Source organism: Glycine soja, chromosome 16 (genome assembly GCF_004193775.1).
Source record: "Glycine soja cultivar W05 chromosome 16, ASM419377v2, whole genome shotgun sequence".
Lineage (NCBI taxonomy): Eukaryota > Viridiplantae > Streptophyta > Magnoliopsida > Fabales > Fabaceae > Glycine > Glycine soja.
This window is the reverse complement of record NC_041017.1, coordinates 21,328,259-21,379,198: the sequence shown is the minus strand read 5'-3', so window position 1 is coordinate 21,379,198 and position 50,940 is coordinate 21,328,259. Positions and strand designations below refer to the sequence as shown.

The following is a 50,940-nucleotide window of genomic DNA, read 5'->3' as shown; positions in this document are numbered from 1 at the left end:
CCTTAAAGTTAGGCATACATGCCAAAAGATAGGGGGAGTAAGGGTTGTGTGAACGTGCTATCATCTTGTATATAGCTTGTCTTGATTTCAGGGATTGTCATCATCAAAAAGGGGGAGATTGTAGACAACGGATCAAGCTGAATGTTTTGATGATGCCAAAGGATCATATGCTTCTCAAAGCTTTATTCAAGACAAAGAAATTAAAGATATTCAAGATGGATGATCAAGACAGTCTCTAGATTCTTAGGAAGGGTATATTAAATAGGAAGGGAATTCCTAACTGAAGTAGCAAAAGGTTTGGCCAAGAAATTTAAGTTAAAAAGTCTTTTTCAAGAGATTTACTCTCTGGTAATCGATTACCAGAGGATGTAATCGATTACCAGTGGCCAAAAATGATTTACAACAGCTATTAAAATTTGAATTCAAAATTTGCACTGTGTAATCGATTACACATATATGGTAATCGATTACCAGTAATTATTGAACGTTTTAATTCAAATTTTAAAGCTTGTAATCGATTACACACATACTGTAATCGATTACCAGAGGAGTTTTTCAGAAAATATTCTCAACAGTCACATCTTTTTATTTGATTCTTGAATGGCCATCAAAGGCCTATAAATGTGTGACTTGAGACACGAATTTGCGAAGAGTTTTCAGAACAAAAAGGTCTTATCCTCTTAAAAAAAATTGTTTTATCCTCTTTAGATACTCATTTTGTCTCTGGTTCAGCACAACTACCCTTTGTGCTCACACGTGCACCTAAAACCTATATTTATGTCGGCTCTAGGAGGGCTGATTGATGTGATGCAATATGAGATAACTCTATTTTAATTGATTTTTTTTAAATCTTCTTTCATTATCTCCAAATTGCATATGTGTTGCACTTCAACTTCCCTCCTCCATGCCTCCTATTGTTGCTTGTTTTCTTCTTCAACCTCTTTTCGTACCTAATCCTTGAGGTCACCAATGATGTCAGCCAATTGTTGTTGGGTGATTGATGGCGACAAAGTGCTCGAGCCACGTGACATTTGTCCAAAGTATTGGCTGATTGTGACATCTGTCCTTACAACACGAACACGTCCTAGATGCTTAGGTTTGCCAATAGTTATGTTTAGGATATCCTGACGACCATGGGGAACAAAGCTTCCCTACGTTGCCTGATCCTCTAAAGAATCCTGCACGCAAACACAATTTATCAAATTAAATGTGAGTGGCTATTGTAATGACACAATTATTTGACAATGATTGTAAACAAACAACAAATCAACTCACAATTTTGTCTGATATCTGTTGTGCCGCTGCAGAGGTTATTTGCCTATAACGCTTTGTTCGGGCCATCTTCCACTTAAGATGTCTCAACACGGGGAATGGATGGTCATTACTGAGTTATGAATTTTCAATAAACTCAGCTAGATGTTCTTGATGCTTCCTTTTCTCGTCCATAAGTTTTTTGTCTAGAAGATCATACCCCCCACTAGACAGTAAGTGGAGGTAGTCATTGTATTTTTGAATCTCCTGCGTCTTCTTCTATATTCCCTTAGAGAAAGGAGGCATATCATTGACATCAACTGTTGAACCATCAATATGGTGATTGCTAGAAATTGTTCTCCTTTGCAAAACCATTGACCATCTAGAGTCGCAGGGATCTTCTACATAAAACACCTGTCAAGCTTGCGCTACCATGATGAATGTGTCGTCCTTGTAACCTACCTTTTGAAGATCTACTAAAAGTAAATCCCATTTTGTCCTGATGCACACCGGTATTTCCATTGACCCACTGACATTTGAAGAGAGGTACTCTAAATTAACCGTAATCAAACTCCCAAATATCTTGAATGACTCCATAGTAAGGCATGCATGCTTGAATGGGATTGTTATCTGAAGCACTACAAAAGTGATCCGATTGACCATCAACAGTCACCCCACTATTCTGCACACTACTTTTATCATCCTGGGACTTTGTGTAGAAAGAATAATGATTGATATCATATCCCTTCCAAGTTGGCACATTCAAATTTGGACTGACAGCTAGCAATCTTAATGTGTTTGAAGCACTGTGATCGACAAAGATTGTTTGTCAAAACCAGTGGATGAAACTTCTATTGTGCTCTTGCAACAACCTCGTCATGTTCATTTTTGGGTGAATACCGCTAACATGTTTGTGAGCATCTATGTATGGGATGACCTCTGTTGTATTGTGTAATACGTATAGATGAGCTTGTGACAGCTGTTGGCGATCCATGGTTACAACATTGAATCCTCGTGTGCCCCAACCTTCAATGGTACAGTCATGACGACTTTGAGGAACTCCCACTGGTGTACCGGTGTGCATATATTCAGAAAAAAAAAAACTCAATAGCTTCCTCAACAACGTATCTTTCAACAATGCTAGCCTCTGGTCAATATTGAGTTTTTGTATATGCTTTCAACACCTTCATGTAGCATTCAACAAGATACATCCAACATAAAAACACGGACACACACAACCGAATCTCACATACAAGATGAACAATTAAGTGAATCATGATGTCAAAAAACAATGGCGGAAAATACATCTCTAATTCACACAAGATAATGGCGGCTTGATTCTCCAAATCATCCAATTGTTTTAGGTCAATAACCTTGCTACAAATAGCATTAAAGAAAAAACACAAGCAGGTTATGGCAACCCTAACTTTCTCAGGCAAGATACCACGAACGGCCACTGGCAACAGTAGTTGCATTAACACGTGACAATCATGAGATTTCAAGCCAACCAACTTCAAATCATTAACTGACACAAGGCTCTTGATATTGGAAGAGTATCCTTGTGGCAGTTTAACATTTTTTAGATAATGACAAAAATGTTTTTTCTCCTTGGTTGACATTGTGTAACATGCTGGGGGCAAATACATTCGCCGACCTTGTGCCTGCAAATGCAACTGGTATCGTATACCTAGCTCCACCAAATTCTGATGACATTTCAAACCATCCTTTGTCTTGTCTTTAATGTTAAGAAGAATGCCTATTAAACTATCACACACACTCTTCTCCACATGCATTACATCGAGACAATGTCGAACATGTAGATTGGCCCAATAAGGAAGATCAAAGAATACTGACCTTTTCTTCCAAATGTTCTTGTCAGCATGATCCTTCCTGTGTGTTTTACCAAAAACAGTTACGATGTCTTTCACTCGATCATACACTTCATGTCCAGCTAACGGTTCTGAGGCACCTTCACTCTCATGGGTTCCATTAAATGCTTTCTTCAATCGCTGATACAGGTGATAATGTTTCAAAAATCTTCGATGCCTTGTATATACTGTCTTCTTCCCATGTTTAAGTTGGATGAAACTCGTGTTTTTCTCACAAATTGGACATGCGTGGTGTCCTTTCACACTATGTCTTCTTAAATTCCCATAAGCTGGAAAGTCATTAACGGTGCAAAATATCATCGCACGTAACCTGAAGGTCTGTCCAACATTTTCATCATACACATCAACCCCCTCTTCCCACAAGTTGCGCAAGTCTTCAATCAACGAAGTTAGATAGACATCAATATCATTTCCTGGCTGTCTTGGACCCGTTATCATTATACACAACATCATGTATTTGTGTTTCACGCACAACCAAGGAGGAAGGTTGTAAATCATTAACAAAACATGCCATGAACTATAACTAGTGCTCAAGCTACCAAATGGATTCATGCCATTCGAAGCAAGACCAAGTCGTAGGTTTCTTGGTTCCACTCCAAATTCAGGATACAAGTGATCAATTGTCTTCCACTGTGGAGAATCAACGGGATGTCGGAGTAACCCATCATTTATTCTGCCAACTACATGCCATTTAAGGTTTGAAGCATCGTGTGCAGTAGCAAACAATCGCTTAAACCTCAGTATAATTGGAAGGTACCAACAAACCATTGTTGGACGAGTGTTGTTTGTGCCTACATCACTAGTGTATTCCCTGTCGTTCACTTTTTATCGTGAAACCCCACATGTCAGGCAATTCCGCATTTCCGCAAACTCATTTCTATACAGCATACAATCATTACGGCATGCATGAATTTTCTGGTACTCCATACCCATAGGAAATAATATTTTCTTAGCCTCGTAGTGACTCTTGGGTAACTTGTTATCATTACGAAGCATATTCTTCAATAACACAAGTAACTCAGTCAGACTTTTGTCACTGCACCCAAATCTAGCCTTCTAGTTGACCAAAGCTAGCACCGTAGATAGCCGAGTGAAGGTTATGCACCCGAAGTACAATGGCAGCTTCAAATCTGTTTGTAATTCTTCATAATAGGGTGCATGAGCTTGCAAAAAAACCCTTTTGCCCAAGATCGTGTATCATGTCTTCCATTCGATCTTCGGTTTGTACATGTGCCGCTTCAGTGTTGGTGGGTGTTGAGATCTATGGCAATTCACCGTGCCATATCCAATTTGTATAACTCCGACTGAGGCTATCACAAATAAGATGTGATCTAATATCATCTAATGATTGATGCCTTCCATTGACAGAGTTAACACAAGGACAAAAATAATTTCCACCCTACACTAGTGCATGTTGTTGCGCAAACTCCAAGAAATCTTCAACCCCTTTTTCATACTCATCACTTATGCACAGTGCTTGATTCCAACTTCGATTCATGTTTTTTGTTCTATAACGTCTCTGTTATGCCATATGCATGATATTCTCACTTATTTTATATGAAGGTGAGGTCCTATCCCATTTAAGAACCACCTTTTTTGCTTCATTCATATGTACAAGTTAAGTATGTTATGATAAATTTGATGAAATTTCGGCAGCATTTCACATTGGTCTCCAAGTACACAAAATGAAAGCGGTCACATAAATTGACCACAATCAAGAATGCACCCGGAGAACAAAGCAATACGCAATAAACTGAAATTTTATCAAATATAACACATCATACTTAACCTGTAACTATGAATGAAGTAAAAAAAAAAAAAAAGAGTTCCCAAACTGTCTGAACGGACAATTCAAGATTCCATACCACGACTAATCCAAACTATCCATATTAATCATGGTGTGGACAATAATAGAAATATATGAACAACAAACTTAGAATCCAAATAAAAGTCGGATTAAGTTACATACCTAGATAGATGGTTTTGACAATAAAGATCACTGCGGTAATGACAGCTTCAAATGCTATGACTTTAATTATCTTCAGTCAACCAAAAAAGTCTATTGTCCTAAGTATCTTTAATCTTCACCTACACAACTGGTAAAAAATTGCCAACCTAAATTTAACCAATGTCTCATTAATATAAACATAACATATATGTATATTATAGTGGGTGTAACATTTCACTAAAATTGTTAGCTTGCCCTACAATGAAATTGTAGGCAGGGGTAGTAAAAGGAATTCACTGTTGTGAAGCACAATAAATGCTACACAAACATGAGCAGCTGCTAAAAATATAAATAAAATCTAACATTGTTGACTAAAATGCCATAGAAATTTAATTCTAACACAATAATGTATGGTGACTGATAAAAATATAACAATTGTTGTGTCTTGCCTTAGTGGTTAGTGTGAGCCAGTTGATTCTATGTTTGTGCGGGTGCTAGGTTTGATCTTGGGTGGCTATTATTTCTTAAAGTGGTGCTGCTACATTTACATTTATTATGTGGTACTACTGGTGCTTCTAATTAATATATATTTCAGCCCCCAAGTTTCATGTCTATCCACAATCAATTCAAACAACATGCAAGCAACCACAAAGTTTCATGCTGCATGGATATATTTCAATTTAGGAAGACATTAATCACATTTCAAAATTAGAGCTAGTGGTGCTATATTCAATATTAGTTCCAATTTTGAGTTTGCAGTTCACAAAAGGAAAGGAAACAATAGTGAATTCACTTACCAGATATGAAGACCAATAGTGATAAATGCCTGCATCCATAAGAGAAAGAAATATATATTATATGTTCTATTGAAGATGATATTAGATAATGCACACATGCTTCATACACAGCCGAAGATAAAAACATTACCCCGTGCAAGGTATATTATGTGTTGATCAATGTAAAAGACCCCAAATCTAACTAATACTTCAAAGCCTCATTATATAAGTAATAGAGGATAGCATGTCTTACCCAAAAAAGCTTTCAGAACTACAAAACCAGGTGTCACATCAAAAAGATCTTCACCAGTTGTCCCAACATTCCTAACTGCTACTGTTATTGACTGCAACAACAACAGAATCATTTAGTTAACATTGTAATTGGCATGCTATCTAGTAAACTATAAGAAGAATTAAACAGTAATTTCTTCCAGCAAGGCAAAAGTGGACCAGGGATAATACTAAATTAGTTATGGATGGTCATTTTGCAACAATAATTTGTCGTTGTTCAATTTCTCTCTTGCTCCATTTCTCATCCTCATCCATTTATCGATCCATGTCCACACCATCTTTCTTGTCCTATTCTCTTTGTTTTCTTTTATTTATTTTTTTCTTCTTCTAAAAACCGAGAGAAGAAAAAAGGGAATTGAAGGAAGAAGATTGAGAAAAAAGGGGAATGCCTAGATAATTAATACGGTGAAATTTCAGATTTTGGTAAGTGGGTGTTTTTCTTTTCGTGTTTTTACCTTCAATGGTGGAAGGAAGGGGGTTTGGTTTGGTGAGTTGATGGACTTAGAGAGCGTTAAGTGTGTGTAATCCTCGGACGACATGGATGAGGATGAGATCCACGCCAACCATCATCACTCTGAGTTTTCTTCCATAAAGCCTCACAATGGAGGCACTAGTCACATCAATTCTGTGGGCCCCAACGCAATTGCTCTGGCAACCAGCGTCCATGAGTTGCTGGAATGTCCTATTTGTACTAATTGAATGTACCCTCTAATTCATCAGGTATGTTCTTTCACCAATTTTAATGTGTCATGTTTGGTATCTTTTGGTGAATTTGATGACTCTTAGAAAGGGTTTGAGTGGATTTGGTTTAGCAGATTTTGAGTTTTTCTTCAGTTTTTCTAGGGGCAGGGGATAAGGCAACCTATATTTGGTTGACTAGAAATGATGAGTCTGCAATGTTGATTGTGGAATTATGAGATTACCTGCAATTCATGGTGATATGGTGTCAAATAGAGGGATTTGCTATGTTGTGAAATTTTAATCTTGTCTTGGTTGTATGTATTTGGCTACAGAGGGCATCTTGGTGCTGTTTGACACTCCTTTTTCTGCTTATTACTTGGCAGATCGGACTAATTCTATACATGTTTTTGCATTTGAGGGAAGCATGATTTTAGGATAGTTTACATATTTTGCTTTCAAGCATTGACCAAAGTATTAGGTTTTTTTAGTTAGGTAACAAGAATTTATGATCTTTACAGCATGATCATTTGTTTCTTGAGAGAGCAAGAGCCAAAATTTTAATAGATTTTTGTTTACTAGATATATCTTGTCAACAATGCTGCATGTTGGATAGGTTTCATAGTTGTTGGATGTCAATGTGTTCACAATGCGAACATATGGCATGCTAGTATGATGTTAGATGCATTGTCTTGGTTGTAATTTATTGATAATGTTGAAAGTGGTTAATTCAATGTATCTTTATGTAATCATACCTGAATGTCAAACTCAGAAGCCACATAAATTTTATGAGAAATTTCATAAGGTAGGTACAATGACTAAAAATAGGAAAAACAACAAAGGAGCCAAAAAGAACACAGTCAACAAAAAGACCAAATCATTAACTCAAGCAGGGATCTCCAATCCTCCAATCCTTTACCATGTCTAATTAAGCCCTTTAAAATATCAATGAGCTAAAATAAACAGGCTAGTAAAGCAAGTCCATACCAAAAAAGACATGCAAGTAAAAACTTTAGATTGAAAATACCTATTGTTGTTATGCCTAATGCTGGAGTGATAATTGAAATTAAACAAAGTAAATTGTATCACCCCTTTTATAGGCCATCAAACCCAATTATGTTTTCATTTCATCCGTGATTATCTTTTTCTGTGTGGATGTGCTTCCTTTGAGACATGGCTGAATATTTGTTGATTTGTTTGACAGTCAGATTTGAAACTCAACAAATTCTTGCATATAATTGAGGATTCCCTTGTTTTCCCTGTTATATATGACAGTAAGAGGTATGATGTGTTCATAGAACCCTTATATTTAAATTTTCAAAGATCTGAAATCTTAGCTCTCATTTGCATTATGCTATGAAATAGTAATGTCCAAGATGTTATTCTCATTTTTTCTGGTTATGAAGATTTGGAATCTTTTATCTCTCATTTGCATTATGTTGTGAGAATCTTGTAAAACTCTACAGGTTATGTATTTTGCACATAATATTTGTGTAGTTTTAAAAATTTAAATTTAACAATTAAAAATAAGATTATATATGTATTATATTTCTGGTTCATATCACATTTGTATGGGGATGGCAACCCTATGAGGCTGCTACCAAGTTAGGGATTTAGGGAGGGTAGATGTATGTAGAGTTACTCGCAACAAGTTGTTTCCAAGGGTCAAAGCAGTAGCTATATTGTTGTGCCAACTGCCAGTGCTCACCCTCAAAGTTGAGGAGATATGGGGAGAAAAAATTCAGTTAGAGAATGTAAAGAATAATGATAGAAATTCTGGCATGATTATAAAAATATTACATTTTTATATGTGATTGATCTGTTGGCTACTTAGCTGTCTCAAAGTTATATTTAGACATCTTATAGGTTGAAATTCTAATTTATAAAATTAACTGACAGATTTTGAGCATAAAATAAACTCATATTATATGCAATATTGCAATGTAAAGGTGTTGGAAGTTATTCAACAAAACTTTCATATTAAATCATGAAACAACCATACCCATGCACACTAGCCAGTCGCCATCGCATGGATGCATAAACTAAAAAGAATTTTCATGTTTTCATCAACGAGATGCATTCCCAGTTTTCCACTAAATTTTGATGAGGTTAACTTGCTGAAATGCTTTTATAATTGATCCTTGTATAATTTCTATTATTTGTGTGCTTTATGAACAGAAAACTACTATTGTCAATTTTCTCTAGTATTCTTCATACATGTTGAATTCAACTATTAATATTCTATAATGTTATGATAGAACTTTGTTATCCTTACCCCCAATTATTAATGGTGCACATTCAGCCATCATCACTCTATCTACAATATGGAAGTTATTGTGAAAACATATACCCTGATTTATCTATCTACAATATGGAAGTTTCTCTATCTTACATTACTAGACTGATTGGGGTATCATTGGATGCAGAAAAGGTAATTATTTTGTTGCTTCATTTCAATGGCGTGATCCTGTACTTGCAAATTGACTATTGATAAATCATTTAGGCTTATTATTAACATATTTAATATCTGACATCTGAGACGTTGATGTTAAAATAACAAATACAATTAAGACAGCTTTCTGCCCCTGTTCTTTCCAGATTTTAATTATCATTGGAAATTTGCCCATGTTAATTTATCTTAAGGATTTAAATTTTGTACGTATTTGAACAACCAAGTTTTTTTTATACATTTACCAAGTGACTACTTTCTTTTATGCAGGCATTTTACTGCTGTGGTTGAGTTGTTCTTTTGTTTGTGTGAAATTTCCTTAACTTCTATCTACTTAGTCTTTTTATTGTAGTTAGTTGTCTCTAATGCAAGATTCAATACTCTCATGTTTGTTTTTAACAGCAACTGAAACAAATATTTTTAACTTGTTATTGTTTGATAATCTTCCCACCCTCCTCCAGGTCACTAAGTTCTTAAATCGGATGCAGTTGCATGCCAAACTATCTACATCTGATAATAAGCAGTGTAACTTTGTGGTATCTGTACCAACTTTGTGCATGTTGTAATAGATTAAGGCACTAAGGTGGCTCTGAAATTTTCAGATTTCATAAGCTGTGTAATAAAAAAAAAATTTCTTCATTCAGAGTTCATTCTAATGAGGCATGTGCTTCCAATAGTTTGAAGTTGGATAATATATATTTCCTGTATCAGTGTTGATTTATTAAAGACTCTTACCAGGCTAGTTTCAATGGAGGAGGTTAAGCAAATTGTATTCTGTATGAGCCCTTGTAAGGCTCCAAGTCCACATGGCTTCCAACCAATTTTTTTCAGAACTTATTAGGACATTGTTTCCAATGAGGTCTAGGAGTTGATAAGTACAACCTTCCCAACTGCTAAATTTCCTACCTAATTAGCTGACACTCTGACTGTCCCAAGATAGACAACCCTACAACTATGAAGGACTTTGGTTCTATCACTATCTATAATGTTATGTTTAAGTTCATTTCAAAGGTTCGAGTCTATAGGCTTTGCCCAATTATTGACTCTCTCATTGGTCCTTTTCATAGTAATTTTATTCCCAATAGAAGTACTAGTGATAACACCTTTGTTGTTTAGGAGATTGTTCATCATAGGCATAAGAAGAAAGGTAGGAGAGACTATCTTTTATTCCCAGATTAGTAAGGCTTAATTTCATAACCAGAAACTTCAGCCGCAACCAACCTATAGATCGTTTGTGTGTTCATATTCGACAACATCAAAAACAAAATGATGATGACAAGATGATATACAAAATGAAAACACAGTCACAACAAACAACCCTACATAGCAGCTCAGTGAATACACAACAAGAACAAAATAACATAGACAGTGACAAGGGTACTTACCACCTGAAACGACATGGCAGTGGTGCGACACACCTTCGCCAACCCAAACCCGGTGAAGATGAGAAGGCTAGCACGAGCACCTTCGAGAGCTGAGTCAGGGTCAGAGAGGGGATGTCTTCACACAATTTGAGCTAGTACACCACCTAGACAAAGGGTCACAACGGAGCAGCTAGCGTGGGTCACGACGGAGCAGATCAGAACCTAGGCTAGGGCAAGTGATTGAGAAGATGTGTTTTGAAAAGATGGTACGTACGTGGTGCGCGCCCCTGAGTCGTAATACTGGGAAACAAAACGAAGCCGATTTTTCAAATGATCGTCGTTGTTATGTTCTCAATAATTACAAATTTGCCATCCAAGCACATTTTAAGACGGTCGTTAACAACCGTCTTAGAATGTGCGTTGTAAAAATGATTTTAAGTCCTTGTAATTACAAGTTTGCCACTACCTCACATTCTAAGACGGTTATGGATAACCGTCTTAGAATGTGCGTCCTAAAATATAATATTTTTAGTAGGGGTGGGTAAACGGGCCCAGATCCATGGACTGGACAGTGGGGGCCACGGTCCGTGTGGGTAACGAACCAATTTTTTTAAATAGTCCATGGTTATTGATCGTTGCCTGGCAAGTGTATCATGGTGCACAAGTAGTATTAAAACGGTAAGAATATCGAGTATCAATCTTAGGGAAATTGTTTTACTTGGTAAAAGTTGTCGTTTGGCGAGCAGGCGTTGGTGATACAATTAATGGTTGAAAAGAGAAATAAAAGTATGATCTAGTCTAAATGAAAGCGAGTAAAGTGAGTAATGGTGTGTGAAAACAAATATGCGAACGTGTTGGTTCCTCTTATAGGGTATTTTGATGTAATTTAAGGATATTTCTCTACTTAACAGTGCTCCTATATTCTATGCTGAGGTCCTAACTACTAAACCCCGATGTCTTTTGAGTTTAGCCTAATCCTAACTAGACTTCATTCTAGATGTCTCTTGTTGAACTTAGCCTAACTGGACAGCATTACGGTTACAGCATACCGAAAAACCAAGTTACTGCACTTCGTGTCTAGATATACGATAAATTATCCATGTCCTATCAAGTTCTAAGGATCAAACCATTTCCCAATGAGGATGATCCTAACTACACATGCGTTTGCGTGATCAAGACAAAAAACATGTGAGAATTAAAGGCCGATAGGAACAAAGAACACATGAAAACACTATTAAATAGATATGAAAATTTTTACATCATTTACTTTGTAGAAGTTCCCAACTGAGGATTTAGCCTTCCATTGTGAGGAAGCTCCTTTTTACAAGTTCAAAGAAGAGAAGAAGAGAAATTGAAAAAGTACAATGTGGTGGGGATGTCTCCTCCACCTCTAAAAACCTCACAATCTCTCAAAAACTCCTTCAAAGCTCTTTCAAGATGCTTCCTTTGGTCTGCTCAGTCGCCTCTGGGTCCGCACACTCCAAAACTCTCTTCCAATTCTGTGTTTTAAGGTTTTATATGGAAATCCTGTCGGTGGCCTCTCGCTGAGCGCCAATCTCGCGCTTAGCGAACATTAGTGAATTGTGGCTCAACGCCAATCTCGCGCTTAGCCTGGAAGATGACGGATGACTCGCTTAGCGAGCGACAACGCACTGAGCACGTGCTTGCAAGGCATATTCTCTTCCAAATTCTTGTGTCTCGCTGAGCGCGCTGGTGCCTCGCTTAGCGGGACATACTCGCTAAGTGCACAAACCAGGCTTAGCGAGACACCAGATTCAACACTTCACAAAATCTCCTTTTTCACCTGAAATAGAATTGAAATTTACATTAATTACAAGCGGAAGATTATAATGAGTAATGATCAATTTATTAACCAAAAGTATTTACAATCCTACAAAAAGAACTGTAACTTGGAGGAATTCTATATAATTATCAAAAGTTTCTATACAAAAGTTAGTCGTATAAAATGACTAACAGTTATACAATATTTTTGGGTCTGCCCCGCTTAACCCACGGACTATGCGAGTTTGGCTCGCGAGATCCGCGGGTTGCCCGTAAGCCCGCTTAATCCATGGTTTGAGAATCCCACCAACTACAACACCTTAAGAATCCCACTTAATCCAGATCTTTCATTGTTGGCTTCTGATATTTTGAGCATCTAAATTACAACTATGGCTTCCAAATCGGCATTTAGTATTAGCTCACAGGTGCTTAACAAATATCGAATTAGGCTTCTTGGTGATAATGTGCAAGCCTTGATATGTACTAAAAATTGGTTACTAAGATATGATGAGCAAGGTAAATAATGTGTAATAATTGTTGTCTTTTAGTCACTTCAGTTGATTCTAATATTTATTATCGTTTTGAGTTTTAGGAAAAGAATATGAAGATGTGGAGATGGAGAAGACTCAAGCTAATTCAAATATGGAATCATTTATTGTTGGAGATGTTTAAGTTTCATATTTTAGATTTATTGCTTGAATTTTCTTTTATTAAGACATCATTTATTTTATTGATGTAATTGACTAATTGTTGATAATTTATTTACATTTATGTTGAACTTAATTTGATTGTGTTACATTTTTATTGAAATTAAAATTCTTTTAAAAACTAGGCCTGTGGATCGGCCCTTTAACCCACGGGGTCTGCGGGACGGAGACGGACCAATTTATTAGGTCCATATAAGAATGCAAGGTGGACTGACCCGATCCGCTGCCAATACGAACTTATACGAGCGGGCCTTATGCAGGCACATCATGCAACTGGTCCATTTGTCTTTTTATTTGTTTATTAAATGTAATTTAATTCTTTTATATTTAAATCCACAATTTTGATTCCTATTTTAAAATAAAAAGATTTAGTCCATTATTTTTTACAATCTATAATTTTAGTTTACTATTTTAAAATAAAAATATTTAGTAATTTAATAATTTTAGTTACCCCTCAAGCTAAAAACATTGATGGTTAAGAGCTTAACATTGATTATGATATAGATTAAGTAAATTATCTCGTGTCACATTTTTAATTTTGGATCATATCAAGTTAGTTTCTTATTGATCAACGTTAAATGATTATGTGAATATACACACCCATGATCAAAATTACGGATTTTATAAAATTAGATAATTAAATATTTTAATTTTAAAATAATAGTATTAAAATTGTTAAATATAAAAATTAGAAAGATTAAATATTTTTGTTTTAAAATAGAGAAATTAAAATTAGATATTTTTAAAATAGGAAAAAAAATTACATTTAAGTTTTTTTTTTTTTTACCGGAGGTCCATATGTCCAGTACTTAGAATCACGTCATTATAAAAATGCGCCACTAGACCATAATATAATAGCATAGTTGGTCTTCACCAAAATCAAAAAAAAAAAAATAGTATATTTGGTCTTGACACTTTACCAAAAAAATATTAGCATATTTGGTGAATCATGACGCATATCTTAATCCGTAAATACTTGAAAATGCAAATGTTTTATGCTACATTAAAGAGTTTTATTACATTGAATATTCTTTCTAAAAGTGATCTTTAAAACATACAATTTTATAAAAAAAATTGCGTGTAATGTTCCTTCTTTGACAAAGTAATCTTTTGAAATTTTATAAACATTTACTGATCACAGTGGCTTAATTAATATTAGAATTTCAAAATTTAGATGTGAAAGGACGAAAACTGCAATGTGAAAACGAAAGTTGTTACGTGGAAGTATATATGGTAAAACGAAAAGAAAAATTGAAAAGAACAAACTCCGTGTGAGCATCACTAATCAATAATTAAAGATAAACTTGGACTAAATTAAAATTAAAGAACCAATAAAAACAAAAGTAAGATCACTAACTAAAGTTAAAGTTAGACTAAATAAAAGAATTAATAGAAACAAAAGTAAGAGAAATAAAAGGCAGCAGACAGGTACCGCTTCAAATACTTGCAAGCTTAACAAAATAATGAAAATCTAATAAAAAAAATGGAGGAAATAGCCAACATACCTGCTATATAGAACCATGCATTGTTACATCTGTACCCTTTTTTTTTTTTTTACCTTTGTTACCTAACGCTTTTGACATTAGGATAGATTTGAATTTTTTTTTTTACCAAAATCAATGGGATATTATGAAGCTTACTTTTTGTAATTAAATTTAAAATTTTTTTAGAAGTTTATCTTAAGTGGTTTCAATCAATAAATTTTTTGTAATTTTGATTTTGAACGATTGATATTTACTCAATTCAGCTTAATAAATCTATATAATTAATAATCAATAATATTTTATTTTTTTAAAATTGAAATATATATATATATATATATATATATATATATATATATTACAAATAATAATAATAATTTAATACAAATAATATATCAATGAATTCAGATATTAAAACTCATCTCTCAAATCAAATTTAATGAGTTTAATTGATTCAGATTTAACCCAAAACAAAAATTATTCAACTCAAATTATTTGAATTAATTTAGTTGTATTCGGATATGCAACTAACCCGCACCCCCGACTTACACCCCAACTTCAATTCCTTCACTCCCCATCATATCCCTAAGGACCTGACTTCTCTGTTGTCCCTGTACTGTCCCTTGAAAATCACACAGTTTTAAATTTGAATCACAAAATTAAATATTAACAAAATTAAATATTAACACAATTACATGAACAACACAAAGACAGCCGAGAAAAGGACAGTACAGAAGCCAATTTCATATCCCTAACAATTCGCTTATTAGTCAGTTCTTGTTTTTCATTCCTCAACTTGTCAAGTTGCATTTTCCACTATAGGCAATATGCCACTACACATCTAATATGCTTTATATATAGGGTTGAAAATTAAGCCGGTCAATAATGTGAGAGGGTATGAAATTGGTGCAAGGGCTACGAGCTATTGGTATGTATTAACCACAAATAATGTAATAAAATTTATCATTTAATAATTTAAATTAAAAAGAGTTTAACGTTTATACTATGATAGTTTTAAAATGTTTTACATTTCATTCAATTGTATGTTATCATTTGAATTTATTTAAGATAATTAATTTTAAATACATAATAAATTGTGATGAAATAAATGAGTAAAACTTTTTATAATCATTTTTATCTTAAAATAATATCTCTCATCAACAACCATTACATATACCACCTTTTGTTGGATATCCTGATACATATTTCTTTGTCGTCCATTTTTTTACTGGTAAATTAGTTTATTCAACAATTGAATATGAGCTTGGCGTGAAATCAGATTATTGTCCATTTTATACTCTTTTATGCAATAAAATAAATTAACAGGAACATATTTATTAATTAATAGGAACATATTTATTGTCTTTGCTTTTAAAATAAATAATTTAACCGGAACATATCCATAAAATAAGTACTAAAAATAACTAGCTTAATTATGCATATAAAATGATATTCTTAATAAATATGCGCACACCAAAAGAGAATGATGTTGTATGCTTTTTGTAATAGCACTGAAGATAACCATTTGATTTCCATATTTCTTATGCTTTCTATAGCATTTTTAAAATGGATTTCCCATGCATATAACTTCAACACTTTCATATTCAGTAGAGCCTCCGAACCAGCCTTGATCTCTCATCTTGTACTACCAAAAGTTTGGTCAGAAACTTATGCTGTAACTTTGCCAATGGAGTATTGCAAAGCACTGCGAGAACCATCACTACCAATGAGACATTCAGTAGTAGAGGACTAGCTAACAGAGTTAGTACCTTGAGCAAAGCAAAAAGTCCTGACATCAAAATCTCTCTCCGATGTCACAGAATTATTGCCCACAAATACAATTTTTGTGACAATGGTTCCTTTTTTTTCTGCCTGCTCAATTGATCTACAAAAGACAAATAGCAGCTCTCTGCTTGATCCGACTCCGGCAACTTTGGGATATCCTCATCCTTGAGTGTTTTCTTTTGAACAATAAATGAAATCTTACTAAAGAATCCAGCTTTGGCAAATGGAGTTACATGGCTAATAGGATCAACTTCATTTAATTGATCACTTAAAGGGACATAAAGACATTCTTCATTTTCTCCATCATTGTCTTCATATTTACTTGAGGGCGAGCCCTGGTACAGGTAAAGTTGTGCCTTGGTGACCCGTTGGTCATGGGTTCGAATCCGGAAACAGCCTCTTTGCATATGCAAGGGTAAGGCTGGCTGCGTACAATATCCCTCCCACATACCTTCGCATAGCGAAGAGCCTCTGGACAATGGGGTACGCTAGTTTTATTGTCTTCATATTTACTTACGTTATATGTGCATAAGAGTAGAAAAATTGCCCCAGGAAAATGTAGAACATCTAAAACTGCCTTGAGTGATAGTTCTTGGCTACTAATTGTGTAAGACGTGGATAAAGCACAGAGAAAACCAGAAACAAAGAATATAAGAATACTAAATAGCCACAACCATGCCCTTGGAAGTTGGTTCAGCTTAAGACTTATAGCAACAACCCAACAGAGCCATTGAACATGGCTAATGAGATCTCAGCGAAGACTTTCAAATTGCAACAAATGCCATCATGATCAGCAGTAACACATCAAACAAAATGATCATCAAATGTATGATGCATGTGGAAGGATCTTTCAAAAACCTTAAATCATAACAGAAAGGTTGCCTACAGTCTCGGAACAAACAGAATCCCCACAAATCATGCTCCAAAATTCCTCCATCTTCTTTGTAGCTTCTCTTTGCTGCTCAAACTCTGTAACTTAATAAATGGTAACACAAACTGTGTATTTACTCTCTACTAAAAGCTAGCCAACATCCAAACATCATGATAAGCAATTTTTAAGGGAAAAAAATAATTATCTAAGACATATATAATAACAATAACAAATATTAAGCTGCATACATTTCAGAACGTAAACAGTTTAATTTAATCATATAATAACAATAATATATATTAAAACTGTATATATCCCAAAAAGTGAACAGTTTAATCATATGAATTACAAACAAGAGACTCTTAACTGTGTAGAGCAATTTGATTAAAAAGACAAAATCGTATTGGGTACCAGACTAACAAAATAATATCACTCACAGTAAAAATAAGATATGAGAAAAAATAGGAATGGACATATATAATATTACTTTAACATGAAAGATCATCAATGGATAAGGGAAAAATCACGGGTAAAGACGAGGGAAATATTTTTACTAAGTTAAAGAAAACTATTACCGCTCTCCAAATATAAGGAGAAAACAATTACACATTTTTTCATATAATAGGAGAATACAATTCTCACTCAAAAGAACTCTCTCTAAGAATGGAATACTAAAACTGAGATGGGATAATCAAATGAGCAAAATTGCTTGCTATTTATAGGCCAAGATTGCAACGGATGCATTAAATGTCCCAACCCGGCCTCCTTTTTGTTTCAAAACAATTGAATGTAATAGATGTTCATTTTAAATATACAGGCTCTTGCATTAACTACTTATAACTTTCCCCCCAGTTATTGAAAAATAATTTATGAAAACTACATATTAGTTGACACTCAAATATAGAAAGAAAAAAAGTATAAGTAGGTGTTAAGAGTTTTTGTAATTGTTGATGTCTTTATATATAATTATTTAAAATTACTTTACTTATCTAATTATTTATTTTCTCATATAGTAATATTATTATTTTTATTTAGTATAGTTATATACTTTTATTTATAAAAAATATTTGATACATATTGTATAGTAATTTTTTGTATATTTTATGCATGTAAAATTTTAAATTTTTATACTATGTTTTTTTCTTGATTCTCTTGAAGCGAATTTTTTACTTTGTCCCTAATATAGATACTTGAAAAAATAAATATAAGACACAAACAGTATATTTGGTTAGAGAGAAATAAAGGAGAGGATGATTTTATTTTTAATTCTACCTAATTTTTTTTCAAAATTTAAGAGAGAATGTAATTGTTGCACAAACAAACAGTATATTTGGTTTAATTTCACTCACTACAGAGAGATTAAAAGAACATGGCAACTCAAATGTGTAGAAGTATATGTGATATGAAGTTTTGATGATGTCAAAGATGAACGCTATTCAAGTTTGATCCAAGTCAAGAATCAAGAAATTCAAGAAGAACGATGAACTTAGTCCATAGGATGTTAAAAGAATTTCTTAGATGATGTTGCACGGGTTTGGCTGAGGAAAATATCTTACAAAGCTTTTTAGTAAAATTTTGTTTTCAAAATAAGATGTTTTTAACAGATGTTAACAGAAGATTGCACAATGGATGTAATCAATTACCAGAAGTTAAAACTGTTTTTAACAGCTTTTAGAAATTTAAATTTAAATTTTAAAAGCCTGTAATCGATTACAACAGTTGTGTAATCGATTACCAGACACGAAAATTTTAAATTTCAAGTCTGAAAAGTCATACCTCTTCAAAAACAAAATGTGTAATCGATTACCAGTAAGGAGATTTTAAAATTAACTCCCAAAAGTCACACAACTTTTAGAAATTTAAATTTAAATTTTAAAAGCCTGTAATCGATTACAACAGTTGTGTAATCGATTACCAGACACAAAAATTTTAAATTTCAAGTCTGAAAAGTCATACCTCTTCAAAAACAAAATGTGTAATCGATTATCGCATTTATGTAATCGATTACCAGTAAGGAGATTTTAAAATTAACTCCCAAAAGTCACAACTGTTCAAAAGATTTTTGAATGACCACCAAAAGCCTATAAATAAGTGACTTGGGGTACGAATTTTCTTAGAATTTTTCTGAACAAAATTGTCTTATCCTCTTAAAACCAAATTGTGTTATCCTCTCAAAATATTCCTTAGCCAAACATTTGCAAATTCAATAAGGAATCTTGAGTGATCTTCATATTGTAATATCCTTATCTTCAAGAGAAAAATTTTCTTCTTCATATCCAAGAGATTATTGTTCAAGAGACCGAGGGTCTCTTAAGTTGTAAGGATATCTGAACACAAGGGAAGGGTGTCACTGTGTGATTCAGACTTTGTAAAAGGAATTTTACAAGATAGTGAAAATCTCAAGCGAGTTACTTAGGGGCTAGACGTAGGCATAGGGCGTGCGAACCAGTATAAAAACTAAGTTTACATTTTCTCTTCCCTTAAACTTCTTTTATTTATTGCAATTTATTTTTTTCTTTAAAGAAGTTTATTTTGAATTATTCTTTGAGTTATTCATATTAAAGGTGCATTATTAATCCAAAAAAGAGTTAAAATTTTAATTAGGAAAAGTTTTGTATCTTAATTCAACCTCATTCTTAACTAGGGCCACTTGTCTAACAAAACGGTTAACAAATGTGTTAATTAAGAAAACTCTGCTTCTGTCACAAAGTACATAGCAACAGAGTTTTCAATGTATGCAAAACCGCCAAAGAACTGCAACATTGCCACGGTCGATAACATTACTCAATGATTCATCCCAAGAGAAGATACCCAAAAACATTAATATTCAATCTCTGTTTTATTCACCTTCCAACTTTTCTAGTGCTCTTACCATCCTTGATCTTTCTTCAAATAAGCTGACATCCTCAACATTTCAACTGTTGTCAAACTTTAGCCTTAATCTTTAGGAGCTTTATCTTCGTGATAATAACATTGTTTTGGCATCTCCTCTCTGCCCAAACTTTCCTTCTCTTGTGATCCTTGACCTTTCCTATAATAATATGACATCATCAGTCTTTCAAGGTGGTTTCAACTTCAGCTTAAAACTTCAAAATCTTGATTTGCGAAATTGTAGTCTTACGGATGGAAGTTTTCTTATGTCATCTTCTTTCATTATGAGTTCTTCATCTTCTCTTGTTTCCCTTGATCTCAACTCAAATCTGTTGAAATCATCAACTATATTTTACTGGCTCTTTAACTCCACCACCAATCTTCAAAACCTTTTCCTTAATGCGAACATGTTAGAAGGTACCATTCCAGATGGATTTGGAAAAGTAATGAACTCTCTTGAAGTTCTTTACCTCTCCAGTAACAAACTGCAAGGCGAGATTCCATCTTTCTTTGGTAGCATGTGCGCATTGCAGAGGTTAGACCTCTCAAATAACAAGTTGAATGGGGAATTTTCTAGCTTCTTCCGAAATTCTTCATGGTGCAACAGATACATATTTAAGAGCTTGGATTTATCTTATAACCAGATTACTGGCATGTTACCTAAAAGCATTGGATTGCTATCAAAGTTGGAGGATCTTTATTTGGATGGGAATTCTCTGGAAGGTGACGTCACTGAATCCCATCTTTCTAATTTTTCCAAATTAGAATTATTGTCCCTATCAGAGAACTCGTTGTCTCTGAAATTAGTCCCGAGTTGGGTTCCTCCATTCCAATCAGAATACTTGGGACTCAGATCTTGCAAGTTGGGCCCCACTTTTCCTAGTTGGCTCAAGACTAAGTTCTTTGTATGAGCTTTATTTCTGATAATGGGATTAATGACTCTGTCCCAGACTGGTTTTGGAATAACTTGCAATATATGGGATTCTTAAATATGTCTTTCAATCATCTCTTTGGTGCAATTCCTAATATATCATTGAAGCTTCGTAACAGACCATCTATACTTCTGAATACAAATCAGTTTGAGGGTAAAATTCTGTCATTTTTACTATAAGCTTCCAAGCTGATGCTCTCTGAAAATAATTTTTCAGATTTGTTTTCATTCTTATGTGACCAAAGCCAAACACGAACACGTTGCGATTTATCTCCTCTTGTGTTTTGTGAACACCCCCATTCCCCCACCGCAAAGTCTCATTCTCCAAAATGGAGGCCAGTGTCTCATCCTCTATTGGCCTCCCTTCTCCCAAACACCACGAAATCTCAATCTCAATCTCAACCCTCACCGACGCCATTGGATGTGGTGAAGACGGGTGAAGGGGTGAGTAAGGTTGCTTTCGTTATGTAGGACGTCGTGTCAGCCACTGTGAAGCAGGTGCTGCATACCGCATGCTTTTTGGCCTTGCGATTTTATTCGGGTTGGCTGAGAGGGAAACTCTAGTGTCTGTTTCCACTGGCTGAGTTGCTGTTTTTGTTCTTTATTGCTTCATTTTTTTTTCGGGTTTGTCTCTTCTCTACATTTCTCTTGTTGTGATGTAGAGGGAGTGGACTCTTCTTTTGTATGATGCAATGTCCATGTGTAAGCTTGAATGTTCATAAGTTTAATGGTTTCTGATCTTAGATAGGTTGTGAACATCTCGAAGCACAATGAATCTTTCTTATTGATTAAATTGATGCCTCGGTGGTTAAATATTTAAAATATTAATTAAATAGACTGCAATAGAAGGTAAAACCGTGAATTGAGCTCCTTGAATTAAATGAGACAACTGCATATATATACTCTTAAGATACAAAAATTTTTAGCATTGGCCAATACATAGCATTTTTAAAAATATACAACATCTATTATTATACAACCAATGCTACATTTATACATATTAAATAGATAAAAACGGCAAGCTCAAGGCAAATGAAGTACATCACACTCTTCTACCCATAAAAAACAAAAAAGAACACACAAAAAAAGCAAAAGTATAACACATTCATATTATAGCAAAACTTTGAACCAGATCTCCCATGCAATGCAGTGTGATAAAGTTATTGCCCTTATGTTTTGTTTTCAAAGATGGCAGGTATGGAACATATTGTAACAATAGTTTATGGCAAACCGAAAAAATTACTGGCTGAGTCGCGGACAATGTCGCTTTCTTTAAGACGTTTCGTGGCACTGTCAAAAAATGTGCAAGCAGACTATCAATCACGAAGTCCCCAAGATAAAACAGCTCAGATCACTGTATAAGATTCCCACTGCATTGAGAGAACCTTTCTAGAATTACACCCTCTTGTATGACTTAAAAAGTCACTCTAAAGCCACACAAAAATATGACTTGAAAAGTCACTCTAACAGCCAACCGAAAATATGACTTGAAAAGTCACTCTAATAGCCAACCAAAAAGTATGACTTGAAAAGTCACTATTATAGCCAACCTAAAATATGACTTAAAAAGTCACTCTTATAGCCAACCGAAATTATGACTTAAAAAGTCGCTCTTATAGCCAACCGAAAATATGACTTAAAAACTCACTCTTATAGCCAACCGAAATTATGACTTAAAAAGTCGCTCTTATAGCCAACCGAAAATATGACTTAAAAAGTCACTCTTATAGCCAACCGAAATTATGACTTAAAAAGCCACTCTTATAGCCAATCGAAATTTTTAGAGCGACAGAAAGAAAGAGGGAGAAGTTTGCCGGAAATGCATCGGCTGAAATATGAGAGGGAGAAAGAAAAGTTGAGGAAATGCTTCTCAACTGGGGCAAAGAAAAATGAAGAAAGGAGCTCTCTATATATAGGGAGTGAAACACTATTCAAGTGTTTATCCTGAGTGATGTGGGACTTGAAGCCTTTTTTTCTTCTTTTTTTTTCCTTTCTTTTTTTTTCAAACTTTCATCCACATTTTCCTTTGTTCTAAAAATCCCCCACTTGAAATTTGAAAAGAAGATTTTTGAGGATTTCATAAAATTGTGCATAAACAAAGGTGTCATACAACTTGAACCTTTGCATAGTGAGTAAGATTCAGATTTTACTAGAGTGATTCGAAGTCTTGAACTCTATCTCCGACATCAAACCACACACAACCTTTTCATAGGTGTATTCTATAAAGCTCGTGCGTTAAAGGTCGTGCACGTCTATCCCGGTATAGTGAACACTCTAGAAATTTTTGCCCAAAATTTCATATGAAGCGGCCCCCACTTCAACATTCACATAGGTAAGTCTATCAAGAGTACTACTGTAGCCTAGGTACTCCACTCAACATAAAGTATAGATCACATTAAGAATTACAATTTTTTTTTCATAACTCATCCTCTTGTTACTTCAGGAATCATACTGCTTTCACTTATAACAGCATGTTCATCTTATATCACTTCATAACTTGTTATTACCCATTGAACCTAGTTCTTGGGATCTCCAGTCATTTAGGTCGGGTTACCATCATAAATGATCATCGCAGTAAGGGCAATAGTCCCATTCTTTTATAAGTGTAATGGACTTTCTCTCTAGCTAAACCTTTCGTCAAAGGATCTGCTAAATTATCATCAGTGCGTACGTGATCCACTCTAACAGCTCCTGTTGAGAGTAATTCTCTAACAGTGTTGTGCTTACGACGTATTTGTCGTTTCATACCATTGTAATAACGGTTCTCAATTTTTTCAATAGCCGCGCTACTATCGCAATGGATCAACACAACTAATATCGGTCTTTCCCATAACAAAATCTCTGCAAGTAAGCTTCTCAGCCAACTTGTTTCCTCACTAGCAGTTGCTAGTGTTATCATCTCAAATTCCATAGTGGACTGAGCTACGATAGTCTGTTTCTTTGACTTCCAAGAAACAGCCCCACCAGTTATGCTAAATATATAGCTGCTGGTTGCTTTGGAATCATCTGAAAAAGTGTTCCAATCTGCATCGATGTATCCTTCAAGTACAGCGGGAAACCTTTTATAATGTATTCCAAGGTTTATGGTTCTTTTAAGGTACCTCATTACCCTTTCAATAGCGTGCCAGTGCTCCATACTAGGTCTACTGGTAAACCTGCATAATAATCCCACAACATAGGCTATGTCGGATCTAGTACAATCAGTGGCATACCTATGGTTGCCAATGATACTTGTGTACTCAGTTTGTCGTATACCTTCACCAGTGTTCTTAAACAGTTTTACACTTGGATCATATGGTGTACTAGCAGGTTTACAGTCAAAGTAATCATATTTCTTTAAGATATTCTCAATGTAGTGAGATTGATCCACAGAAATTTCCTCTTTTGACCTAGTAATCTTAATAGCAAGGATTACACTTGCTTCTCTGAGGTCTTTCATATTAAAGTTGTTACACAGCAATGATTTCACATCTAACTGGTTTGCAGCCAGGAGGCAAGTCTACTAAATGTCAGGTCTTGTTAGATTCTAAAGAATCCATCTCATTATTAATGGCTTCTTGCCACAAGTCAGCATCCAAAGAAGACAAAGCTTCTTGGAGGTTTGATGGATCCTCCTCTAATGTATAGGTCATATAACCGGGCCCATACTCTTTAGCAATTCTTACTCTCTTACCTCTTCAAGGCTATATATCTTATTCTAATTGTGCAAGATTTTCACTACTAATAGCAAGAAGATAACTGGATGAAGTACCCCACTATTCCTTAATTTAAAAGAAAATCAGAAACCAAATTCTTTCTCATCTCTAGAGTATGTATCACATCTTTGAGAATCAAAGTCTTTCTAGAGGTAAACTTCAGTTCAACATCTCCAGTTCCAGTAACCGTAGAGGTGTGGGAATCACCCAACAACACTTTCTTATTCGTGTATGTTTTAAACATAACACAATCATAGCAGACATAGCGGGAGGCGTCAGTGTCTACCCACCATCCATCTGATCCTCCAATCATATTGATCTCTGTTATCGCAGCTATGTATGACTCTTGAGCAATTTCCTGTATCTCATGGGATTGAGACTCTACTGATTTATCATCAGTCATTTGATACTTGAGGTAGCGGCTAACAACATACTTTTTAGTCCCAGCTTCCTCAGTATCATACTTCTCTTCCAGAGCCAGCCAAACTAATTTGGCAGACTTATATGGGCTATAATCATAGAGATCATCAGCTAACCCATTCAGAATGAAATTCTTGCATAGGTAATCATTTTCATTCCAAAGAGCTAAGTCCATAGCTATTTTATCCTTCACTTCCTTCTCAACATCTTTAGGCATCACTGGAATATCAGTGTTCAAAACATAGGCAACTTTTCTCATAGTTAAAGAAAACATCATCTTTTATTGCCAACGTTTGAAATGATACCCTTCAAACCTAAAAGGTTTGTTGAGGTAATTGTTGTTCGAGCCAGTAATATCTGCGGTAGCCATAGCAGAACAGAAACGTCTTAAAATTATTGTAACAATAGTTTATGGCAAACCGAAAAAACTACTGGCTGAGTCACGGACAATGTCGCTTTCTTTAAGACGTTTCGTGGCACTGCCAAAAAAATATGCAAGCAAACTATCAACCACGAAGTCCCCAAGATAAAACAGCCCAGATCATTGTATAAGATTCCCACTGTACTGAGGGAACCTTTTCTAGAATTACACCCTCTTGTATGACTTGAAAAGTCACTCTAAAGCCACCAAAAAATATGACTTGAAAAGTCACTCTAACAGCCAACCGAAAATATGACTTGAAAAGTCACTCTAATAGCCAACCGAAAAGTATGACTTGAAAAGTCACTATTATAGCCAACCGAAAATATGACTTAAAAAGTCACTCTTATAGCCAACCGAAATTATGACTTAAAAAGTCACTCTTATAGTCAACCGAAATTTTTAGAGCGACAGAAAGAAAGAGGGAGAAGTTTGCCGGAAATGCATCAGCTGGAATATGAGATGGAGAAAGAAAAGTTGAGGAAATGTTTCTTAACTGGGGCAAAGAAAAATGAAGAAAGGAGCTCTCTATATATAGGGAGTGAAACACTATTCAAGTGTTTATCCTGAGCGATGTGGGACTTGAAGCCTTTTTTTCTTCTTTTTTTTCCCTTTCTTTTTTTTTTTCAAACTTTCATCTGCATTCTCAACAAGACATTCTCCAGTCATGCCATATATCAACTAATTCATTCTGCTACCATTTTCATTAGATCTCATCCTTGTCTTCCTTTTCACCTTTTTATTGAGTTGACCTCCAACCATTCTCACAAGCCATTGAGGCTTTCCTATTAACAATACACAACATCCCATTCCCACTCCAAAGACCATTCCACATCCATATCCTATAGCCATTAGTTTCCAACCAAATCCAAATCCTTCTTCTCTCCTGAAGGTAGTTGAAGGTGAAGAATGTTATTCAGGGTCCTTGCTGCATTTGATTGTCAGTGGGAGTCCACACAACCCTGAGTTTCCCTCATAGGAATCATTGGGAAAAGTACGTACTGAACTGTTTTCCTTGAGGTATTTCTCCCACAAGATGGTTATTGGAAAGTTTTAGGACTTCAAGAAAGTTCAAATTACTTAATTCTGTAGGTATCCCACCAGTGAGCATATTTGAGGAGAGATCCAATGATTCTAAGTTTCTCAAATTTCCCATGGATTGGGGAATACGACCAATAAGTCTGTTATGGGAAAAGTTGAGCCCTCTGAGTGAATGAAGCTCTCCAATGGCATTTGGAATCTCTCCTTCAAATCTGTTTTGCGATAAATCAATGCTTACAAAGTCATTTCGAATTTTGTCCATTTTCATAGTAATTGCTTTTGTTGTTGTAGTCACAAAATCACTGTACATGTTTTCACTTTGCAAAGTAGAAATTTCCATGTATTGCCCATTGGAATCTAGAACAACGTTCTTCATGGCTTCAAATTTTTTTATGTAGGCTTTTGGTATTGGGCCGCTGAAGTTGTTGGAAGAGACATAAAAAATGACTAAACTGCGGAATCCATGCTTGGTCTTTAAACCGGCAATGGGACCGTACAACTTGTTGGCTCGCAAAACCAATACTTTCAATTCTGGTAGAGTTTGAAGCCAATGGGGAAACACGTCCTTTATTTGATTGTTTCCAAGATCTAAAACCTCCAGATAAATGCAATTGGACAAAGATTCTGGCAAAAAACCTTCTAATAATTGGTTGCCATTGAAATCCAGAGTTCTGAGCTGACAGTCCTTTGCAAAGGTACATGGCAAAGTGCTATGAAGCTTGTTCAGTTGTAGATCCAAAACTTGAAGGGATGATGAGTTAGCAAGGCATTGTGGAATGGTTCCTGTCAACTTGTTGTGAGACAAGTTGAGAATCTCAATTGCATTTGCATTGCAAACTGAGGAAGAGAAACCACCAGTGATTGAGTTAAAACTAAGATCAAGGTAACCGAGTAGTTGGTTCCATGAGAATTGGTGCAATGATTGCGTCAATAGGTTATGAGAGAGGTCCAATTCATATAACGACGAGCTTGCTTCATGCAACCAATTTGGCACTCTACCTCTAAGTTTGTTATTGGACAAATGGAGTGATTCCAAAATCGGGACTTTTTCTGATAATTTTGGAAATTCAGTTAAATCCATAGAAGATAAGTCCAAACTCCATAAGCGAGAGAAACTATTATTGACATTGGATTTTAAATTTAGTGATAACTGATTATTCTGTGAAATGTTAAGTCTTCCCAAATTTTGAAGCTTGGAGAAAAGTGGAAAGTTGACAGATCCACTTAAATTATTTGATGATAGATCTAATTTAGTAAGGTTTACAAGGCTAAAAATTGCTTCTGGAATATTGCCTTTTAACTTGTTGTGGGATAAAGACAATCTCTCCAAGGAATATGATGAGATTGCACTAATATGTCCTGAGAATTGGTTTTCTGATAGATCTAAATCAATCAAAGATGGCAAAGATAAACACCAAGAAGCAATTGTCCCATTCAGTAAGTTTCTATATAACATTAACGATGTTAGGTTTGAAAACCCTGTTATATTGTTAGGCAGAGGGCCCTCCAATTTATTATATGAAAGATCCAAGTGAATGAGATGTTGAAGATTTGAAAGTGTTGATTGCAGCTCACTCTCTATTTTGTTAGCTGAGAGATTGAGGGAAGTAAGATGTGTGAGGTTAGAGAAAGAGGGAGGGATTGACCCTTGGAAACCACAAGCTGAAAGATCTAAGAAATCAAGAGAAGTTGTGCTGCAACTAACTTCTGGAAGCTACTGGCCTTTAAGGTCCCAGTTTCCTGAAAGATATAGGTGCTGAAGATTTGGTACACAGAGGACTCCATCTGTCAAGTTTCCTCTTAGCCCATTGTCTCGAAGACTAAGAGTAACCAAAGAAGAAGACATATTGAGTAGCCCGTTGTATTAAATTGGAACTCTCTGTAAACATGATTTATTTGATTTTTCTACTTCATATATCTATTTTATGCTTTTATTTTTCTCTTTAAAATGCATTTTGTAATTTGTAAACCTTCAGATTTCAGTTTTAGCAAGTAGTTGACTGGAATTCAATAATATTGAATAAATTAATTTGAATAAATAAAATTAATAAACTAAATAATTTGTCAATTAAAAAAGAATACATCTTTATTATAAACATACTGGTAGTAAAGTAATAAATATATTAAAAATTTTAAAAAATATATACATAAAATTATCTTTCTGTAAATTACATACAATATTATTTTCTATGTTAGTAATACTTAGATAGTATTTGTCCAAGCTTATTATTAACTCTTCTTCTCCTAAAAGTAAAAGTTCGGCCAAACACTCATAATGGAAATGCTCTTTTGCACCCAACATTTAACTTCCTCCATTACATACCGTAGATAAATATAACAAAATTCAATCTTAGTTTTACTCACTTATCACATGACATAATAAAATATTGGAGCATATATTGCTACCTAACAAGTTGTTTATTTTATATGATATTATTGTTTTTTTACCAATAGAAAAGATCTACGTATTATGTTAAGTAATTTTAAATTATGTTTTATTTATAATTAAAAAAATGTATTTTCTAGTCTCAATCAAAATAATTAAACTTAAATTTTAATTGAAAAATAAGTGAAAATAAAAACTATAAAAGTGTGTGTCTTTGAAAAGTTTCTTAAAATTAAATCATTAAAGTAAAATGTGTATGAGTTGCTTTTATAAGGACTAATTAATTGAAAAATAAGGAACTCATAATTTTAAATAAATTAAAGGTTAAAATATAAGAGAAATCTTGTATCAAATTAATTGGAGTCAGTTATGATTTAAACCTACTGAATGACAAATACTTTATTAGCTTAAATAAATTTTGTGTTGTTCTTCTACTCTTATCAGAGTTTATAGCATATATAGCTAGCAGAAATTACATATCTAGAAAATTGTAATGGGCAGTCCCTTTCTCAAAATTTTGTTTGCAGTGTTAGTATCCGTTATTGGATTCAACTGGCCAGCACAGAGTTCACATGTGAAATGCATAGAGAAGGAGACTTCAAACAAGGCCTCATCATAGATCACTCTAGCATGCTGTTCACATGGAGGGATGATGACAGTAACAAAGTTGCCGCAATTGGAGAGGCATTGAATGCAACAATGAAACAGGTCACCTACAAATACTCGATCTTCACGGTTCGAATACGCATTTTTTGACAGGTCTAATCGATCTCACTTCTTTGATTTACTTGCAAAATATGGAATATTTGGATCCCAGTTCGAATTATGATTCCAATAAAAGTAAACTCCCTGAACACCTGGGCTCTTTCAGAAGCTTAAGATTTCTGAATCTATCATATATGAATTTTGATGGGGAGATTCCTAGTGAAATAGGAAATCTCTCAAAGTTGGAGTATCTTGATCTTAAAGTAAATTCTCTCCAGGGACCAATCCCTTCTCAGCTAGGGAAGCTTACATGTTTACGATATCTAGATTTAAAGGGAAATTATGATCTCCATGGAGAAATCCCTTATCAAATTGGAAATCTCTCACTGTTGAGGTATCTTGATCTTGGGTTTACTTCACTTTCCAAAGCAATCCCTTTCCATGTTGGGAATCTTCCTATCTTGCATACTCTTAGACTTGCTGGCAGTTTTGATCTTATGGTTAACGATGCAAAGTGGCTATCTTCTCTCTCTTCCTTAACAAATTTTGGCCTTGATTCAATGCCAAATCTTGGCTCCTCTGGTCACTGGTAACAAATGATTGCTTATTCCATACTTAAGAGAGCTGAGACTAGTTCGTTGTAGTTTTTCAGATCATGATATTCATCGTTGTTTCGTTCTCATTCCAACCTTTCCACTTCTCTTTCCATCCTTGACCTCTCTGATAATATGCTGACATCATCAACATTCCAATTGTTGTTCAACTATAGTCATAATCTCCAAGAGCTTCGTCTTCGTGGTAATAATATTGATTTGTTGTCTCCTCACTATCCAAACTCTCCCTCCCTTGTGGTCCTTGATCTCGCTGTTAATGACCTGACATCATCAATAATTTTAGGAAATTTCAACTTCAGCTCCACCATACAAGAACTTTATCTCGAAGAGTGCGGTTTTACTGATAAAAGTTTTCTTGTTCCATCTACTTCCATAAAAAAGTCTTCATCTTCTCTTGTCACCCTTGATCTCTCCTCTAATCTATTGAAATCATTGGCTATATTTCACTGGATTTCCAACTTCACCACCAATCTTCATGCACTTTCTCTTGATCATAACCTGTTAGAAGGTCCCATTCCAGATGGATTTGGGAAAGTAATGAACTCTCTTGAAGTTCTAACCCTTTCCTCTAACAAACTGCAAGGTGAGATTCCAGCTTCTCTTGGAAATATATGCACATTACAGGAATTAGACATTAGCAGTAACAACTTGAGTGGGAAAATTTATAGCTTTATTCAAAATTCTTTAATTTTGTCATCTTTGAGGAGATTAGATCTTTCCAATAATAAATTAACGGGTGAAATACCAAAAAGCATTCGTTTGTTGTATCAGTTGGAGAGTCTTCACCTAGAGAAGAATTATTTGGAGGGTGATATCAACGAATTGCATCTCACAAATTTGTCCAAATTGATGGAATTAGACTTAACAGACAACTCATTGTCTCTAAAGTTTGCTACTTCCTGGATTCCATCTTTCCAAATGTTTCGTTTGGGACTAGGTTCTTGCAAGTTGGGACCTAGTTTCCCAAGTTGGCTCCAGACTCAAAGTCAGTTAAGCTTTCTAGATATTTCTGATGCTGAGATTGATGACTTTGTACCAGATTGGTTTTGGAACAAGTTACAGTCTATAAGCGAGTTGAACATGTCTAGCAACAGTCTCAAAGGTACAATTCCAAATCTACCAATCAAGCTTACTGATGTTGATAGATTTATAATTCTAAATTCAAATCAACTTGAAGGTGAAATTCCTGCTTTTTTATCACAAGCTTACATATTGGATCTTTCCAAAAATAAGATTTCAGATTTAAATCCATTCTTGTGCAGAAAAAGTGCAACCACAAAAATCGGCAAATTGGATTTGTCAAATAATGGAACAGCTGCCTGACTGTTGGGAACATCTAAGTTCATTAGAATATCTTGATCTAAGTGATAATAAACTGTCAGGGAAGCTTCCACAGTCCTTGGGTACTCTTGTTAATTTGGGAGCTTTGGCCTTACGAAACAACAGTTTAACCGGAAAGCTACCATTCACATTGAAGAACTGCACAAGTTTATATATGTTAGATGTGGGTGAAAATTTGTTGTCTGGTACAATACCATCATGGATTGGAAAAAGTCTACAACAATTGGAAATCTTAAGCTTGAGAGTAAATCGCTTCTTTGGAAGTGTTCCTGTTCATCTCTGCTATTTGATGCAAATTCATCTCTTAGATCTTTCAAGGAATCATTTGTCCTGAAGAATTCCAACATGTATGAGGAATTTTACTGCAATGATGGAAAGAACAGTAAACAGATCTGAAATTGTAGAAGGCTATTATGACTCTAAGATGTTATTGATGTGGAAAGGCCATGTGTTTTTCAATCCTGAGTATCTTTAAATGAGCATTGATCTCTCAAGTAATAACTTAACAGGTGAAATACCGACAGGATTTGGGTATTTACTTGGATTAGTTTCTTTGAATTTATCAAGAAACAACTTAAATGGAGAAATTCCTGACGAGATTGGGAATTTAAATTTGTTAGAATTTTTCGACTTATCAAGAAATCATTTCTCTGGCAAAATTCCTTCTACTCTTTCCAAAATTGATCGTCTTTCTGTGTTAGACTTATCAAACAACAATCTGATTGGAAGAATCCCCTGGGGAAGACAGTTGCAAATTAAACCTTTGATGCCTCTACTTTTGGAGGAAATCTTGGTCTTTGTGGTGAGCAACTTAACAAAAGTTGTCCTGGAGATGAGACAATAGCAAAGCCTCAAGGACTAGCAATTGATGGTGAAGATGACAATTCAATTTTCTATGGAGCATTATACATGAGCTTGGGGTTTGGATTCTTCACAGGCTTTTGGTGCTTATTGGGGACAATACTACTTTGGCAACCATGGAGAATTGCTTATATGAGATTCTTGAACAGACTAACAGACTATATACTTGTAACAATGGAAGTAAATATGGGGAAGTGCCATAGGTGGCTCACAGGTTAGTAGCCAGGTACCTAATACTGATAACTTCTTTCTATGAACTTCATAGTTTTTATTTCTCTGCTTTAGTTAAATAAATCAATAACTTTTGATGATAAGGGGAATGCCTTTTTCTAAAAGCATGAATCTAATTGCTAGAATATACTTTTTTAATTCTTTATTCATGTCTGTTGAAATTGTGCCTACAATAGTTGCATACGTGGATGTTTTAGCTAATTTTTTAAATTTTAAAATTGTTTGTTGCTTAGGATATATTATTTAGGAGTTATGATTTTGTTTTTTATCATACTAGAAACTGTTTTAGTAATGCCTAAAAATAAGGGATTTTCTGTTTTGTATATTTGACTCTAGCTCTATTTAAAGAGCAAATGAATAACAGCTATGCATCTTTCGAAAATATATCTGCTCTCCTCTATCTTTTATTTAATCTTCAACAACAAATTGGTATCAAGAGTCATCATCTTGAGGGATCTATGAGTTGAGAGAAACTATAATGGAAGTAAACACAACACACATAATACCACCACCAGTTTTTGATGGTGAGCAGTACGACCTATGGGCTGCAAGGATGACTACTCATCTTGAAGCACTAGATCTTTGGGAACCAATAGAAGAAGACTATGCAGTTTGGCCACTGCCTGAAAATCCTACAGTGGCTCAGCTGAAGAATCACAAAGAGAGCAAGACAAGAAAGGTCAAGGCCAAAGCTTGTCTTTTCTCTTTAGTTTCAAAAATCATATTTACCGGAATTATGAATTTGAATTCTGCGAAGGACATTTGGGACTACCTCAAATCAGAGTATCAAGGTAGTGAGCGAACCAAAGGTATGAAGGCACTTAACTTGGCTAGATAATTTGAGATGCAGAGCATGAAGAAGACAGAAACTATCAAAAGTTATGCTGACAAACTGTTGAGCATTGCAAACAAGGTACATCTCCTCAGTAAGGATTTTCCTGACAAAAGGATAGTGCAAAAAATACTTGTTACTATACTTGAAAAATATGAATCTAAAATACCAGCATTAGAGGAGTTAAAAGACTTGTCAAATATCACCATTGGAGAATTGGTAAATGCTTTACAGGTACAGGAACAGAGGAGAATGATGAGACATGAGGAGCCAGTACAAGGTGTTTTTCATATAAAAGCACAAAACTCAGGAGGAGGCAAAATAAGAAGAACAACAAATGGAAGAACAAGAAACCAGCTGAAAGCTCCAACAAGCAACAAAATGATACTTTTCCGCCTTGTCCACACTGCAAAAAAACAAACCACTCTAAAAAAAATGTTGGTGGAGGCCTAACATCAAGTTCAAAAAATGTGGTAAGTTAGGCCATGTAGAGCGGATTTGCAAGTCACCGGAGGAGGAAAAGGTGTCCATGGAGCAAGAAGAAGAAAAGCAACTCTTTGTTGCAACATGTTTTGCTACAAGCAATAGTTCCAGTGATTCATGGTTAATAGACAGCAGTTGTACAAATCATATGACGAACGACCAAACGCTTTTTAAAGAGCTTGACAAAACCATTGTTTCCAAAGTAAAAATTGGAAATGGTGATTTCATCTCAGCCAAAGGAAAAGGAACTGTTACTATAGAAAGTTTAACAGGTTTGAAACATATCTATGATGTCTTATATGTGCCTGACATTGACCAGAATTTGCTTAGTGTGGCGCAGCTAGTTGAAAAGGACTTCAAAGTTATATTTGAAGGCAAATGGTGCTTGATTAAGGATGCAGAAGGCAAAAATGTGTTTAAGGTGGAAATAAGGACCAAAAGCTATGCTCTAAATCTAATGGAGGAGGAGCAAATAGCTTTTTCAAGCACCTGCAACAACATTGAATTATGGCACAAAAGGCTTGGACATTTCCATCTTACGGGACTTCTATACATGCAAAAACACGCCTTGGTGAAAGGTGTGTCGTTGCTTGAAGACAAGCTGTTTGATTGTGTAGCTTGTCAATATGGCAAGCAAATTAGATTACCATTTTCCCAAACAACGTGGAGAGCAACACAAAAATTGTAATTAGTACATACAGATGTCGGAGGACCTCAAAGAACAACATCTTTAAATGGTAATAGATATTATATTACATTTATTAATGATTATTCCAGATTTTGTTGGATTTATTTCTTAAAATCCAAGACTGAGGTAGCTAACATATTTTGGAAACATAAAGTATTGGTGGAGAATCAAAGTGGTTGCAGGTTACGCACAATAAGATCGGATAATGGGAAGGAATATGCAAATGACACATTTCACAAATTTTGTGAAGAAGCTGGCATAGAGCACCAACTCACTGTACCGTACACCCCACAATAGAATGGTGTAAGTGAGAGAAAAAATAGAAGTATCATGGAGATGACAAGGTGTATGTTGTATGAAAAGGAGTTGCCAAAGAAGCTGTGGGCAGAGACTGCAAGCACTACAGTATTTTTGCTTAATAGATTACCATCCAGAGTGCTGAATAAAAAAACTCCATTTGAAGGCTAGTTTGGTTACAGACCAGATTTGCAAAATCTGAAAAAAATTTGTTGTCTTTATTTTTCTTTTGTACCACAAGTTAAAAAAGACAAGTTGGACAAGAAGGTAGAACCAGGAGTTTTTATTGGATACAACAATACTTCCAAAGCTTATAGAATTTTTCAACCACAAAATGGAAAAATTCTTGTAAGTAGAGATTTCAAGTTCATGGAAGAAAAACAATGGAGTTGGGAGGAGTCAATAAAAAAGCAACCACCAGAAATTCCACAATTCATTGATGATGATATGAAAAGTACAACAGGTTATTGTTTCAGCTTTGGTTTGGGTATGTTTTCTTGGAGTTCAATAAAGCAAGACATAGTGGCTCAAAGCACAATTGAGGCAGAATATGTGGCAGCCACTACAACTGTGAATCAAGTTATTTGGCTAAGGCGTATACTTGCTGATTTACATATGGAATAAAAGGAGCCTACACAAATTCTTGTTGATAATCAAGTAGCTATTTTCATTTCAAATAATCTTGTTTTTCATGGCAGGACTAAGCATTTCAAGATCAAGTTGTTTTTTTTTAAGGGAAGCACAGAGAGAAGGTGAAGTCAAACTAATTTACTGCAGAACTGAAGATCAAAGTGCAGATATCTTAACAAAAGCTCTTCCAAAAGCTAGATTTGAAGCTTTAAGAAATAAACTAGGTGTCTGCAACTATTGAGGCAAGGAGAAGATTTGTTGAAATTGTGCCTACAATAGCTGCATACGTGGATGTTTTAGCTAATTTTTAAAATTGTTTGTTGCTTAGGATATATTCTTTAGGAATTATGATTCTGTTTTTTTTATCATACTAGTCATGCCTAAAAATAAGGAATTTTCTGTTCTGTATATTTGACTCTAGCTCTATTTAAAGAGCAAATGAATAACAGATATGCATCCTTCGAAAATATATTTGCTCTCTTCTATCTTTTATCTAATCTTCAACAACAATGTCAATGCTAACTCATGAAGTAGTGGCTTACTTCATTATCTCTCCTATGTCTCTCCAACACACATATTGGCTTTCGTAAAACCAACTCTTCTATTTCTTTAGTTCATGCTTTGACTAATGATTATTTTTCTTATTGCAAAGAAATTATAGATGGCGTGTTCTGTTTAGAGAATTTTTTGTTGTTTTCAAATAACTTCCTGCAAAATTTAAACCTCTTTAATAATGCTTAGATTTATGTACTTTTTTGCAATGGCTAGCTACATTTTCAGTTTCATTTAGTTTATTACTGAAATTCAGTCTTTAACTTTTCTCTATCACCATTAATATTTGTATTCTGAATTGTAGCACAAAGTTTTCTGTTTATGGCTGATTAGCTTCAAAAGTGCAATCTTGGATGAAAGCTTTATGGATTGCTAGATGTGTAGGATATTTAGTATTGATGTTTACCATGTAATGTAAAATCTCTGTTTCAAGGAACTTTTTGGTTTGATTGTCTTTCATTGTAATTTTATTTTGTTTCAGTGTGGCCATGATTGCCATTAAAACAGATTTTGAGAAAGGTTGAAGGAAGTTATGGTTAGAGTGTGACTCCTCTTTGGTGGTTGCTTCTTTCAAATCCCTTCATATTGTCCCTTGGCAATTACGCAATCGCTTTAAGAATTGTTTGCTGCTGACACATGAAATGGACTTCGTTACTTTTCACATCTTTAGGGAGGGGAATCAATGCGTGGACAAGTTGGCTAATTTTGGTATTAACTCACATGGTTTCTTATGGTGCATCCCTACTTTTCTTTCTGAGCAGTTTGCTAGGATAGGGCTTGTCCAATTATGGATTTTCTTAATTGTTGTAATCCTTGTTTCTTCAGGATGGCTATTATCCTCCTTTCACGTACTTCAAATTTTTATTTTTTTAATAAAGAGGCATGCGGAATTTGATTGAGAGAGTCTTAGGTGCCAACCTAGTTGGGATCTATGGCTCTTGATTCATGTTTTGCATGTCAGTATTCAGTAAAAAATAAAATAAAATTGTATTCCATCTTGAATAATGATACCTGATAGTAGTCTGTCACATTGAAACTGATTAACCAAATTTGTACATGTCAACAAAAATGCGAGACGTCCAAATAATGTTGGTTGATCATTGAATTTCAACTTCATGACCATGTTCGTATACATATTACAGATGTTCTGCTAAAAACCAAAACAGAGCATTAATTGACATTTGCATCCTGTCTTAATGCTGCTTCAATGGCAAGACAACTATATTGTATAATCTCGCATTTGCGTGAGTCCATAACTGTTGCTTTTAGGGAAAAGACAATCATAACAAGGATAACGCCCCATACAACTATAACTATACCAGAGGCTGACCTTGTCAGTTGTAAAAAGCAACTGTTAAGAAAGGGTAGGGGTTGATGCCATTGGTAAAAATGTTTTAGTTAGTTGATTCTATTGTTAGCTACTCAGTTAAGAAGCCTAACAATTATAAATAAGCCTTAGACGACTAATGTAAATTCCTAATTGTGTTGCGAGTAAACATTGTTTGTATTGGGATATTTTTATTGGGAGTAAACATTGTTTTCTGATTTACTGCTCTTGCTGAAAGGCTATCACAGCTGAAACCATTCAATTGATAGGCAAAGGAGGAATTAGGACTCCTGTTTTTTTATGGAGAATGAGTTTAAAAACGAATTTTTACAGTCAGAATTTTATGAGGTGTATGATTTTGGAACAAAGAGGCAACAAATTATTTTGACACCAATGTATAGCATGTCATTTGGTGGAACACATTCAAGGTCAACAAGAGTTTGTTTTTTGCAAAAGAATTTTCAGAAGCCCTTTACTTTGATCAATTTGAGCAATTTGGATTGTAGAGGCAGAAGATAGGGGACTGGTGTCTATATAGTTGCTTGCTTAATCATGTTATTGCAATGTTTAGTGATTATGTTACTGCAATATTTGCTGATAATAACTTATCTTTGTAATGATCAAGAATCATAAGCATACTGATCTATTCAATTTATTGGTTTAGTCAAAGATAAGTTGTCCGTTGCATGAAGAATTCTTACGATTATTATCTTTTTGTAACTTAACTCTCCAAAAATAATGAGACAGGCATATTTAAGAGATAACTGTTGGATATATAATAAGTTGCATAGTGGTGGCTTAGGAAATTAAAGGATGCAAAAGTAAGATAATCATATATTAGTTCAAAGTTTAAATGTATTTTAATTTAAACATACAAACCACTTAAGTTGAAAGCTCGCTAACACATTCACTTTTTCACATTTAAACAAGGGTTCAATGTTCAAACATATCTAAGATAAGCCCAAAATAGTGAAGAAAAAAATTACGGACGGGCAAAAGAAGGCTCAATAAATAAATAAATATATATATATATATATATATATATATATATATGTATGTCAAGCTTAAAAAATTAAATAAAAAAATAGATTTGAGACCTCTGAAACTTTAAAAAAGGAGTAGGTACAAATCCAGATAATAAATAAAAGAAGCTTGGTTGCTTAAGCTAGAGATTGAAGGAATGAGAGTGTTGGAGAATAAATTAAATCTCACATTTGTGGGTTAGAAACAAACAAATTAAAGGGTATATAAGTAAGAGGATGATGTGTTTAAAGCGTTAAGCTAGTCATTTTTAAATAAACAATCTAATAATTAAAGCTTAAAACCTAGTAACATACACTTTTTATCACTTTTTGAAAAGTGTCCAAACATAAATTCTAATGATTAATAACCATTATATACCAACACATCACATGCTTGTATTATTGCAGACATATATAGCTGATAGCTGCCGCTCGTTTTATAACTGTTAAGTGCCTTATCTTGTTGAATGATGCCTCTATCTAGTGCAAACATGTTGCTGCTCAAGCTGTTTAATATTTAGGCACACGGCCTGAAGCTTTCATTTCTCATCGGGTTCAACCTTTGAAGAAATATGATAGATAAGTTGATATATATAGATAAGTTGATATATATATAGGGGATTTTGCTGTTGTGTATCAGCTTTAATTTATAGCTTGTATTACTTATTAGCCTCTGGACATCTTGTGCTTTGGCTTCTTGGCAATTAAATGTTTTGCTCATAAAATTAAAAAAAAAAAAAGCACGACACCTTTAATTTATTCTACCAGGGAATAAACCATTTCTTGTTTGAACGAAATATATATAGCTATGTTTTGTTCACAATGAAATCATGATTATATAAGTATAATGTAATTTTGATTGAAAATGTTATGTGAAACTCATTAACGTGGCTCAAGCTTATTGGGTGAAGAAATGCATATAAAATGTGACAATTTCATATAAAATTATATTTTGAAGTGAATCAGTTAATCATTAGAAGGAGGATTAAATAGTCACACACAAATTCACTAGGTCTTTTTTTGCACAAATAAAAACTTGCTTATGATATTTTATTTTCAAGTTATTGTATGGAAATTAAAAATTTAATTAGGAGCTAGGCTTTTCATCTTAACTAATCAGATAAAATAGATAATCCAACAAAAAAATCTCTAAGTTAAACAAATGTTATGTTGCTAGCTTTTGTAGTATAAACCACAACTCAGTATCCTGATATTCTAAACTTCTACAGGTTCTACTTAGTATTCATTGCTAGCTTTTGTAGTATAAACCACAACTCAGTATTTTAATGTTGTTAGATTAATTAATATATTTATTACATCAAAAATTTCAAATTTACATATAAAAAGCGTGGATGAAAATCCAGCGTTTTAATTGAATTGAAACAAAAAATAAATCCTTGAGCTGAGTTTATAAACTAAAATTTCTCACTTGCAAAAATGATGTCATTAGAGTGTTCAATCTATATACACATTAATACTATGTCTTGTCTCAAACCCAACTCCCAACAATAATGGCATTAGAATGATCAATCAATAGACACATAGTATTAATTAATACTGCCTTCGGAGTACTGAAATATGAAAAAAAAAATAATGAATGTTGAATTTAAATATAAGTAAATTTTTATTTTTCTAATATTTAATAATAATATCTTTAATATGTCTTTTATTTAATTAGTTTTATTTTTATCAACCTTTTTTTGTCTTATGTAATTAATGTAAAGGATATTTTAGGAAATGAATTAATTCTTTCATCCCATTATAATTGTTGTGTAAAAAAAATTATTTTAAAATAGTTATCATTTTATGTTTCCATTATAATATTAAGTCTCTTTTTTTCACTTATATCCCTTATAATATTAATTAATGATGAATAACAAAATCTATAAATGAATTAATTATTATATAAGGTTAATTTTGTAAAGTTATTATTCTTTTTTATCTATTTATTATTTGATTAAATTACACATGTCTCCCTTGAAGTTTAAGAAAATTACACATGTTATTTTTTTTGTTTTTAAAACCTATACAAATTTCCTAAATGTTGTATAAGACATTTAACATTAACAAGTCATGTGTGCTGGCACTTTTAATTATAAAAAGTTAAAATATATTTTTCGTCTTCAATAATATAAAAATATTTAGAATCCGTCGTTATAAAAAACTTATCTATTTTTTATATTTGTAAATTTTGAATCTGTTACTTTTTACTTGATATTAAGGTTGGGTATATTTGAACCTACACATATGTTATTATAGAAAGTGTCAAATTTTTAGAATAATCTAAGACGAAAATTATTTTAAAATTGAGAAAGAAACTTTTTTTATTGAGATTATCAAAGATTAGAATAGTTGATAATATAAAATTAGTTGATAATAAATTAAAAAACACTAGCTACAAAATATAGTTGAGTATTGTCATATCATACTTGTTAATAATATGATAAGTTATTAGACTATAAATTTCACACTGTTACATCAGTTAATATTATTATTTAGTAAATGTAGACTTTTGACCCATTAAAATTTAGATTAAGGATTAAAAATATAAATTTTAAAAAAATAGCTATAAAAAGATTGCAAAAGCTTCTTTTTTTCCCATATTTTCATACAACTTAACATATGACCTATAAGGCAAATTTACTTTATAGGGTTTCTTTTAGAAACAATTTACGGAAGGGGGTCTCATTTATAACAAATTGCAGAGGGGGTCTGTTTCTTACATGGGTGCCACCATTGACACTGGCGGGAAGCTTGAACCGCCAGTGCCAATGGCGGGATAGTGGGTACCGCCAGTCGCAGCAGCGGGACAGGCAAGGGGTACCGCCATTCCTTCTGGCGGGATAGGCTAAGTAGGAGTGAGAAAATGTGTACACAGTGCATACCGCCATTTCTCCTAGCGGGACATGCCTACGTGGGCAGTCCCGCCTTTGGAGCTGGTGGGATAGGGGCAATATGAAGTTCTCTCTCCTATTACGTTATTACGTTTGCAGTTGCAAATTGGAAAATCAACCACCAAAAGTTAAGTTGATTTATTAGTTGTTGTTAGTGTTTGTTTTCCCAAAATGTGGAAGCAGGAAAAGGCAAATAACGAAAAAGGTGAGGCTCATTATCTTTTTCATGGTTTAGCTTTTTATTTAGAAGACTGAAAACATTTTTGTGGGAATCAAACTAAAAAATTATTCTGTTCAAACATAGAAGATGGAAAACAGAAAAAATGTAGTCTTTCATGCACAAATTAAACAATTTTTTCTCAATTTTTTTATCTTTTTTGTTTTAAATTGTTTTATAATTTTAAACACATTTTTTATTCTTCTTTCTATACAACTATACAAGAAGAGAACAATACTAATTTTCTTATCTTTTATTTCTTCCTTATCATACAATTTGAAAAAAAAATCATTTATATATTTTCTATTCCTTTTCCTTCCTTATTTTTTTCTTCTTACACTTTTTTTCCATAAATCAAACATACAGTTTTCTATGTACTTAAGTTAATCACTTAAAAGGTGAAAATCTCCTTAACTACTAAAAAAAAGGCTTTTTATGACGGTTAATAAGTGTATTTAACGACAGTTATCAACCGTCATTGTTTAAAACGTCGTTAAAACAAAATTAGTTTTTATGAAAGTTATTATAATAACCGTCTTTAAATGTAGGAACCTTTCAAAGACGGTTATTAACTAATAACCGTCTTTGTATGCTATGTCAAAGTTTACATTCAAAGACGGTTATTTGTTAATAACCGTCTTTGAACTGTGTGTCAGAATAGACATTCAAAGATGGTTATTAGTTAATAACCGTCTTTGTATATTGTATCAGAGTTTACATTCAAAGACGGTTATTTGCTAATAACTGTCTTTGAACTGTGTGTCAGAATAGACATTCAAAGACGGTTATTAACTAATAACCGTCTTTGAAAGGTATGTCAGACTTTACAATCAAACAAATAACTGTCTTTGAAAGCTGTGTCAAAATAGACATTTAAAGACGGTTATTTGCTAATAACCGTCTTTAAATGTTGTGTCTTTCAAAGACGGTTATTTGTTATTAACCGTCTTTGAATGTTATACGAAATTTTAGATGGAGCAGTACAATAAACAGGTTTACCACAAATAACCATATGTGCTGAATCATTGTCAACCAGTTTCAACTATTAGTATGTGTTTAATAATCATAATTATCTTAAAAATTCATATGAACTGAATCAAGGGACTGAACATGGAAAGCAGTGGACTCCGATAATAACTCAGTTTTAACCATAACATCCAAAAAGGGTTCAGTTTCAAAAATCTAATCATAGCAACCTACAAAAAGCTAAAAATACAGCTACAGATGCTAATTACATTGAAATGTTGTGTATATTTATATTTATATGTTTAATTAGCATAAAATATTTGATGTTGCTTAGTACAGTGTGATTTCCAAGGAAAACATTGTAGGTTATTGCAAGATTCTGTCCATTTACTAGTGCAGGCGCCTCCAACCCCATCACAACACTTGCATACAACTCCAAGCGTTGCAAAAATCTTTGAGTACCCTGCAATTACATCACATATATAAATCAATAAACAACCAAAAAAGAATTTAACTAGAATGAACTAATAAAATCATACATTGTTATATATAGTAATAACTTTTTTATATGAAAAAATCTGTTGGAGATATTAAAAAATCAGTGCTAGTTGGTATACATAATAAGAGTATATTAATTTTTATGATAATTATTTTAAAAATTATATCTAAGAGAAATTCTAATTAGTTAATGGTATAATTATCTTTGTATTAAAAATTGGACACCGCAACAAAATCAACTAGCACTGATTTTGTTAACCTGCATGTGCAAATCCTCTGATTTTGTTAACTTGTTAAACATTTTTTAATTTTTATTATTTCTATTGTTTTCTAGTACACCAGTAACCCGTTTCTCCTTCACGAGGATTGAAAATATTATTTATCTTAAATATTAATATAGATTTATGTTTTATGTTAACAAAATAAAAGCAAAACTCATTATGTACTGAGTTTTAAAGAATGAGAAATTAACATTCTTTTCTAAAATGTTTTTTATTTCTCCCATTTATTGTATTTTAAAAACTATATTTTACCATATACTTTAATAAATTATATATCTGTAATTGACAACAATAATTAATGATTAAAAATATTATACTTTACAATCAATAATTAAAAAATTAATTATAAATAATTCCTACTATAAATTTAAAAAATATTTATATATTTAAAATATTCATGAATACTATTTACTTGTGTATAACACGAATCAATTAGAGTTGCTAACTAGTGATATAAAATTATTATCATTAGTTATGAAAAATAATTAACTCATTTGAATCTATCTAATATATCTATCTATGTAAAGGAAGTTTGAATTTATATGAATCGTTAGATCAAAATTTTTAAATTAATTTAAAGCTACTTTTAAATTGAAAACACTGTGTTCTTGCGTCTTGAGATTTGACAAGTCATTATAAAAATTCAGAAATTGTGAAAATTCAGAAATGTATTATGAAAATTCAGAAATTGTAACATATCCAGCAGAAAAGATGTTTATTTATAGTCCAGAACATAAGATAGAAAAGATATTTTCTTAAAAGCAAGTAGATGCATCATATAAAAAAGTATCCAATAACTCTAGTTATGCATGGAATTTGATTTTTTTTTTGGCTTCCTAAGCACTCTAATATGACTGAAATCTTCAAAAGTTCAAACTGATCAATCCTCACACTTCCACTTGGTAGATATACCACTCAATTATTAGTAGATACTTATTGTTCTATTATTTCTAAATCTTCAGGAATACTAAAGGGTGATCAAGAAAGGACTCTCACAAGGCCCTCTTACCTCAGTGATTACGTCTAAGGCAGCATCTTGAGGAGGAAGCTAACCTGAATAGCCAAATTGCACCAAATTGTTATCCGCATTTAAGACTGGAAAAGTCAAGCTTTTTTGTAAAACAAAACTTCAAGCGGAAATTTAAGATGGTACAAGTATATATAGAAGTGGATGGATTATGAAGGTAGCTGAATCAAATGCTTTAGCTCTATCAATTTTTTTAAAGGAAAGTGAGCATTGGCTAAAAGGGAAAGACTAGAGAGCAAAGAAGGATCAGGAAGGCTCCTTATAGGGATAGCTTCATTTTATTTTAATGGTTATCAGATCCAGAGTTGTAGTTGCACTCACTATATGCTATGGGAACTAAAATCAATATATAAGAAACCATATAGAGCACTAAGTCACAGCTAGATTCCATCTATATTGTCCAAATATCTATCAATTTTGTACCTCAAGTTTATAAACATTAGATTCATTTGTCTTTTTATTTTATAGAAATTAATTAAGCAATTAGTATAAAAATTATTAATCTTCATTAAAATAGAATTATCATAAACAATATGATGCATCAGTAACATATACCTCAATTTTCTATGTTAATAAATTTGTATGTTAACGCCATATATTATACTTTTATCATAAATTTATAATTTATAATAATATATATACAATAACAGAAACGCACCTAACAACTCATCATTAAGTTTGTGATTTTTTTTTAGGTGAGCCATTCAAGCAACCAACATATATCTTAATGTCCAAAACAAAAAGAAGTTACCTGTTTTCCATGTGAAGACAAACTTTTATGCAATTCCTCTAGAGCAGTGATTCCAGCGGTGTCAATGTTCACTAAATCTATCGGAAGAAAAGCCTCATGAATCAAATAATAATACACATACACTTTGTTATTTTAAACACCATATTAATATTTCTTATTTCTTTTTCTCTTTCTTTTCATCACATCACAAAATCTATCAAATCTATATACTTTTTTCTTTTTCTAGGTGTTCAATGGGTATTAACTAGAGTAGTTCATGTATCATTTTTCTTTTAATAATAATAAAAAAAAAAAAACAGCAGCTGATCGAAATTGTAAAATTTTTAACCACATTGCTTTCTCACCAATGGTCTTATGTATAATATTCTAAGATGTATATATGTGTACTTTTTTCGAACTTTACGTAATCAGTTATTATAGGTACTTTAGTAAAAGTAAAAGGTGCAAAATATGCTGTTAATTTCATTTTCTTTTCCTTTTTGTGGAAAGATCAATATCCTCCTATATTTAATAACAAGAGTCAGAAAGTCTTACTGGAGGTGTCAAGCCTTACTGGAGGTGTCAAGAATTAAAAGTGAAAAGCCTTACTGACATCTCTTCCATTTTCTTTTCTTTAAAAACTACAAGATATAATATGTTTTTCATATACTAATAGATTTCATTTTCAGTATATTACCTAATTTTTTTATTATATCTAACATTTTCAAAATTTTATTTTTGGTGTTTTCTATTAATTTTTATTTATCAATTAAATGATAACGTGACAAATTATCATAATATCAATTATCAAATAAATAATGATATGATAAACTAATAGAACATCACATTAGCCAATACTAAGGCATTATTGGCATTTGAAAGTTTGTATTTAATTGACTTATTTTCCATTGAGTTAGCGTGCCTTTTTTTTAAAAGGATATTGCTGCATAATTTGGTGGTAATAGAATATAATAAGAGTTCCATTATAATAGAATATAATAAGGCAAGGCATGGCTGACCAAGTACTTATAGAATACAATCCTTGAACTCAATCCTATAACTTACCATACAGACAAGGCATCGACAGCAATAGTGGCATTCTTCAACTGGCCAGTCATAAGTACCAATATCCTGTAGTACTAGTTCTCTAAGCTGCATCAACATTTAAGATTCACGTGTCACCAACCAAGTACCCAAATGTTCTTCTCATTAAATGCACCAATTATACATAATTGATTGTCTAGTTTCATTCTCATTCGAGATTAGAATTTTGTTAATAAATAAAAATGATTTCAACTGTTAAGACAAAATACAAGGCCAATGAAAAACTGAAAGACATCATATAAGTCCAGCAAGAATTCAAAGACTTCACTAGATATGCCAGAAATACTAATATACGAATTCAAAGACTCTGTTGCGGCGCCTTTGTGTTTGCCGCAGACACAAACAAGTGCTGCTATGCATCTCTAACCAAATAAGTGCTGCAGACACAGCACAAACAAGTTTTTATATACAAAATTTAAGATCTTTACTCTTGTTTTCAAATAGCATATGCACAGGGTAGCTAGCCTGATTGCTCATGTAAAGCAAAAAGAGGAACATATAATTAATCTAACCTTACGCTCACGAACAACCTTGGTGGCCTTGTCCATTCCTTCCTCAAGGAGCCTGAGATCTTCCATGCCCAGCTCATTCAGACAATCTCCCATTCTCTACCTAAGCCATGAACAAACACCAGCAGTAAACAAATTAAATAAAACATGTGCATGTGCACATATATATATATATATATATATATATATATATATATATCAAGAATAAAACATTACCAAAGATATCGATCGAAGTGATGAAAGATATATATACCTAAACTCCTTACGAAGATTCCTATTCACCTCTTTCAGTTTCTTCAAGTTCTCTTGCATATTCTGGGGGACAAATCAACCAATTAAAATAAAATATATTATCAATTACAACTTCCAAAGCAGCAGGCAGAAGTAAATCTGAAGAAAAGAAAAGAGAGAACCTCGTAATGAGAGTTCCAAATATCAACTCCTAGAGTCATCTGGTATTGATCGAAGAACTGCTTTGTTCTTGAAAAAAGAAAAAGACATAAGAGAGAAGATAGGTAGGTAGGGTTTGTTGGACGAGATAGAGAATAAAAAAAATGTACGATTGCTCGATCTTGTGGAGTTTTCCAGTGCTGGAGAACATAATAATAGAAACCTTGGCATCGCAGAGAACAGTGAGCTCGTTGGCCTTCTTGGTGGTGTTCTCTATCCTCTTGATTTGGATCTTTCCTCTAGCCATAGCTAATAGCTAGCAGCTTCTTCACTTGCTCGATCTGGGGCAGCGATTTCAATTAATGAGGGAAAGAGGAGGTGCGTTTGCATTGCCGCAAATGGGAGGCCTCTTTGCCAAATTAGTGAAAGCTATTGCACGCTTTTTCATAAACGTCTTGTGCTCTTTCTCGTTTCATCGTCAACACCAGCTCCTATGTGCACTGTGGGAACCCTTACGAGAAAGAGAAGAGAGAGTATGAGAGTGAGAGTATGAGAGGGTCAGCTGAGTGGAGGCAGGAAGGTTCAAGAATTAGGGTTCGCGAAAGGAGAAGGAGGAGGACGCATTTTGCTTTTTTTGTTTCTCAATTACGACGGGTTTTTATTAAGACCCGCAGTGAATTTAATTACATATAACATTCTAAGGCGGTTTTCAATGACCGTCTTAGAATGTGTGTCGTAAAATACTCTAAAACTAACAATAATTACAAAAATGCCACCGTACTATTTTTTAAGGCAGTTTCTGTACAACCGTCGTAGGATACGTGTTGTAAAAAGCTATTTTTACAGTAGTGATAATAATTTTAAACCACTCCACGTGGACAGGTTTGATGGGACTGAAGCTTGGAGAGTGATGTTGAATGATGAGACTCAAGCCTGATCTGATGCAGCTAGGGTTCACATGCACTGAAATTTTTTTTATGCAGGGCTAGGGAGGAGAATAGGGCACTGTTTGGATAGGGAAATCAGAAATCACATGCATGCATGGCAGCTTAAAGAGCTAGGCATCTAGGAGGTGACCATACAGAGTTACTTTAATAATGGTGTATAAATTTGCGTACGTAGCTTTTTGCTAAAAAATTTCTTTAAATAGAGCAAACTTCAATCATACTTTGCACTTACATAAATTTGAGACTGAAGAGAGTATTGTGAAAGAGGAAGAAAGAGTTTTGAAGTTTGATTCTATAGTAAGGATGTTTTATATTTATTTAATTAAAGTTTTCTTTCATTTTGTTTATTTATGATGTACAAATTTTTTATTTTGAAGTAACAAATATTATGGTTAGAATGAAATTTGAAGCTCAAATTTAAGTGTATTAATTTTGTAAATTACATTTTAAATTTAAAAAATATTAGTAGTAATTATTTGTAAGCCTTGTTAATGGTTTTTGCGTCTGAAGTATTATTTGACATATAATTTAATTTAAGACAAAAAATAATTACATGCTATTTCTTAAGTATTTTGTGGTTTGTTCTGAGTACGAAGTTTTATTTTACTTGTAATAAAATTTAGTATAAGTTAACAAAAAGAAATTGTAATTTTAATTATAAAAACAATAAGAAAAATATTACCAATTTTAAAAGTCCCGTCATTTAAATTTACTAACATGGGAATAACAATTTTTCGTTACTATATTTATTAGTAATTTATTGATTTTTAATAATCTTAAAAGAAGTTTACTTGGATTTTTAGATTATTTTATACTAGATCAAGTCTAATACTTGTCCAGTTTTCGAAAAATAATAGGTGAATATTTTATCTCTCCAAGCAATCACTAGTGCAGAAAATTAAAAAATATAATTGAATTAATCCTTTAACACTCACTAATTTTGTATCTCTTTGTTTTTATCACATATATCATATTAGTTATTATACTTGAATTGTATATATTTCTTTTATCTCCTTGTCTCACTAAGTTTCAAATTAGTTGTTCACCGAGTATTTTTTGCCTTACATATACGTGCATGTAATTTAATTAATTAACCATTGAGACTATTAAGTGGAGATGGAGGAAAAATTATGCCTTATTTGTCTGTCTCCTCCACTCCTATATATAGACAATATACTTTCCTACTAATTTTCTCATATGTATATATATGATATATCCTTCATTACCGAATATATGCCATTTGAGTTAAGTAAAGTAAGTTGTTCTCGTTAATTAGTACTGAAAAACGACTTCGAAGATACAAATATTGGGGCGCCTAGGCGTGTTGGCCATGTGCCGTCTGAAATTTTTTTAAGTGTAATCCTTTCATTTATAACCCTTCCATTTTGTGTCTGTCTGGAATTTTTTTGAAGTTGAGGAATTTTTCATAAATTATTTAATTAGAGTACTTTTTTTTAGAATAAAGTATGAATGTGTAGTTTAAGTTTAATAGAGGAAGCAAATAAATATTTTATATTTAATTGAAGTAATGATTTTATTTGTTAGACTAATATTTGAAGCTAAAGTTTAAGTGAATTAATTTTTTTAATTAGAATTTTTATTATAAAATTAGTATGAGTAATTATTTATTATAAAACTACTATTGTTATGATTAATTATTTTTAATTTTGATGATGTAGGTATATCATGAATTCAATTATTACAGTGTTGTATTTCAACGGAAGAGTATATGAAGACAATGATGGTGTAATATTTGAAGGCAGCAAAAAGGCCATTCAGATTAAACGCGGAATTAGTTTCAATGCTTTGAAAAAAAAATTGGAGATAAGGTAAAGTTAGAAAATAATGAAATTATTTCTACTATAAGTTGTAGATTTTTAGTTTCAGGAAAATATGTTGCGTTGCAAATTTGTGATGACGAAGATGTTGAAACTATGATCGAAAGTTTTCAACAACAACAACAAATGTCAGTTCTGGAATTGTACGTAGAAAAGGATGTTGCTGGTGGTTCGATGTTTCATGCTGCAAATTCTGTTACGTCATGTGGACGTAATGTATCTCATCATGAGTCGGAACTACCAAGAAATATAAGCAATTTACATGATGATGAAGATGATGATGATGATGATTACCTTGCATCTAACTCATACGTTGAAGAGTCTTTCGATGAAGATGATAGTGATGATGGAATATCTGATACAGACGATGAAGTCACGGACATCGTTGAACCAGTTTCAATTGTTCACCCAAGCGAAGGTAAATGTTTGTGAAATACAAAATTAGTTGAATACATCTATCTTTTTGTGAGAATTGTATTTAATGGTAACTAAATAGGAGTAGTTTGTTGACATGATTTTTTTTAAATTATTAGGTGTACCACAAATTCAAAATCCATTTTGGAATGATGCTATGCATTATAATAATATCAATTGGAGTCATCCGGACGAGGAGGACATTTGTGGTCTGGACATGCCAACGACTTTTAATGTTGGACAATAATTATATGTTGGCATGGATTTTGACAGTAAAGATGCGGTCAAAAATGCACTGAAACAATATGTGATGAAGGTGCATCAAACTTTTAAGGTTGTTGAAACGAAATCACACAAATATATCGTTTGTTGCCCCAACAACACCGAAGAGTCTCCTTGCCCTTTTTATATGAGGGCAATTTTATCCAAAAAAACTGATGCATGGAAAGTGACACAATGGGGTGGACCGCACACATGTCTAAATATGACTATGACACAAGACCAT

At 33.3% G+C, this 50,940-nt stretch overlaps 1 protein-coding gene, 1 long non-coding RNA gene and 2 pseudogenes across 4 annotated transcripts; 1 reads left to right on the top strand and 3 right to left on the bottom strand.

The window, feature by feature from the left end:
• Positions 1-26,264: 26,264 nt before the first annotated feature.
• Positions 26,265-28,497, bottom strand: LOC114389854 (annotated as a pseudogene).
• A 994-nt stretch (positions 28,498-29,491) lies between these two features.
• On the top strand, positions 29,492-37,273 carry LOC114389722 (receptor-like protein EIX1). Of its 3 annotated transcripts, none has more exons than XR_003661801.1 (2): positions 29,492-29,745; positions 36,753-37,273. XR_003661801.1 is itself a non-coding variant. In XM_028350463.1 (2 exons), the coding sequence occupies exon 1, from the start codon at positions 30,471-30,473 to the stop codon at positions 31,677-31,679; it is 1,209 nt and encodes a 402-aa protein (XP_028206264.1). In that variant the 5' UTR covers positions 29,803-30,470; the 3' UTR covers positions 31,680-32,772; positions 36,753-37,273. The 3 variants fall into 3 exon arrangements, 1 of the variants encoding a protein (XP_028206264.1); XR_003661800.1 differs by having other exon boundaries at positions 29,498-29,796; XM_028350463.1 differs by lacking the exon at positions 29,492-29,745 and adding an exon at positions 29,803-32,772.
• A 5,692-nt stretch (positions 37,274-42,965) lies between these two features.
• On the bottom strand, positions 42,966-45,329 carry LOC114389041. The gene is made up of 2 exons (XR_003661688.1): positions 45,255-45,329; positions 42,966-43,160 (listed from the first exon to the last, which is right to left on the bottom strand). It is a non-coding gene; the product is annotated as an uncharacterized LOC114389041 (long non-coding RNA).
• A 387-nt stretch (positions 45,330-45,716) lies between these two features.
• LOC114389853 lies at positions 45,717-47,543 on the bottom strand (annotated as a pseudogene).
• Positions 47,544-50,940: the final 3,397 nt, after the last annotated feature.

Bases quoted from the DNA above. Each gene is read 5' to 3' on its own strand.
- LOC114389722 (XM_028350463.1), top strand. From the start codon at position 30,471: ATGCTGACATCATCAACATTCCAATTGTTGTTCAACTATAGTCATAAT.